Genomic DNA, 72,089 nt, shown 5'->3' on the forward strand with positions numbered 1-72,089 from the left:
AACACGTACTATTACCAAACATTTTACTATTACAGAACATTTTAGGAAATAACTTATTTAGGAACAACAAGTTATTGATGTGTACGTTATTAAAAAAATGTATACCAGCATCAGGTATAAGAATCCAGTAGCACTCCTAGCTAGTTCCTTGACCAACAATTTATTCCCTGAAATTCACCTTCAGTTATTGGTGCCAACTCACACAAATAGACTCAGATTGAACACAACAGCAGTACATGCCTTTTTGAAACCTATCTATATCTTCATACTGTGCTACTGTGAAAAATCATGGCAATAAAATAAGACAATCATTGATTGTTCCCACTATAAATCGTGGAATTGATGCAATGACACATGGGAGTTACTTTTGTCTGACTGGCATGTGATGCCAAAAAAAAGTCTATAGTGGCTTTCATAAGGGGCAGTGTATGTATGTGATGTCCATACCTATGACTGCTATTTTAATATATGCATTATGGTAGGTTATGTTGTTTTATTGTGGTATATGTTAAAACAGGGGTCCCCAACCTTTTTTACCCATGAGCCACATTCAAATGTGAGGAGCAGCACCAGCCAAATAAGGGTTGTGATTGGCTATTTGGTAGCCCCTATGTGGACTGGCAGCCTACAGGAGGCTCTGTTTGGCACTATACTTAGTTTTTATGCAATTAAAACTTGCCTCCAAGCCTGGAATTCAAAAATAAGCCCCTGCTTTGGGGACACTGAGAGCAACATCCAAGGGGTTGGAGAGCAACATGTTGCTTAAGAGCTTACTGGTTGGGGACTACTGTGTTAAAATATCAAAGCTCACAAAATATTCTCTTACCTTTTGAGAAAACCAATCAGGAGGGCGAGCTGGCTCTGCAAAGGGCTTGATGGCACGACTTACTGATACCCTGAACATGAAAAAGCCCAAATATGCATCAAAAGCTGCACATCCAATAAAAGCATAGCAACACTAATAGAAACAAGATTTGTTTCTTTCATGCTACACACATACATGTTGCAAAACCTAATATCATGTAACAATTACATTTCTCACCAGTTCTGGTCGCCACTCCGCATGACTGAAGATGCAAGACAGAGTTTCTCCCGAATAGACCATGGTTCTGTTGGGCCAACATTCAAAAGCTTGTGTTCTGATGGGAGAAAAATTAATGAATCAGAAAGTGGTGGTCAGAACACAAACAAATGTTGCTAGCCACCATAATGAAAATATTTTACTGCAGACTAATATAATTATATCATTGACAACCACAGAAGCAAAACATGCACTAACAACCTTGAATCCTTAGACAGGTTGATAAGCAATAGTTTAAAATTGGCTTAGAGCACTGTATGCCCATAACTATCGTGTACATATAAGTAGGAACTATCATTATGGACGATATACTCAACTGGTCTACATCTATTTATTAGAGTAAATTGGAAAGCTTAATGTCCTAGCATCTGGTGGTAGCAGTGGTGTGACTACTGGTGGCAGTGGTCATCACAGCGATATCCAAACAGTTTTTAAGGTAAATGGTGGGTGCAAGAGTGGGGGCGTTGGTGCAATTTACACACATGAATCTATAGTGACATTTCTGGATCTCAGTGAACTACAATGGAAATTTTTTCCCAAAAACAGATGTGACAACCATAACAAAGAACACACCTCTGTTCATAAAGTAAAGTACAAAAACAACAACATTTTATTTTACCCCGGTTATCAAATGGGTGTTACTCTATTTACTTAAATTGGATATTAAAAAGTTAATAAGCCCCACTGAAAAAAAGGAAGACAGGGGTGATTAAAGGAATACTGTAATGGGAAAATATGTTTTTTTCAAAATGCATCAGTTAATAGTGCTGCTCCAGCAGACTTCAACACTAAAATCCAATTCTCAAAAGAGCAAACAGATTTTATTATATTGAATTTTGAAATCTGACATGGGGCTAGACACATTGTTAGTTTCCCAGCTGCCCCAGTCATGTGACTTGTGCCTGCACTTTAGGATGGAACTACTTTCTGGCAGGTTATTTCTCCTACTTAATGTAACTGTCTCAGTGGGACTTGGCTTTTACTATTGAGTGTTGTTTTTAGATCTACCAGGGAGCTGTTATCTTGTGTTAGGGAGCTGCTATCTGGTTACCTTCCCATTGTTCTTTTGTTAGGCTGCTAGTGGGGGGAAGGGAAGGGTGATATCACTCCAACTTGCAGTAAAGAGTGACTAAAGTTTATATGAGCACAAGTCACATGACCAGGGGCAGCTGGGAAACTGACAATATGTCTAGCCCCATGTCAGATTTCAAAATTGAATATTAAAAAATCTGTTTGCTCTTTTCAGAAATGGATTTCAGTGCAGAATTCTGCTGGAGTAGCACTATTAACTGATGCATTTTGGAAAAAAAACATGTTTTTCCATGACAGGATCCCTTTAATCTTCTAATGAAACTAAATGGGGGAACCCATATCCTCCTGTGGGACACTATGGGCTGTAGGGTCCAGTAAAAGAAAATAAATCAGTATACATATGACACATTAAACATGCTTAAATTAATGGAGCATTCACTAAAACCACACAATCGTATACATATAATACAGGGATGTATTTGGATCTTAGGAAGGCGTTAAGTAAAAAAATAAAACACGCTCCACCCGGAAGCAAAATCGATTCACACGTCCCGTTAAATATATGCAATGAATGTTCTTATTAAAAGCATTTTGTGCTTTCCAAACTCACTCCCAGTCCCGGCAGCCATCTTCTCAGCCACAACAACAGACCATCAAAACCTCGCGACAGCAACCAAGCACGCCTGTTCACGTGATCTCATCGAAGCGCATGATGGAAGGTTGTTATTGTTGTAGCGTGTTATGTCTGGCGGAGGCAGACTGTAGGTTTGTCTGCGTTGTGATGCGAAGCTTCCTTTTCGTCACGTTTCCCAAAAGGAGACATATATTCGTTGTAATTAATTTAGTCCTCCGTGCAGCTATTATGTATCCCTCTAAACTCATAAAACTTTTAGCACTGTATCTATTACCATGGGATGCTTTTGGCTAAAAATCTGAGACCCAATAGGTTTTCTTCCACCCAATGTGGCACAATGAATGAAAGTGTTCAATAGGTTTAAAGAAAAACGAAATCATAACTAAAGAAGTGTTGTACATTATGTTTTTACCTTCTGTACCAGTCCAAGGCAACCACAGCTGTTTTGCAGAGGAGATCTGTGTTTCAAAGATGCCCCAGTAGCTCCCCATCTTCTTTTCTACTAATTCACTGTACATGCTCTGTTCTGCTGTCACTTAGTTCAGGGACCCACTCACAATATACAGTACACATCGAATATAAATGTCACAATAAGGCTGATTAGTAATTAATACAGATAATTACTACATGACATCACAGAAACCAGTCCTACTAGTATCAGAATGTAATAATCAGCCCTATAGCATCAGCTTATATTACAGGGCAACCTCATTTTCCTTCTTGATAATTTTCAACAACCCCTAAACTTAGCTTCTCAACAGCTGCTCAGAGCCCACTGAGCATGTGAGTGTCGCAGACACTTTCCAAGATGGTGACCCCCTGTGACAAGTTTGAAGTCCTGGATCATTGCTGCTATTGAGAATCTAAAACTTTATGCTGGTTTAGGGTTTAGTTCTTCTTTAAAACCTTAAAACAGGCCATGATTAGACAAACCAAATTATGGTGGGAAATCACTACTTTGGATAAATATTTGAAATTAGCTATAATCCCGAGAGGATTAAGGGTTAAACTGATCCCATCCCACAGGTCATTTAGATAACACAGTATTCTGTGATAATATTTTAACTAAGTGCTCTGTGAAATTGATGCAGCTGATCAAGTCAGCAGAGGAATCTTTAATAGAACAAGTTAATGAAGAAGTTGAACATAATCTTGAAGTGGTGGAGAGCTATAAGGAGGACAAATCTTTTACAAAATGGGAAAATGATTTACAGTCTAAGATCAATAATGTATCAGCAGAGTTAAAATCTAGAAAATGGAAGAAATTTTGTAGCAATAAGACAGATTTTGCCTCCAATAAGGTTTATAATAATCAATACCTAAAATTAAGCAAATGGGAAGAATGACTTGTCCCATATCAGACATAAGTAGCTCAGATAGTGAAATGAGCGAAACATCAGATACATCCTTGAGTCCTGAGAGACGGAACGATAATAAAAAACAGCCCAGGAGTAACAAGTCCGATATGAGTACATCCATTCACACTCCAGCTTTTTTAGGACCACCTGGAAATGATTAGTGACATTATCATAAAACTGAGTTATAAGGGGGTAACATCATTATCAAGGATAGGAGCGTTCTACATGTAGTTGGTTTTGAATCAGTGAGAGAAACTCTCAAACCAAGAGGTCAACAGTATTTAAGTCACAATGTTTTTATAATTGAACTTTTGAAGTTTGTTCTAACACACAATTACTTTACCTATAATAATAAATATTACCATCAAATAAGAGGTACAGCCATGGGAAGCCCATATGTACCCACTTATGCCAACAGTTTTCTCGGATGGTGGGAACGTAATTTTGTATTCAGGAAAATTTGTAGCACTCAAGAGGATTTTAAAATTGAGGCAAAAAAACTGCACGAGCGCTTCAAAGAGAGAGGTTATAGCCATAACTCTGAAGAGTGCCTATAAAAAAGCTTTAGAGACAGATAGACAGTCCCTCTTAGTCCCAAGAAAATATACCAGGCTGAATGACAACAACAAAACCAAAACATTTAGACTTATCTGAGACTATAGTACAGAACATAATAAGATCACACAGCTTGTGAAAAAACACTGGCACATATTACAACAAGACAACCAACTAAAAGAGGTTATTAGTAAAAAACCACTGATTACTTTCAGACGAAGTAGAAATCTACAAGATAAATTAACTCAGCGCCACTATACTCGCTCCAACACGTCAACGTGGTTAACAATTAAAAGAGTAGGTTGTTACAAATGTGGGGACTGTTTGGCATGCCCGTTAGTTGAGAGGACATCTATAATTACATGAACAAGGGTCAATGCAGAATATGAATTAAAAAACAATATAATTTGTAAAAGTGCATGTGTAGTTTATGTAATGTTATGCATACTGTATGTGGGAAGCAATATGTGGGCAAAACTTTGAGAGAATCCTGCAGAAGAATTCTAGAAAATGTGGGGGATATTAAACACAAACGCAATACATCAGTAGCGAACGCCACAATGAAAATACTAAGGTAATGAAATTTATTGTAGTGTAACAAGTAAAACAGACCAATAGAATAGGATGTAAATAAGAAAATTGCTGCAATTAGAGGATTGATTGAAGGATTTACCTTTTCACCATTTTATAGGACATGCAGAAAAGTATACTCTTCCCTAAAAAGTAAGGGCATTAGATAACTAAGAAGTGTAAAAACCAATGATATAAATTGGTATCATTGAGTATGGGACTGACAGTATGAGCACAATACACTTTATATGTTCGAGCCCAGTCTATAATGAAACAATGGAGCCACTTAGATACACTAGATACTTCGCAATAGTAAAGGCTACACATGCGCACAAGGCTCGGCTTGATAGTTAGGGCAACGCATGTGCACTACAGAAAGGGGAATGTTGAACCAATAACATCAAAAAATGAAATTGTTTTAAAGTAATAAAAATATAATGCAGTGTTGCCCTGCACAGGTAAAATTGGTTTGTTTGCTTCAGAAACAATACTATTGTTTATATAAATAAGCTGCTGTGTAGCCATGTAGACATAATGTTATCTGTTATCCATTATTTATCTTGTGCCATATAGCCTTTTTTCAATTTCCACCATTGCTACTCAGCAGCTTGTTTATATGAACTAAATTAGTGTTTCTGAAGAAAACAAATCCGATTTACCAGTGCAGGGCAACACTACATGATATTTTCATTACTTTAAAACACTTTAATTTTTTGATGTTACCGGTCCTTTAAGCCGACCGGTGAAGAATCGTCTGAAAGTGACGTTACTAAGCTGGAACTACCGCATGTGGGGAAGCAGACGGGAACATATTTAAATGAAGAAGCCACGACGGCACACCACTTATGCCCCTGAAGAAGCCGGTAACACAGCGAAATGCGTAGGGCGGCATAGGTGGACGATGGTGAGAATTGCTCCGACCTCTCCCAATGTAGATAGGAAGGCTGCGCTGTATGGTAATGGAGGGGAGGGGGGCTGTTGAAAATGGTCTGTAACTTGCCCAATTGAAAAGGCTTACATATTATTATTTAGCACGGACTAACTGACAATGCTCAACCACCTGTCCACCATATGCAGGTTTTAGATGTGTGTATTTTATGGACACGGTCCAGCACTGCGCAATCAAACGCAGCGAGTTTGCCAAGTTGTGTTTATTTGTTCACAGACCGTGTGCATTAGTTTATATTTATTAATTCTATTAAAAGTTAAATTTTAATTGATTGTGCCATGTCAGGGTTTAATGTTTCCAATGTTTAGCTATCTGAACTGGGTTGCTGGGAGAGAATGGGTTAGCGCTCAGAGGATCTGTGTGATACTCTGTAACTCCAGTTATTTCTGACAATTTGTTACTTTTAGGCAATCACTCAACATTGTTTCAACTTATATGCTTATTATTGCACTTTGTAGCTGCCTGGCTGCCATTATTGGTTCAAAGTGGAATGTATTGCTTCCTGTTGTAGTTACTAACTGATGTTTAATAAATCAGAAATTACATATATCCTATCCCACTAAAATGCATGCAACTTTTTTGGAATCACTCTTCGCTACTATTCTTAACAGTAAAATTCATAACATGACTTATGCCGATAGTGGAATTTTGTTTTCTTGTCCATCCATGAGTTACTTATACCCTAGAGAAGTATTTCTCTAGTTAGGTTATGAGATTATTTTCTCACTTCTTAGTGACATAGTTTTAAGAGTTAAATGGATTCACCTTCCATCTGCCTTGCTGTACCACAGATTTGTTTATTTAGGCTATATGCAGGGTCGGACTGGGCTGGAGGGGCCCTGTCAGCCCATATCCGCACCCACATCCGCACCCACATTGGCAATACGAAGGCCTCCCCTTCCTTTGGGCAGTTTTCGAGCATGTGCACACATGCGGCACGCCGACACAGCAGGAAGAGCTTGGGCCCCCTAGTCCAACCCTGACTATAAGTGTAATTATCATGAGCTTAAGGATGAACTGCACCTCAGTGATGATAGTGCAGCTGTTTTGTGAGAGAAGATGACTAGATAAATATTAATATTCTGCATTGATCAAAGGATTAATTTGGCAGAATGTGAGAATTGACAAGCATTTGGGATTTTAAAAGATGCAGATTAAGATAGCAACCATGTGGGAGTTTTAACTTTGAAAGCAAGTTGCAGGTAAAACTTAGTCCTATAAAAAATGTATAATAGATTAAGATAATTCTTAATAAATCAGATGAAAATAAGTGTAAGGCTGGCCAGCCCCTATGTGGACTAGCAGCCTACAGGAGGCTCTGTTTGGTAGTGCATATGTTTTTATACAACTAAAGCTTGACTTTGAGCCAGAAACAGAAATTCAAAAATAAGCATCTGCTTTGAGGCCACTGGGAGCAACATCTAACAGGTTGGTGAGTAACATATTGTTCCAGAGCCACTGGTTGGGGAACACTGGTCTACAGCTAAGTTACCAACATGGTATTGTTGTGCATTCAGTTACACTCCTAATCTGCCCAAAACACCCATGTATACATTGGGTAACCCCACCATGCATTCTGGACTGTTGGGAAATATGCCCCTGAACACTTTGAATCCGATCAGAATAATGTCAAAGCCTGTGGTGTAAATGATATCCTATCAGGGCAACCTGGGTGTGTAACAATGATTCAAAGCATATTATGCATGCCTTTACATTAGTTTCACAGTTGAAAAACAGGTTACATTCTCTGATCGTTTTTTGCTGAGAGGTTTGTTTTTGTAATTGTAAGTTGATGTTTCTAAACCTGACTGTTTTGCCAACGTGACTGTCCCTTCTCAGCCTGTCAGTTAAAGTTTCTAATGCTAACCGACTCCTGCTGCACAAATATGGCAGCCCCAGGATCGGATTTGGGGGCTCGGGGACTGCTGTCCAGGGAACCCCCGCCCCCCTACTGTGATGCACCTGCATGACTCGGCACACATGTGCAAATGGCACCACACACATGCTTGAACTGCGTTGCTCAGCGCACAGTCGGCACTGCGCGATACCAAAGAATAATTATTTTTTTCAAATCCCAATATCGGGAGAGGGGGTCTGGCCCGGCGGTGGATCCACCGGGTTTTTTTCCAGTGTCCCGCTGGTCCAGTCCGACCCTGAGCAGCCCCCTCATACAGGAACATGGGGGATCAGACAAGTAATGTAAAAACATTGTGCAAATGCTTTACGGCAAAGTTATAAATTGTTTTCAAAGGCAATATTATGATAGATGTAAAAAAAAAAAAAAAAAAAGAGTTTAATTCTGGTGTCAGTATTTCTTTAATGGATTGAACCATGCATGGTGTTACTTGATGTCAATATTAAAATAAATAAGAAAATATATGGTGTAAAGAGTCACAACAAAAAATAGTCAGTATAACGAAAGCGCTAATAATTCAAACAAAAACAACACAATCCCGCTATCCAATTTTAAACAAAGCTACATGTGGAAATAATTATTCCCATATGCGCCGGAAAGGGCAAGGTATCTGAACCAGATCAAATAATCGCACTTGGTTTGGTTGAGCACACAAACCAGTCTAGCATGTTTTCTTCGACTAGAAAAAGCCCATTGGATGACAGAGCTACTCAATTTCCGATTGGCTGCGACAAGCACTGTTCTTTGGGATTGGTTAAAGTCCCCAGCGCCTAGTTTGAATTCGGAAAGTAGCAACAGTCAGGGGATCACGAGTCTGCAGAGAGCTGCCTGTCCCGGAAGACTCTCGTTTCGGTCCACACTTTAAAGAAAGGGTTATTATATCACAGGTGAGGGTTGATGTTTTTTTCTTTTAAATATATTTGGAAGATTTGTGTCATGTACACTTTAGTTCATTAGTTTTAATTCATCCGTTTAGATCTCTGGCAGATTTAGAGATGGTGTAACATGTATATGTATCTCTGGCTTCTTCATATTTAGGCTCTCCCCGTGACTCTGCTGTATTGCCAATGGCAGCGCTTGTGGGAGATGTAGTTCAGCGATATGAGCTACTGTGTTGGGTTATTTGCTGTATAATGCAATTATGAATGGGCTGCGACAGGAACCATAAGAAGAAAAGTTTGGCTGGGAGTGTTCTGTGAAAAGTAGTGATGTGTTCTCTTTGCTTCAGTGATTAACTGATACAAATGTGTCATTTTTTTTGATGGTTATTTCAGATTGAACTAAACCTTTTGAATTATGCAGGATGTTGAGAAATGTAGTTTAAAATGATTTGGAGATCTGTACTGAGGCTGCTGCAAAACTAATGTAAGCTGTGTGTATATAATATATTGTGTGTACCAGTGCTGTCCAGCTTATGGGACACATTTTTGTCATATAGCATGTTAAAGAGCCTTATTTCAATTAAAATATCATATGGTGCAGTCTATGGAGTCACTAAGCAGATGTGGGTCCATAAAAATCCTTTAAAGGGCAATATCTGACCCGTGGATCTCCATTCGGACAGCTCTGCCCTATACCATGGCTTGCCTGGGGTGGGGTTTGTGCATAAGGAAATGTACGGTATGCAAATTATACAATATTTTTTTTAACTTTAGTGCTTGGCTATTAACCATTTCAAATAGTACATACCCAATCACCTGAACACAATGTTTACACACTGGAAAGAAGGAAGTCATTTTATATACAATTAAGGGGAGGTTTGTCATATGGAAACAAGCCCCCTTCCTGTATAAAACTGGTTTTCTCTTTGGTACAATAGTTTTTGTTCTAAAATAGCTAATGTTAAATACACTGTAACATGAGGATGTGTCCGAAGTTTTGTCCGTGAAGTCGTAGGGAAGTGAGTTATGAAAATGGTATGTGCCTTTTCCTATGTGCACATTCCATTCTTTAGATAACGAAAATCTTTCCTGTTAGGTTATTGGTTTTCACTTCTGACATTGGATTACTTAGGTTCATGACTAAGCAAACTAGTATGAAAATGAATATGTTAGCAATGTTAAAAGTCTTTCTTGCATGTCCATGTAATTCTAAGCAATTTTTCCAGTGTGCATTAACATAACAATGTTAAAACCCTGCTGGGGATGCCAATATGTTGGGCTACTACAAGTAAGAGTGAAGACACAGCTACTAGTTGCAGCTCCTTGTCACAACTACAAAACAGACAATAGTGATAATTGGCTTCGCTAAGACGTGTTTTAGAATAAATATATATTTCGTAGCCATGGCAAGGTATTTTGTAGCTGCTATAGGTATGGGATCCATTATCCGGAAACCCGTTATCCAGAAAGCTCCAAATTTTGGCCATAGACTCCATTTTATCCAAATAATCCATTTTTTTTTTTTTTTAAATGATTAGTTTCTGTAATAATAAAACTGTACTTTGTACTAGATTCAAATTAGTGGGATTCTGTCGTGATATTTATGGTGTCGTTTTTATTTCTAATTTGCATTGTTTACAGATTCACTCTACCGTATATTTGTATTCCTTAACCAGCAAGTATATATATTTTTAGTTTTAATATTGAAGGCAGCCATCTCGGGTCATTCTGCCTGATCCTGTGCTTTCAGAAAGAGGCAGCACTTTATGATGGAACTGCTTTCAGTTAAGATGTTGTTTCTCTAACTTAATGTTACTGAAAGAGTCGGTGTGGGACTTGGATTTTTACTACCGAATTTTCCAGGGAGATGTTATCTTGTTACATACCCATTGTTCTGATGATGGGCTGGGAGGGGAGTGACATCAAGCCAACTTGCAGTGCAGCAGTAAAGAGTTACTGAAGTTTATGAGAGTGCAAGTCACATGACTGGGGGCACCTGGGAAACTGACAAAAAAAAATCTGTTTGCTTTTTTGAAAAATGGGTGCCAATTTTTGCAGCAGCGCTATTAACTGATTCATTTTTGAGAAAAAAAAACATGTTTTCCTGTGACAGAATCCCTTTGATATAATCAATCCTTAATGGAAGCAAAACCAGCCTGAAGATCCAAATTATGGAAGGATCCATTATCTGGAAAACCCCAGGTCTCAAGCATTCTGGATAACCGGTCCCATATATGTACTACTAGCATCAGAGCTACCAGTAGCAGCTACTTGTAGTGGTTACAAAATGCCAAAAAAAAATACCCTGCCACAGACAATACTGAGGATTGCCTCTGCTACAACACGTGTCTTAGCAAGGACAGTTATCACTATTGTCTATTGTAGCCATGAAAGTACCTGCTACTAGTAGTTCTGTGTGTTTTCACCCTAAAGCAAATCAATAATTTTGTGAGCCGGGCCGGTGCAGATCTTTTCAGAAAATTGCTCTAGCTCAAGGAATATTTTTCTAAGGTACGCAGTTCTGTTGTCTTCGTCTATAATGGAAGTCTGCCTTACACTAGAGGATTTTACCTACAAAAAATGTTGAAATGCTTTACTGGAAGCCATGTTATTTTTTTTATTGGCACATTACAAATTCTTACACTGCGGAAATCCTATATTCGACAACTTTCAGTTATTATATGAATATAGTTAGCTTACCATTTATGCATTTACTCTGTGACATAATTATTTTCCCTACTAGGCGCAGGGCCTGAATAATCATGGTCAGCAATATGATTTCCCCTGGCATGGGACTGCTCTCGGATGATGAGGAGAACCCAGTGTTTGAATCTACTGCAGCTGAATGTGGGGCTGGAATCCGAAAAGCGCTTCTATCTGATTTTTCTGTCATCTCTCCAGGACTGGGCCATCCTCCCCAGGTATGGAATTTCAGTCCAGCATATAAACTGCTGGACAGCTTGCTAGAAGTGAAAAAAAGTTTGTCCTAAATGTTAACGTTTCAGCTTACAATACCATATTATGTACCGCAGTTGACTGTATGCAAAAAGATTTGTTTGGGTAGGTCACCATATGTGGGGATCTTTGCCCAATATTGCCAAATCTGGCCCATCTGGTCACTCGGTTACAGATATGGTGGTCAGTTTCAAAAAAACATCCACTCGCTATGCAAGCCAGACATTTTATCCTGTCCAGTCCTATACCTGAACAAGTAGGGATCTTCTGTATGTGCTGAAAGCTGATAGTTTTACCATTTTAACCTAATTTTGTTAAATGTTAACTACTAATTTATGGGAAAATGAATGGAAAAAATCCTTTTTTAAGAAGTTTACGGGAGATGTGTATACCAAGAGCAATGACTGTATCTTTCATTTAATTCACAGTGTATTTTTATGGCTATTGTAGACACAGCAGCCTTGAAAGTGTTTTTTTTTTTTTTTCCTGTCCCACAGTTTACAGAAGAGTTCCTTTATAGTGTTTGTTTTTTTTTTTTCACTGGCATCATTATTTTCTCATAATCCATCTCCAGATGCACTTTATTCAATTAAACCATGTAATTTTTTTTTTTTTTTAGCCTGTGCCAGAGGAAACAAATGAGAAAGTCATGGTTTACGTGAGGATTAGACCCTTTGTAGAAGGGGAGTTGGAGAAGAAGGAGGACCAGGTGAGAGGAGTTATATCTTTGAAATTTAAATCTGTGTAAGAAATGTTCTGCTTTCTGACTAATTCCAGTGTTTTATCTGCAGGGTTGTGTTGAGGTGGAGAATGAGGAGACCCTGGTCTTGCGTGCTCCCAAAGATTCCTTTGCAATGAAGAATACAGAACGCGGATTGGGACAGAGTTTGCACAAATTCACTTTCTCTCAGGTGAGGATATGTCTGTGGCACACAACAAATATTTGGTACAGTACCCTTCTAGACAAACTATATGAAAAACTTTTGTTTATGTCAATACAAAATATGTGCAGGGGTGTGCACCTGTTTAGATGTGCTGGTAATGGTTTGATTTCCTAGAGAACTAAACAATTTATTCTCAATTGCATTATATGTTTATATATGTTTGTTTATATATTTATTCCTTCATTGTGAAGATATTTGGACCAGAAGTGGACCAGAAGCAGTTTTTTGATGGAACAATGCGGCAAGTGATAAAGGATGCGCTGAATGGGCAGAACTGGCTTATTTATACCTATGGAGTTACTAACTCTGGCAAAACCTACACCATACAAGGTACTTGATCTACAATATATTTACTACTGGAAATGATGCAGATTTGTTTAGATAGCAGGCTGTTTCTAGGATTGTTCATATGTATTTGCTACTTCTTTCTAGGGACTAGCAAGGATGGAGGTATTTTGCCTCGCTCCATTGCACTTATCTTTAACAGTGCACATGAACGCCTGTACAAAAGCTCAGACCTTAAACCTCTTTCCAATGAGGTGATGTGGCTGGACAGCAAACAAGTGCGACTGGAAGAACTTAAGAAAGTTTCACTACTGTCTAATCTGAGAGAGGTCAGTAGCCAAACCCTTTATAAAGGGTCACAAACTAGTATTTTTCTAAAATCCATGACATTTTTACTTTAACATATATAAAACATTTCCCTTGCTACTCCAAAACATGCAAATAAAACACTGTATTCATCCATCAGTTTCCTCTCCTGCACAGAGCTTTTCAGTGTTATATTTTTACACCTCTGTCTGTCCCCTTTCAATGTAAAGAGTAGCATTTGATGTGCTGCCCAGAAGTGTTACGTTTTCATTCTCACCGAGTGCTTTATTTTCTCTGCAGGAAGAACTTTTAAACCCCCTAAAAAGAAGTAACAATGAATCCAGGGCTGGCACAAGTATTAGCTTTGACAGTGGCATTGGGGGACTTTCTTCTACAAGTCAGTTTGTCAATCAGACCAGTAGCCAGCTAGAAGGTAAAAGTCTAAACTGTTCTCTGTACTCATTGCACCATCTGTTTCTATTAGAGCATATATCATTGTTAAATAAAATCTTCAAAACATTTTTAAACTATAGAGACCTGTTCACGTTGGAGTGACCAAGAAGTAGTGTCCCTTCAGGAGGCTGCTGATGTACAAATCTCCATCTGGGTATCCTATTTTGAAATTTACAATGAATTTGTTTATGATTTATTGGAGTTTCTGCCTTCTGGTCCGAACCGTAAACGAACCACATTGCGACTATGTGAGGACAGGAATGGGAATCCATATGTGAAAGGTAAAGGACAGCTCTGATTGCTGTAATATATAGACCAGTTCATTGCCACATTTAGGATATTTAAAGAAGTCTTCCCTAATAGATCTCACCTGGATAAATGTACACAGTGCTGAAGAAGCCTGGAAGATCCTGAGAGTTGGAAGGAAAAACCAGAGTTTTGCCAGCACTCATCTGAACCAAAACTCTAGTCGGAGGTAAGATTGTTCTAAAGGTGGTTAATGTGCAACCAGAACCCCATAATGTGTCTTGATATTTTGTTAAAGCTATATAAATAAATGGGAATTGACTGTAATGCTTACATCTAGTGTGGATTACAATATAGTTAGGAGTTTTTGCATACATGCAGATTAACCATTTTCTCTTTCTGTGATAAGTTTTGCTCTTTGTAACACAAACTAAGCAACAAAAAAGCATTTGTTTATTGTTCAAATCTGATCAAAACTAGTATTAAGTTGTGTGTCGTCCACCCCATGTGCCTACTCTATTTGGCTGCATGCTAAGACATCCGTTTTGTTTGGGATTAGCAGAGGGCTTAAAATCCTCAAGAAAAGTAATGGGCAGGTCTGTACTGTACATAAGAGGCTGTGACACTAAAATTTCTTCTTTATAGCCTTACTCTCTCTTTTCCTTTTTCCAGTCACAGTATCTTTTCCATTCGAATTCTCCACTTACAAGGAAAGAATGACATGACGCCTAAAATAAGCGAGTGAGTAATGTTTTACCGGCTTACATTCAAACTCTCTTGAGAGCTAGTGGTTTACTGTAGAACAGTATACCACCTATTTATTTTCTTAATGGACACTTTGTATAGTGAATTTCCTGACTGTAAAAAATATAATCCACCACCATTTCTTTCCTTCAGTTGTAGTTATGTTCTCTGAACTGTGTAAATGTCATTTTGCCATTAAAATCTGTAGACTTTCATTCTGTGACTTGGCTGGATCTGAGCGCTGCAAAGATCAGAGAAGTGGTGACCGTCTCAAGGAAGCAACCAACATTAATACCTCCCTGCATACTCTGGGCCGTTGCATTACAGTACTGAGACAGAACCAGCAGCAAAAGTGAGTTTCCTATTTATACCTGTGGACTAAAATAAAAATACAAATTTTTCATGATAAAATACAAGATAACTAAATTCCCATTATGGATTACGTTTTTTTTTTTTTTTACGTTTTTTAACATCTATAGTACATGCAGTATAGAGTATAGCAGGGGCAGACATACTGAATGATGTCTCTATCTGTTATGTTGATGGCCAGATGTTTGTATGTTTTTTATTTTTAAGATTGCGTCAAAACGTGGTCCCTTTTAGGGACAGTAAGCTGACCCGCATATTCCAGGCATTCTTCACCGGGCGTGGGAGGTCTTGCATGATTGTAAACATTAATCAATGTGCCTCTACATATGATGAGACTCTTTATGCCATGAAGTTTTCAGCCATTGCCAGCCAGGTATACATGCCTTTTTGGGGATCACACATTTATAGCTCATTTTATTTTGCTCCATTGGAATAACTCTGAGCTGCAATTTTGTTTCTCAGCTGGTTCAAGCTCCAACTGTGAAAGTGAACATTCCATCCATTCAGTCACTCATCAAGGAAAGCAGCATGCTGGCCAATCGCAGTTTCACAGATGAGGAAGATGTTGAAGAGAATTCTGATGATGAAAATGAGGAAACGGATATTACAAAATTTAACAGAGAGGTTGGTGTCGTTTATTTTCCTTCCTCCCATAATCATCTTTTCCTAGATGAATTAAGTTTTAAATGTTTTATCCCTAAAAGGAGTTATTACAAGTTATTGAGAACATGAAGGAGCTCATTGTAAAGGAGCGTCAGGAGAAGCTTAACATAGAGATGCAAATCCGTAAGGAAGTTTGTAGTGAAATGATGGATATGATGCAACAACAGCAGAAACAGCACAGGTAAGGACCTTAACTGATATGAAAGACCCTCTGCATCAGCAGATTATGGATAGTTGGTGCTTAGTTGGTGCTTAGACTTGGTACTTCCATACCTAATTGATCCTGCAGAACTGATTTATTTGCTTCAGTTCACTACTGTTAGAATTGAATTTGCTGCAATGTTTTCTTGTAAGTTTGGAGATTGTGGGCTGATGTTTACTTTATTGGCTACCTATTGATCCAATCTTGATATTGCTATGCTTCTAATTATTTTTTTTTTTTTTTTTTTTTTTTTAGTGAGAGTCTGGAAGATGAACGAGAATTGCTAGAGGAGATATACGAGGGTCGACTGGAGAACCTTAAAGAATCTCTAACAAACTATTACAAAGGGGAATTGGAGGTTAGTGGATGGAACATATCTAAATCACTTATGTAAATTACTAAAGAGTAACTTGATTATTTCAGAAATTGTACAATTCCTTATTTCCATGAGCTGTTGTTACATTTTAAAGGGGTTCACCTTCCAAACACTTTTCAGTTCAGTTGTTTTCAGATTGTTCACCAGAAATAAAACCCTTTTTTTTTTTTTATCTTTTATTTTTTACCATTTACCCAAAATGTAAGATTAAAGTTTTTAATGTTCCTGCCTCTCGTGTTTCAGTCTGGCAGCTCGGTGATCCAGGAGCATCTGAACTATAACAATTTGCTACATTTAGTTGATACATTTTTCAGCAGTATTTGTGGAATATAAGCTACTATTGTATCAATTCTAACTTCTGCCTTTAATGTAATACTGGTATTCTGTTCAGCAGGGACAAAGATAACAAATGTATCAATTTAGAACAGTTAAAGAGTTTGTAACCCCCCCCCCCGAGCTGCTTTAAAAGGTGAAAAATTAAACTTACACTTCAATATTCGAAAACCATTCACAAATAGTAAATAGAAAGTAGTTGGGGGGGAAAAGTCTCTATTTCTGGTGAACAATCTGAAACCAACTGAACTGGAAAATGTGTTTGAATGTGAACAACCCCTTTTAATCGTCATTATAATTCCTCTTTAATTTTGAGTAATGTTTAATATATAATCAAAGCTGGCACATAATGCTATATATGTTCTTCTCTCTAGGAAAGAGATGAGAAGATTGAGGAACTGGAAGCTGCTTTGAAGGAAGCAAGTTACAGTGTCAATTCAATGACCAGCCAGCCAACGCAAAGAGAGGAGAGTCTCTCAGTCCGTCGGTCTAAGAGATTAGCAACAGCTGAGGCAAACCCAGAAAAGTTGAAACAAGAGGTCCTGAATCTGAAAATGGAGCTTCAGTCAAGGAATGAGGGTTAGTCACATTTTACAGTGACATATCGGTTGTGCCAATAAATTAGGTCAGGGTTGGGCAATCTGTGGTCTTTTTCTGTTAAACTACAACTGCAAGCATCCCATTGACTGCTTAATGCAGTCCATACGCCATCACCAAGACACTGTGATTATAGACTTTATTATTACATTTTTGTTTCAGAAATTGAAAAGTACAAGAAAATGCAGGAGCCTCCGATCTCTGCCCGATCATATACAGCTGATGTGGATAAGAAGATTGTGGAAGGGCAGAGAGTAAGTTTTGTTTGTTTTAGTTAGTTTTTTTGTTTCTCTAGGTCTAGGAGAACTAAAGCTTAACTAAGTAGGCTAGAAATGTTGTAAATTGTGGTTCCCTTGGGCTGGTATAGAAGCCCAAAACATAGTCTTTAAGCAACACAGATCTGTGAGTCCGAACATGCCCCTAGTAGCTCCCCATCTATTTTCTGGTCTGTGCTGCTCTGTTATCTGAGCTCGAACAGAAATATGTCACAATAGAAGGCTGATTAGTAGATTATTCATACTTTTGTTACCTGGCATCTCATTAACCAGTGTAATTAGCACCAGAGCTTAAATAATTGGCTTAAATAATAGCAATAGTGAACCTCATTTTGCAACAGCCCCTAACCAACGTTTCAATTGGGCTTCATAATTTTTTTTAGTTTTTTTTTTTTTTTTAATTGTCTTCTGACTCTTTCCAGCTTTCAAATGAGGGTCACTGACCCCCATCTAAAACAAGTGCTCTATATGGCTACACATTTATTGTTATTGCTACTTTTCTACTTACACCGTCTCCTATTCATATTCCAGTCTTATACATATTAATGCATAATTGCTAGGGTAATTTGGACCCTAGCAACCAGATTGCTGAAATTGCAAACTGGAGAGCTGCTGAATAAAAATCAAAATAACACCCAAGTAATAAAAAATGGAAACCAATTGCAAATGGCCTCAGAATGTCACTATCTACATTCTACTAACCGTTAAATAAAAGGTGAACAACCCCTTTAATATTCTGTACAGCACAAAGGGTAGCACTGCTATTACCATAGAAACCACGGCTTTATTACAGTGAGGGCATGTCTGCTTCTTTGCACTGATCTTTTATTGATAACATGCTTATTTCTCAAACTAACCTTTGAAACCTTAGCTTTTTATTGAAATGTTATGTCCTATAAACTGTCGGCTTGCATGCAAGTTTAAGTGTTGCTCTGTTGTTCCAAAATACATTTATCAAAGGAATCCTGGATATCCAGTAACTTAAAGGCTAGATACACAAGTAGTTTATTTGGCTCTTGTTACTATTTTTGACTGCCATCACATCTGCTGTCAGTGGCCAACAGAAGACATATAAGCTTACCAGTCACATTAGTATCCTCTGTGTAGTCATGGGGGGAAACACTACTGACTCATCCAGCATTATTTCTAAAAGAGCAGAAAGGAAAATAAAGTGGCTTTTGCATAATGAGACGAACTGATTTCTGATACATTGTTTGTCAGAACAAAAAAGGGTGAATACTGATTTCTTTTAAGTTTTAATTTCCAAATTTTTTAGATGTTTTAATGTATAGAATCTGTTATCTAGAAACCGGTTATCCAGAAAGCTCTGAATTAAGGAAGGGATGTCTCCCATAGACTCCATTTTATCCAAATAATCCAAATTGTTAATGATTTTTTTTTCTCTGTAGCAATAAAACTTTACCTTGTACTTGATCCAAACTAAGATTTATAATCCTTATTGGAAGAAAAACCAGCCTATTTGGTTTATTTAATTTTTACATGACTTTCTAGTTGATTTAAAGTACGAAGATCCAAATTACATAAGATCTGTTATCTGGTAAATCCCAGGTCCCAAGCATTCTGGATAACGGGTCTCATACCTGTATTGGAAAGTGGGATGGAAAATCTCTTCAAACCACCTGCTCCCTGCTAGCCGTAGACCCTTTACAAGCAGGGTTTAAACATAAATGAGCAGAGCTACTTATGCAAACAAAGCTCCACTGGATACAGATTTTTTTTTAATGAGAATTACAGAAGTGTCACTGTTAAAGTATTGCTCATAAAGCTATATATAGGGATACTGCTTTTTGTTTTTAGCCTGTAAATATTTCCTGTATTTTGCTTTTTCCAGCTTTATGGTCTGGGCTCTCTTCACAAGTGCACCGATTTTCAGCACACAAGAGCTCTTTGGGTAACAATCTCATTGCCTGATTCCACCCTTTCCCATCTCATGGTTCTGGGGGCAGCTACAGCCAAAGTGCTCTTATGACTTTGAATACTGGCAATACTACTGATTGTCATGTGAATTGAACCTTTCATTCCTCAACTCCAGTTCACACAGGTGTCTGTTCTTATAGTGCACATGTTCAGGATGCCTCACAGGCCCATGAAGGAAGGAGTCATACACCTGGCTTTCAATCTGTATATTTGGGCACCTCTGAGACTTTTTGGAAATGTGCACTGATGGCGTAGCCTTGTCTGGAGATCTAAAACCATGATTTATACATTACAAACTCCACATTCTTTCCATTTTAACTGGTACAATTTTCTGAAACTTTCAGCTGTTGCTTTTCAGCCTTCTTTGTCTAGCTTGTTACTTTGCATTTTCACTGGCTGGATCCCATGCTTCTGTTCTGATCTAGGTCAAGCTGAACCTCCCACTGTTGATTACCTGTTCGGTTACCCCCCTTTTAAACAGACCTTGGCTGTGGATGCAGGCAGCTGTAGTTCAGTGACCCATGGGGGGGGGAGGTTAGTGAGCCCTGGAACAGTTCTTATGGCTCTGAACTGCAAACGTCCGTTAATTAGAATTAACCTTCTAGAACCAAGTGTATAGTGAAGTACTTTATAGATTTGCTTATACATTTAAAAACTTAAATGCAATGTCTACCTGTGTTGGACATGAGCCCAACAAATAGGGCTTGTAATACCATTCATTCTGCCTTTTGCATGTTGACGTTCTGTGGTGGGTTGGCAAATCCATTTGTCCTCTTCTGTTCATTTTGTTGGGGCAGAACATGCAGTAATGTAAGTCACAGAGGTAACATTTTGTTACTTTGGTAGCTTTCTGTACTAACTCCATGTATCCATTGTTAATTAAACATTTTAGAGAAAATATTCATTTGTCTGTGGAGACTATTCAGATATTGGAAATTAGCCAGAAAAATCAATTTACTAGATTAGCCAGTATAAGACATCAGACAAACCATGGGCTCTGTTCATTGAAAACATGTCTATGATTAGCATTTAAACTGCTGACCATTGGCTTGCTTGCAAGCATCCTGGAATAAATGCCCTCCAGAACCTGAGGTAGCACCCCTGCTTTTAGCTGCACAGCAACATTGAATGCCCTTCTTTTACCATTTCCAACCTTTGCTCTGGGTAGATCATAGGGTGGTTCCGGTGAACTGGTGTCAAGGCTGATCATGTTATTTAGAAATAATAAACATGGCTCTTTCTTTTGCAGAATGTAAGATTATTGCGCAGTGAATTGCAGAAGTTTGGGGATTCCTTGCATCAGGTGGACAGGGCATGCTGTCACACAACTGGAGCTGAGAAACTGAGGCAAGCTCTCAGTACCTGTGATGATATACTAGCCAAACAGGTAACGTATACTCTCGTCTACTGCTGGTGCCTGCTTACACCAGTGTTTCAATGACTAGTTAGACCCGTTATAGCAATGGGGCAGCCAGAGGTGCTCCCAGTGTTGGACCACATTTAGTTTGGCAATACCTATACCAGTTGTGTGTTCATAACCTTATTCGGCCCTTCCAAAAGCATTCAAATGAAAAGCAAATGTCCTTGAGCTAGAGAATTTATTGAAGATATAGTTACATAGTTAAATAGGGTTGAAAAAAGACAAAGTTCATCAAGTTCAACCACTCCAAATGAAAACCCAGTATCCATACACATACACCCCTCCATACCTTCAAATAAATTATATATCCACTGCTAAGTTGAAAATTGCCACCGACACAATAGCATAGTATCATTTTGCAAAAGCAACCCAAAGTTTTAATTTGATATTGAAACACAACATATTGAATGTATTAAAAATTCTCTTTCCACTGCAGGAAAGGGCTTTGGCAGAACTTCAAAATAACATGGTGCTGGTAAAAATGGACCTGAAGAAGAAGGCTGTTTGCATTGCAGAGCAGTACAACACGGTGCAGAAACTACAGGGTACCACTACTGGCTATAGACGTCCCTGCAATAATGAGAACACCCAGCCAATGAATTCAGAGAAGAGACCCTTCCTACGCAACTTCCTGGCAAGGACCCCAGGAAAGAAAGGACTTGCAGAAAACAGTCCCTACAGTCGCATTTTGCGTTCCCGGCGCTCCCCTGTGCTAAAGACTGTTGCTTTCGGCACCACATACTGAGTTTGTACTAGTGCCCTTGCCTTGGACTTATAGGTTTGAGTGTTGCGTCACTCAATTGTCTAATGATGGCTATTCCTGTACAGTTTCTTTTATTCTTTAAGGGGGCTAGTAACCCCCCCAATATACACTTACCTTTTTTTAATGACATTAGGGTATTTTGTTGTCTTTGGCTATTCATGTACAGTTTCTTTTATTCTACTAAACTTTTAATGGGGCAAGTAACCCCCCCATTAGATTTTTTTTTTAAATTATACTGGGGTCCTTTGCTACTTCCAACAGGCAGCACTGTGACTATTGTGTTAGAGCACCAGTAAAACCCCTTCTGGTTCTTCTGAAACAGCTTTCCTACTTTTTTGGGGGGCAGGGGATAAGAAGGGTTTGTGTGGCTGCTGGCTCTTTAACATAAGACAAGAGTTAAGTTGCTTGTGGGCTCTACTTGCCATAGTGTGGGGGTCTTTTTCTTCACCAAAGATATATGTATAAGTCAATGTCATATTACATATCACCAGCAACAGGAGTATGTTGATTATAATACAAAAGGGAAACTAAGCTAGGCATTTATATGACCACCTTTTGTTTTACTGCAGTATTTTACAGTATGTTAAGTATAAGGGAATGTGTGCTGTTCTGTTTGTTCTCTTCACATGTGCAATAATAGAATGTATGATCTGGAATAAATCACTTTGTACAGTTTAACGAATCCAGTTCTTGGTGCTGTGAGGTTTAGTGAATTAATCATAAAAATGAGCAAACCCCATCAAAAGTAGGTTTGGCTTGTTTTTTTGGTCTGGCTAAGAGATATGGGGGTTAAAGGGATACTGTCGCGGGAAAACTGTTTTTCAAAACGCACAAATAGATAGTGCTGCTCTAGCAGAACTCTGCACGGAAACTTTTTTATGTTAAAGATTTTGAAATTCAGAACAATGGGTAGCTAACCAGATAACGGCTATCAGACTCCTTTGTTGAAGGATTTGTTTGCATTGCTAAAATTACTCCAATGACATTAGAATAGGACCAAAGCAGGAAAACCCCTGCTTTTTTTTTCCTGCTTGGGTGCTATTCTCATCTCTACCTATAGGTGGGACTAGGGACCCATGTGGTATAATACAATGGGAAGGGGAAAGACAATAGATGTTTCAAAGCAGTTCTCCTGCAGTGTTGGCACAGGGTTAGGCACAACACACTGAGATGGCTGCCTCCACACCAATATTGCAGCTAAAAAATATATTTGTAGTTTCTAGAGTAAAAAATATTTAAAGTGAATTATTTGCAATATAAACAGTGTAATTTAGAAATAAAAAGCATGACAGAATCCCTTTAATAAAAAGGTGCTAGAGAGCTGCTCTGGTTACATTTATGGAGGAATGCATTTGGAAAGCTTATAAGCACATAGGTTGTTATCTTACAATCACATCAACAAGCAGGCACCATTTTATTAACACTTATTAAAGCAAGATGTGCATCATGCCTTGTTTGTGCCAGAATTGGGCACCTGATGCCCATTCCATCCATAAGGGGCTAAGCGGCCAGCATGTTAAGGCCACACTAGCTAATTGCATACAAACCACCATCTCAGATATGGTTGCCGGTAAAACACTTGCCAAGGCTGGGATTACAAATTTACCGGCAATGTAGCTGCTGGTAAATTTGTCATACCATTCAAAAAGACCCCTCAGCCTTCCCCCAATCCCCTGTAACTTAGATTTTGTCCTCAGTCTTCGATTCGGTGTCGTGGCCCCACCCCTTTTGTTTCCGCCCCTCACTTGCTGGTAACAAATATAGGAAAAGCTGGCAACCCGATCATATTCTGTCGGGATCAACCACCCCGATTTTGGCTCATTTTCCTTAAACATCTCCTGGGTGGTGAGATACTAGGTGCTGGCAAAACAACCACCTGGTCTTCACTCCACAGTTTCTAGGTTTTACAGGGTGCATATACAATCCTCAGCTGAAGCCAGGTTCAGGAGGAAGGTGCTCCCGGCTGTAGTTGTCAAGGCACCTCTAATTCTGTGACCCATCCCCATGGTGCCAGTTTCCACCCAAACTAGGGAAAAGAACGATAACATTGCTCAGTGAAATTTTTCATTCTTGCTGACAATCTAAGTTGTTTTAAAATGTTACAGATAAAGGCATTACAAAATTGACTGAGGAAAATACAGACTATTACGGGTACTGATCTCTGGACATAGATAAAGAAAATGCACAAGCGACCACAGTATAAAAAGTTTATTGACAAGAAAAACATTTGCTCTTCCCATATTGCTGCTGAGCTATGTCTGTGCCAGCACAAACCTGACAGTCCATCATTTGTTTGGCAGCAGGATTTTATTCTCATTATAGACAAGCTTCTTATGGAGAGGCAGTTTGTGCTTCAGCTGAAGCAATAGTCAGTCCAATTTCTGTTCTCAACACAGACCACTATATATCCATGTGCAAAATCTACTGCAGCACACACTGTACTATGGTGTGACCGATGAAAGGTTAAGTGGAGACACTCTTCTTGTAGGGGTGTTGTTGGCAGAAAGGGATTGTGGAAGGAAGAAAGGAGCAGTGGCTGGCTCAGCCGATGGACTTTCACTTTGGTTCCTTAACTGTAGAATCTGGCGTAGAAGAGCTTTGCCTTCTTCCCTGGTCTGGAAAAGGAAGTGCATTACTTAACTGCAGAGAACAACAACCAACTATTAAATGAACACCTGTGGATCTGACTTAACTGCCATGTATTAAGACATGTAAATTAAATACACTCAATGAAGTAGTGTAGATTAGGAACACTATATGAAGATATATTAGGGTCACCGATGGAACTTACACAGCATACTCTAGGAACCTAGATTGCGGTTTAGATCTATATTCCACCTACTATTGCTTAAAACAGGCAATGTATCATGGTATTGATATTGAACAGTTTACAAGCCATTCAGCATATCATCTCGTGTTTACTGCCAACATGCATCTCACAGTCTTTCACAAACCTGCCGACAGCACCCCACAGACCAAAGCCTTTATTAGTGCTCTCTAGGCACATAACCCATACCAGGAGTGACCAGCAAAATAGACAAACCAGAATGTGCCACTAACTTCACTATGTACACTGGTGCGTACATAATCACAAAATACAATTATCCATTGTGTCTCTACCATATCTGGTAGAGAAAGGGGGGATCCATTTAATTTAAAAGGAGAAATATAGGATAGATGAAAAAACCCTAATTTTGTAGGCAATTATGAGTAATACCTGTATATGGTGTTGCTTTTACATGGTGCTACAAATTAATATCTTTAAAAATAGCTTTCTATAGATGTTCTCTGATCTGTCTGTGTTTCAAATGAGGGGTGGGCGTGTCCTAACAGTCCCTGCCAGAAGCACAGTAGGAGGGTGGACAGCCAATCACAGCCCTGCAGCCACACAAGCAAAGACAGGTTTCAGTTCCCTATCAGGTCCCGCAAGCTGCTGATTGGTTCGTGTCTTACAGTACAGTGAGCTGAGAGCTGCCGGTTCCCCTGCAGCCTGGGAATTCAGGGAGCAGGAAGAGAAGGGAGGGATTAATAGGGGTTTTTGCAGAAATATTCAATAAATCAGCCTGAAACACTACCTTTTAAAGCACAATTCTTCTATATCTAAATGAGTATAACACACTGGTACATTCTTATTTTTTACACAAAATGTCTCCTTTAAAAAAAATGGCAGCAAATATGTAAATGTAAAAAAACTTACATCATTAAAATTGAAGCATTTCTGGGCACATGCAGATGCCTCATCCCACAGCTTGCACTTGAAGTAATACTGAGCCAGATAGCGAAAGGCCGTGCTGACCTCCTGATGCTCCACAATTTCCTATAAATATACACAGATGAGTTACATAGATATCGATCAGCCTGAGAGGCAGTGCTTCCTTGCTGTGACTTACCCCACAGGAGTAGATGTCTTGTATGTACTTGATGTAACACTGGGCAGCCTGTTCCGATTCGTTCAGTTGTTCATGAAGCCTTAAGTATATTAGAAAGTGCACAAAAATGTTACACATGTTAAACATAGCATAGTATGCTCCATGTTCCTTTGCAGTGGTGTAAAGGAGAAAACAAGATAACATTTGTACTCTGTTTGCACATCTGGCTTTAATGAAGATGCTACTAAGGCTTATCTGATCATACATTTAGGAATCAGGAATCTGTCAAGGTGATCAGCCCTACTCAGCCCAGACTGGCAATCTGTGGGTTCTGGCAAATGCCAGATGGGCTGCTGTAAGATGCCATAGACAGTCACTATTAATTGGGTTGGTGGGAGGCTGTTTGGGCCTCTGTTTACTGGAAATGCCAGGGCCTATTTTGTATCCCAGTCCAGCTCAGATGTAATCAGCAGCTTCTTGTATCTGGACCGACAGGCCCAGCTTCAGTCTGTGTGCAGCTACGGAGTGGAGATCGTCCTGAAAAATGGCTGCTTTCTCGTATTTAGGGCCAATCTCTACTCCGATTAGCCATACTTAGGTTGTTGATTACATTGGATCTGCCTCTTTCCTCCTTGTTAAAAACTGCAGGCAGAGAGACAGCGTGTACCCTTGCACCAACAAGCAGATTATGCCAAATAACCCAATTAATAACTAAACAAGTTACAATACAATATCATTCAGAAAATGTCTCCAATTATCATGTAAAAGATTTGCTGTGTGTAAAGGTACACAAATAAATAAATAAATAAATGTCTGCACCATTTTGCACACAAGCCATTTGACTAACTTTTGTCTTGGAAAAAGCCACAATGTGATTCAGAATATAAAGGTGGCTTATGTATCATGATCCAGCATGGGAGGTATGATCAAAATCAAGAAATGCAGAACAGATATGACAGATATAAGTACACCTTCTTAGGTCATCTAATGGCCTGTGGAAGGAAAGCAGACACCTACAGGTAGCACCTGCCTTTTCCATGCACTAACTTAAATGAAGCATAGTTTTTTCTTCATTATATTAAAGGGGAACTATCGAGAAAATGAAAATTGAATATAAACTTCAGCACACTGAAATAAGAAATTTTCTAAATGCAATTAAAAAGCCTGTACCATTTCTGAAATAATCAAGTTTAACTTCCCTATTCCTCTCTCATAATCAGTTTCTCGTCAATCTCTCTTCATGCAGGAGTTGGGTGTCAGATATTCATTATCAGTTAGATCCAATATATCTTATAGGGGCTCCTTTTGCCTAGAAGATGTATTAGAGCTCACTCTATTGAAATCACCAGACATCCTGTCTCTCTACATGCAGGATTGGTGCAAAAGGCAGTGTAACGTTCACAACGGGGAACCGCTGTAACCGAGGATAGCAACTCCAAGGGGAGTGGATATGGTGGGAGCCCAGGGGTGATTGTAGGCAAAGACATGATGAAAGTAATAGTAGGTTTATTGGCAGTCAGAACACAGAAACCAAAAGGCAGGAACAGGCAAAAAAGGCTAATCAAGGTATCCAGATGGTGAGGGAAAAATGGGGAACACAGGAACAAAGGTACTCACTCAGGAAACAAGGTAACAAGGTTTTCAGGAACAAGGCATACAAGGTTTTCAGGAACAAGGCATACAAGGTTTACAAGGTTTTCAAGGTTCAGGTTCAGGTTCAGATTCAGATTCAGATGTCAAGAACAAACAGAATACATTCAATGGCTCAGCCCTGAGCAAAGCTCAGGGCGGGGTTTATAAAGGGAAGGTGATTAGGAAATGGGAGACACATGAGGGTAAACGAGGTGGGTGGAAAACACCGAACAGGCAGATAACAGAAACATTAAACACAAGAGTTCAGGACCAGTCCTGAGAGCCCCCAGTGGCTCATGAGGTAAATGTTGCAGTGAACAGCACAACCAGACTTCAAGTCCCGGGTTGATCCTGACAGGCAGTTATTTTGTTAGATATTGTTCGTATTGGAATCAGTTATTTGAATGAGCTCTAATACATCTGCTAGGAACGGAAGCCCCCCCCCTATAAGATATATTGGATCTAACTGTCAATTAATATCCCGACACCCAACTCCTGCATGAAGACAGAATGAAGAAACAGAGAGGAATAGTGAACATAGAATTTCAGAAACGATGCAGAATATTTAATCGATTGTATTTAGAAAGTTTCTTATTTCAGTATGCTGAAGCTTATATTTTCATTTTCGAGATAGATCCCTTTTAACTTCAGATTTTAGAGAATATTGCAAGTTTTCCTTTTTTAAGTTGAACTTACTATTGTCTAAGGAGACATACACTTACTTTGCCAGCTTGACCAGAGCCATTTTCTCCACATCACCCACAGCATAAGCTCTCCAGTAACACTGACAGAAAAAAAAATTATGCAGAAAAGTAAGAAATGGTGCATTTATGGAAGGTAGCTCATTTTTTTGCCTTTCTTTGGATCAACTAGCAGTTAGGCAGGCTATAAATAGATTTAAAGGGGTTGTTGACCTTCAAAACTTTTTTTTAAGTTCAGTTGGTTTTAGATAGTTCATCAGAAATAAAGACTTTTTCCAATGACTTTCTATTTTCTATTTGTGACCATTTTTCTAATATTGAAGTGTAAAATTTCAGCTCTGGGAGGGGGGGGGTCACCAACTCTTTAACTCTTTAAATTGATGCATTTAGTTGATACGTGTGTTATCTTTGCCCCTGCTGAGCAGAATCCCTGAGCTTCCTTAAAGGCAGCTGTTAGAATTGATACAATAGTTGCTAGTATTCCACACCTACTGCTGAGAAATGTATCAAATAATTGTATCAACTAAATGTAGCAAATTTTAACAGTTCAGATGCTCCTGGATCACTAAGCTGCCAAAAAAAATCGTTGTTTACGGTGAACAATCTGAAAAGAACTGAATAGAAAAAGTGTTCGGAAGTTGAACAACCCCTTCAAAAGGTTGAACTTGATCGACTAATAGCTTTTATATGGTCATGAAACTCCTTATGTTATACAATAGGGGTACATTATAGTTTACTTCTGAATTTAATTCTTAGCATAGAGATCCTATATTGGGCACAGACCCTTTGGTTAATAATGATATTTTAAGACAACACTAATGAAAAACAGATAAACAGTTTATAAAAATTCACATACTTTTTTAGCCTCCACAAGTTGATTAAGCTTTTCATAACATTCCCCCAAAGCTACAAGCATTCTCGAGTCGTTGGGCCTGGAATAAAACAAAAACGGTCATATCTGTTCAAAGAATATTTAGTCTACCCCTCCAAAAACCCAACAATACCTTAGCTGATGGGCCCGTCTATAATAATAAAGGCAGTAAAATGGCATCTTCAAAATTTCATAGGTTTGTCCTAATCCGTACCAAGCGCGATAATCTCTCTTGTTCACTTCAATCGCATGCCTGTTCCAAAACACAAGGTATTAATAGTGCTACACATTAGCAAATTAAAACAGAGCACTAGAAGCACACAAAGCTTAAAGCTAACGTCACACTAGATAGAGACTTTATCAGAAACTTTGCCATCTCCAATTAACTTTTATGGGGTAATGAAAAGTTGTGATTCGCAGGTTACAAAGTAAGTTAAACTTGTGGCCCTGTATCCACTGACATTAGCCCAATCAGAATGCTCTGAGCAAAGCTCGCATTTTTACGTATGAATCCAAATAAGTAGAGATGACATGAAAAAGATTATAGAATAGTTTTTATTTTGCTTTAAACTGCTAACATCAGTTGAGAATCATGCTTTCGATAGCTTTCCTACATTTCTAGAACACTATACTTGCAGATTGATATGGCACACGCAGGGCATTTAATTAAAATACTAACCTGTAAGCCTGTATTGCTGCAGAGGTGTTCTTCATTTCCATATATTCGTGTCCCATGAGAGTCCAAGCACCAAGATATCGAGGGTTGAGTTTTAGTGCCCTTTGGAAGTACAAGGCTGCTTTTTCATGTTGGGAGCGCAGACTGTAATAATTGCCTACACAAATAATAAAAATCCCAATCAACACTTGTATGATTCATCTAAAGTATACCAGCAACATAATAAAAAGCAGCCTTTGGTAACCCCTTACCGATTACGCAACATGTCTCAACCCGGTACTTGTCAATGTCACAGAGATTGTGAGCCAAATAGCTTAGTTCTGGTTTAAGACCCTTAGAAAAAGAAAAGAAGAACAGATTCAGTAAGATCTTATCAGGATATTTGAATACCAAATTTATCACAATTTCTACTTAAAAAAGTAAAAAAACCAAAGTAATTGGTCCATCGTCCCTAAAACTCCCAAAAGGCTAGCCAGTGAAATATGTTTAGAGTTATATACAAACGAAACATTAAAAGACTTGCATAAATTACAGGAATGCAACAAATGAATGCCACACAATAGCAAGAGTTAGCAAAGTCCAATACTAAACTTACCCTGACATACAGCAGGTTGGAAAATGTGTCCATGTTTTCTATTCTGTATGGATCCTGTTTCCGCAGCTCATTGAATATAGACAGAGCTTTGTCAATATCTATGAAGTATAAAAACCTTTATTAGAGCCCTTTGTACTTTATAAAGTAATAAGAACAGTTAGCATGCAATATATTCTCCTTACCCCGGATGTTATGGTAGGCAACAGCAATTTGGGATATAATGTAAGTACTCTTGGAGAAGCCAGCATCAATAAGACTTTGGTATTTCTGCAATGCCTCCTCAATCAACTGCAGCTCTGTGTATATGTGTGCCAAGAAAAATTCCTTTATCCATGAGTCTGGCAGAGACAGGAACTTCAGCTGATGGAACATATTAACCATTTGAAACTATAATATATAAGCTATTTATAATACAGAATTTAATTAAGTAAATCAGTTGTGACATGCTCATGAAAACCATTAAAAGACGGTGTGGCCATTTACAGTTATTTAATTTTCTTAATAGGTCCAGAATTAGATTAGCTTTCTGTGCTTTACAAAAACATATTTAAACGTCTGATATAGATATATGGTGTATTAACATAATGTATTTTTGTCTTCACTCAGGTGTCAATGTTAGCCAGGGTGGCACTTATCGATTGGTTAGACACAGGGAAAAGCAAATTGGCCATCATATATCATTTTGTGTAAGTTGTGTATCTAAGGTATAGCCTTCATTAACAATGCAGTTACTGAGCAATTAATGTAGCAAAATTATCTGTGTACTATAGAAACCAGGGCAAAAGTGTAAGCCTCCCTCCCCATGTATAACTCTATATAATCTAATAAGGTATAGAATGTTCATGCAAGCTACGATTTACCATCTCTTTGTCAGTAATCAAATTGCATAATTCCAGCCAGGTTCCCCAATGCAAGGGCAGGACATGTGTTGCTTCCACAAATACATCTAAAGCTTCTTTTGCCAGATCCAGCTTCCTCAAGACAACGCCATACCTGATGGGGATAAAATCGAGTATTTTCTACCTTTTAGAATAAAAAAAGTTGTCTGCCTTCGTCTTAAAAGACCATGTATACAACAATCCACAAACACTGATTAAGACTGTAAATTCTACCCAAGCTACTATACAAAGGAAACATTTTTTAAAAGCTAGAAATTAAGAAAGAACAATGTACATTCTAGATTATAGCGCTTATGTCTCAACAAGAGACTCAACAAGAATAAACCTTTGACAATACAAAAGAGGACTAGTCACTTACAGGTACAGTCCAAATCCATCTAATTCCCTGGCTTTATGCTTCTTACTCAGCTCCACACGTAGTTCCCGCAGAGCTTCATTCTTCACCTGCCCTTTTTCAAGGGGACCTAAATTATAATGTAAAAAAAAATATAAAAAAACTTAACGAATTCAAATGCCAATTCTAGCTTTTAACAGCACAGATTTGATCCAAAGACCCATGTGAACTTATTTAGCGCTTACCAAGGCTATCAACTGTTTCATCATCCTTCTTCTTTTCTCCAGACTAAAAATAGAAGCCAAATATATAGAATACAATTAATGTGTAGCAGTTAGTAGCAATTTGTCTAATGAAGAAAATCTTGACCACCTTGCCGGACCATGGTCCCAAACCATACCCTAAAATTATAAAAGCCTGGAATAGTTTGTACGTAATGGGTAGAAAAGCAGATTTTGGTATGTTCCAGATGGTTAATTTTCCTTCCAGTAATTATATGAATAATGTCATTGCTAATAAGATGCAACTAGAAATAGTCTGCTCTGATGCTAGCAGCCAAGTCATTATTACTAATAATGTAACCCAGAGCTGGAATTTTGTTTAATTTCTGAATAATATGTGTTTTGTGAGAGTATCACTGAGAGATACTACGGTACCTATCCAAATCAGTAATTACATGTAAACCTCTTGTTTGATAAAAATCTGCATTGTGCTTACCAAGTACCTGGAGTACATGTACATGAAATAGGCTTTTTGGCTCTTACACCCCCGAAGAAAATATGCAGCTCGATCATATTCTTTAAGGTCAAAGTAAGACTTAGCAAGCATGTATGCATCCAGATCCTGGGCATCCTCCTATTGCAAGAAGATTCAGAGGGTGAGAGAGGAAAACATTTTAACCTTTCTTACAACTCCAAATATATGCAATCTACTTAAATTCCCCTTGTATATTACATGTCCCAGTTGAACCCCAAGCAGTGAAAGGGTGTGGGGCCAAAAATACTTTCATACCTCTGTAAGTGCTGGGGTTGAGGGAAGCTCATTCAGAGGAACAGATTCGAGAGAGAAAGCAAGTTCTGATGCCCTGGAAATGACAAATATAAAGGAAACGGTTACGGTTATTATCTAAAAAGATTGGATCATTATGCTAATCAATCTGCAAAATACATTTATATATATAAATAGGCCCTGGCATTTCAGGTACACAGAGGCCCACTCAGAGGTCCAAACAGCCCACTTAATACTGACTTTCTATGGCATCTTATAGCAGCCCCTCTGGCATTTGCCAGAACCCACAGATTGCAAGTCTGGGCCTGCTAAGTACTGGGGAACAAAAAGTTTACATCTTTCTAAAATCATAAAAAAATGTGTATTTCGTGTATAGTAATTACATCATATTAAATGTTAATTTTAAGTTATTATTTCCAAATACAGTTCAAACAAGAGCCTTGTGTGTTATTTGGACAGACGTATGGAAAGTGAATATAGCATATATATAGCATAATACTTTATAGAGTAAGGTAAGGTATATTTCTCCATGATCACTGCACACCATGAAGTAGTGACGCTGATACTTACGTGACCCTAACCGACAGGTAGTGAACTGCCGTGATTAAACCCACATCCATCCCAGACTTGAGTAAACCTATGTCTAGATGTGGTTGGGCAGTTTGCTCACTTTTGACCATATTGTGCAACCATATATTTCATGTTGGAGATGAATCTGTCTAGTCACATCTGATCTTTCAATGTATAAATTAGGGATGCACCGAATCCAGGATTCGGCCGAATCCTTCTGCCCGTCCGAACCGAATCCGAATCCTAATTTGCATTTGTAAATTAGGGGCGGGGTGGAAATTGCATGACTTTTTTCAGAAAACAAGGAAGTAAAAAATATGTTTTCCCCTTCCCACCCCTAATTTGCATATGCAAATTAGGGTTCGGATTCAGTTCGGTATTCGGCCGAATCTCTCGCAAAGGATTCGGCCGAATTGACAAAAATTACTTTGCAATGAAGTACCTAAAACTTAATTTCCCTTCCCAAGCTCACAAGAATAATGTAGCCATCTTTTTCATCCTGTTACATAACAGTTTACATTTTTAATCCCCTTTCCCTCAAATAAAGTGCGCTGTCCATGGCAGACCATAGGAGATATGCAACAGGTAAGGCCCATTTATGTGAAATAGTGGATTCGGTGCATCCCTAGTGTAAATTCTATTTGCTGATGCACTGTGTACCATTCTCATCCTGCCGGATCCAAGCTTTCCTTCCAACTGGAAAAGCAGTGTTTGGCTATTGTTGTTTATGGACAACTGCATACAATCCATCCATCCATCCATCCATCAGCCCTGCGCGATTATTAGGGATGCACCGAATCCACTTTTTTGGATTCAGCAGAACCCCCGAATCCTTCGCGAAAGATTCGGCTGAATACCGAACCCGAACCCTAATTTGCATATGCAAATTAGGGGTGGGAAGTGGAAAAAAATGTACTTGCTTGTTTTCTGACAAAAAGACACGCAATTTCCCTCCCCACCCCTAATTTGCATATGCAAATTAGGATTCGGTTCGGCCAGGCAGAAGGATTCGGCCGAATCCGAATCCTACTGAAAAAGGCCGAATCCTGGCTGAATCCCGAACCGAATCCTGGATTCGGTGCATCTCTAGCAATTATAAATCCGATTTTTTTAGAGGCCACTAGCCAAGGGCTAATCACAGATCAGAAGAATAAATTCTGCCCTTGGCAAAGCAGACTTTGATTGTTTAGGGCCCTGGAGCCCGTTGTGTTGTATACAAGTACTAAATGTGACATCTGTCAATACTGCTACTGCTGCATACAGTTATCCCAGTGGCAAGTTATTCAATGGATGTTACCCATCCTGCAGGAGCACCAATCATATTTGTATGTATGATCACACTGCACAATGCTGAATTTCTTTTGGTTTGCTTTTAAAAAGAACAATGACGATGTGTTGCCTCATGTTTATTTGCAGACATTTTCCAGGACAAGTATGCCTAATGCCACAGAAAGGCCACAATGTACACATTTTACACCCAGAATATGGATCTCATAAGAGCATCACGACCATAACCATAAGAGCATAACTATTTCAGACGGCTGCAAATGAAAAGCGTGGAAATAATATGCAAACTCAAAACACAGGGGACTCTCCAGCACTCGTACCATTTGACGCTATTCATCAGACCTCTCTCCCGACACAGCCAGGTTACGCTTAGCAGCTGCCTCTTGATTTCCTTTAAATCAGAAAACATCCCGATTGTCGCCGCCATCTTTTCTTACTACTCTCCAGCTGGCAGGGCGCTCCGGTGACATCTCCCAATCAGGAAAGGGCTTGCTGCTACTGGCTGCCTTCTTCATTTTCAAGCGCCTAGAACGAACCCGGCGTAGCGGCGTATTGATTGGCTGAGAAAAGCTCACGAACGTAGCGATTGGTTGCGGCTGAAATGTGTCAGTAAAGAACGTGCTTTAGCAGAATAGGAAAGTAGCTTAGCCCATGGCCTTATAGTTTAGGACAGGGTTGCCAGGTTTGCTGTTTTCGAGCCTAATTGGGCTACTACTTTAAAGCCCAAGCCAAGGTACGGATCTGGGTATTTGGCTAGTTTATACTTTGGAAACCAGCCGAAGTTTCTCTTGCCCAAATGTGCCAAGCTGCCGTCTCCCAATGCATGCTGGGTAATGTAGTTTTTAAAAAAAAAATAAAATTGCCAAATGCCAAGTTTTATGTAAGACTACAATACCCAGCATGCAATGGGACTGACTTGTGTAGAAGTCAGGAGTTACCAGATTTTCTGAGTCTGAGCCTCCCATTCCTTTAAAGCACGCTCACATTTTCTGGTGACTTTCCTCAATTTGGGGCAAATACTGTCCACCAAAATGTCTACAGTTTGACCTTTATTTACCAATATTTATTGACATTGTATATTTATTAGGGCCTCATGGGACCCCTATACCTCCTGGGTCCCCCTCTGTAGTTACACCAAATCTGTCCCATTTTGCTTCATGGAAGCATTTGTGAAAAATTGAAAAAGGCGTATTTTTACATATATTCGTATATTTCCACTGCACATATTGTGCTATTCTTGGGCTACTTTTGAAGTGCCTCTTGGCTAGTTTTGGGCTGGATTTGTAGCTGACATTTGGTTAGTTTTGAAAATTAGATCTGGCAACCCTGGTATAGGAAGGCTCAGGGCTAAAATTTAAAACTAAAATGTTGTTTCATCATAAAGACTTGTCTTGCGAGACAGTTTGAGGGTGACACAGTTACTTTTGGCTCATAAAAGAATGCGTTTTTCTTAGCCGGTTAGTGATGTATTGCCAGTCCCTGTTCTTTTCCAGAGCCCTACTGAGCTGGCCTAGCCATTATTTTATTTTTAACTTTTGTGCTGTGGGGGACCCTGGCCACCAGGGGCGTAAATACAGAGGAAGCAGACCCTGCCCCATGAGGCCTTATTATTGGGCAATTTGTAAAAAAGGACAACATCTGGATATGTTGGGGGCCATAATATTAATTTGTTGTGGGGCACAGTAACATCTAGTTACACCACTGCTGGCCACCAATGTTTTGTCTAACTTGAGGAGATGCTAACCATAATTTTTTGTATATTTTTTTGAAGGGGGGCTTGGATGTTTTTTTTTCTTTTTAAAGGGCATGTAAAGGTAAAGCAATAAAATCCAATTTTTACTTTCTTTAATGAAAAAGAAACCTATCTCCAACATACTTTAATTAAAAAATGTGTACCATTTTTATAAGAAACCTGACTGTATGCAGTGAAATTCTCCCTTCATTTACTGCTGTGGATAGGAATTGTCAGATGGTCCCTAACTGCTGAGCAGGGAAACAATCATACTTATGAACAGCAGGGGGAGCCCCCGCCTTACTTTCCAGCCATGCAGAACTCAAGCAGCTTTGTTTATGATGATCCCTAAGCAGCCCAGACCACACTGAGCATGTGCACAGTCTTAATCTTGCAAAGATGTTTAACAAAGATGGTGACCCCCTGTAGCCAACTTTGAAAGCATAAATCATTTGTTTGATTAGGCTTGTGGTGCAGTAAGTTCATGTTTATATTTAGTATACAAAATACAGCATTTCTAGCCTTATTCTATTTTAGACTTTACATGCCCTTTAACTTGGTGAGGGGGCTGGCCACACTTTTCTTTAAACTTTTATTTTTTTTTAAACTTTTGTGGGGAGGGTCCATCCAGGGGCTGGCCACACTGGTTTTTTTTTAGTTTTTATGGGCGGGTCCATCCAGGGGCTGGCTACACTTTTTTTTTTGTTTTTTTTTAACTTTTATGGGGAGGGTCCATCCAGTCCATCCAGGGGCTGGCCACACTTTTTTTTTTTTATTCCTTTTTTTTAACATTGGAAATTTTTTTCCAATATTTTATTCAAATATTTTATTCCAATTATTTATTATAATATTTTATAATAAAATATTTATAATATTTTATTATATTTTATATAATATTTTATTCCAATATTTTATTATAATATTTTATTCCAATATTTTGTTCCAAAATGTTATTGCAATATTTTATTATAATATTTTATTCCAATATTTTATTAATATATTTTAATTTCAATATTTTATTCCAAAATTTTATTGCAATATTATTATATAAAAAATATTTTATTGCAATATTATAATATCCAAAATATTGCAATATTTTATTCCAATATTTTATTCCAATTATTTATTATAATATTTTATTATATTTTATATTACAATATTTTATTGCAATATTTTATTATAATATTTTATTCCAATATTTTATTATTATATTTTATTAAAATATTTTATTCCAATATTTTATTCGATTTCTGCTCGTGGAGACCCAAGTTCAAATCACAAAGGATGATTTCCTGGACATTTCAGGGTTGTTTAGAGGTGCCCATGGCAGCCATCAGGGGGGGACAGGGGGGAGAGTTGTAGGGGGCCCCGAGGGTAAGGGGGCCTTGCCACGCCACACTTACTTGATTAGCCGGGCCCCCCATCTTTCTGAGAGCTGCTGACTTTGGGAAGGCATGGACGTTTAAAGGGCCCTGGCCACCAATTTTCTCATAATGTGGGGGGGGGGGCCCTGGCCACAAATTTTGGCCACCAATTTTTTTTGTCATGTGGGGTCCTAGCAATAAGATTTCTCAGTCAGCACCAATGCTTCCCAATTCTTAAGCCCTGATGCACGTCCAACGGTTTCCACCATGCGTCCGTTTATTCACAATTTACAGATGTCGACAGCACCAGCCAAAGATTATGCTGTTTAAAATGCCTTTATTGAGACATGGGTTTCTGGCCCCAATACACTTGGCAACGTTTCAGACCGCCATCGGTCTTTTATCAAGCCACCTTGACAACATACATAATCACACAGTGACCCCTAGTGATTCTTTTCCAAAATGCAATCTTACACATTCCCAAACCATCACACTTGTTGCAATATACATTCTGCTACATAATACAAAAAATTTCTCTCTATCTTTACGCAATAAAGTGTCCATATTTCTTTAGTGTCCATAAATATCCTTCTGAAAAAATTGACTGTGAAAAAGATACATAATAAACACATTATCAGTAAAACATTTTAAATTTTCTATTATTCAATTTTAAAAACATTATTAAAAATACAAATTTACCGATAAATTTTACTTAAATCATATTCCCTGTTGAGGCCATGGGGAGCCAACGTTTCCAATCTTCTAATCCATCTCGCTTCTTTCTTCAATAATATTTTAACTCTATCACCACCTCTCCGCATTCTCGGAACATGGTCTATTATTTGGTATTTTAATTGTTGGACCCCATGACCCGCAACAAGGAAATGGTTTGCAACTGCTTGATCGCTTTTCTTAGTATTTATGGTGGACTTATGTTCTCTTATCCGTTCCCTAGCACTTCTTGTGGTCTGTCCAACATAGGATAGCCCACACGGGCACTTGATCATATACAATATAAAAGTACTTTCGCATGTATAATATCCATTAATTTTAATTGCTGTTCCTTTCCTAGGGTGATACAAAATCTCTCCCTTTAAGCAATTAGAGCAACAATTGCAGCCAAGACATGGGTATGTCCCATTTTTTCTTGGCCGCAACAGTCGCTCCTGTGTTAGTGTCCCTCCCACATCTGATCTTATAGCCATTGATCCTATGGTTTTCGCTTTTTTATATGAGACCAATGGGGTATTTTTGAATATATCAATATCCGGTAAACCTTCCCTCAATAATGGCCAATGTTTCTTAATTGTTCTTTCTACATGTGTACTTATAGTACTATATCGGGACACAAATGGAATTCTCTGTATTTGGTTGTTTAGGGGTCTCTTTATATTGTGTTTTAAATCAGCCTGTTGTTTTTTCAATAACTCTGTGGGGTATCCCCTTTCTTCAACTTCATTTGCATTTGATCTAGTCGAAATTCCAATGCACTGTCGTCGGACACAATCCTTTTAACTCGACTAAACTGTGATTTAGGTACTGACTTTTTAATCTGTATGGGGTGAAATGATCTATAATGTAATAAAGTGTTTTTGTCAGTTGGTTTTATATAAAGGTCCGAGGACAGTGCATTCTCCTTTCGACTGATAAGGGTATCTAGAAAAGAAACCTGATTTACATCACTATGTAAGGTAAATTTTAGTTTGGTTCTGGTATGATTAATCTGGCGATGGAATTCCTCCAGGGTCCCCTGTGGCCCCGACCATATGAAAATATCGTCAATAAATCTATACCAGCTCAAACAATATGTTTTGTATAAATCATTCGTATAGACAAAAGCCTCCTCAAATGCATTCATGTAAATATTTGCATATGATGGGGCCACATTGGACCCCATCGCCGTTCCACGTATTTGTAAGAAGAATTGGTCCTTAAAGAGAAAAAAAATTATTATACAAAACCAATTTTAAACAAGATAGGACAAAATTCTTCTGTGAGCCATCCAGTGATTCGTCCCGGCCCAACTCGACGCAGACAGCCTCCACACCCCCATCATGTGGGATGGAGGTGTACAGGCTCTCCACGTCAAGCGTGGCCAAGACGATGTCCTCAGGTAAATTCTTGTGTTTTTTTATTTTCTCCAAAAAGTCCCCTGTATCTTTGATATAAGAAAAATGTTTCAATACATACGGATTTATGATCTTATCCACAAAGATTGAAAGTGGGGACAATATCGACTCTACACAGGAAACGATAGGACGCCCTGGGGGATTCTGCAAGTTCTTATGTATTTTTGGTAAAATATAAAATACTGGTGTGATTGGATTTTCTGTTTGCAGAAATTCCCCCAGGGGTCCATCGATTATGTCTGCATCACGAGCATTTTTGATAAGTGATGTTATTTGCATCCTGATATTAGGTTGAGGGCTGGTGGTCAATTTTTTATATGTTGTTTCATCTGACAACTGTCGTTCAATTTCATGGGTATAATACTCACTATCCATGACCACCAGTGATCCTCCTTTATCAGCCTGCTTGATAGTAAGTCTATCGTCTTTTACTAATTTTTGTAAAGCCTTAAATTCCCCCTCCGTTAAATTTTTAGGGATAGTACGTAAATTCCCCTTTCTGTATTCTCCTTCTACTTCTTTTTTCTCCCTAGTCACATTCTTAATAAACGCTTCTACAAAAACATTGTCTCCCCGTGGTATATACTGACTCAATTTCCTCAGTTGTAAATCGTTTCCCTTAAAGGTACCAAACCCAGCAGTAGCATTTTGGCTCTCTCTATTTTGAAATTCCACCTTTAATTTTATATTGCGAAAAAATCTATACAAATCACAATCAAGTTCAAAAAAATCAGGACCCGATACTATGCCAAATGAAAGTCCCTTTGAAAGTACCTGCGTTTGTCCCTCAGTCAGGGTAATGCTTGAAATGTTCACCATCGTTTGGAGCGATACTTCGTGGGTGGTTTCTTTCTTTTTATTTCTATGTTTTCGGCCCCCTCGATGTTTCCTGTGCCTGGTGTGTCGTTTTCCGTTTGTGAGCCACCTAAAAAAGAAATTTGCGATGATGCCGAAGAGATAGAAGTAGATGCGGAGTCAGAGCGTTCCCGGGTGCTGCCTCCTCCACTTCGCGATGGATATCTGCGGCTATAGGAGTTTCCCAGAGGCCCCCGTCTTGCGCTTGCGGCTTCACTCCCTCTCTGTTGCCAGCTGTATACGTTACCGGTGGTGTAGTCCGCCGCATCACGCTGGAACTTAGATCTCTTCATCTGCCTCAGGTCCGCATGTGGGGTCCTAGCCACCAATATTTTTTAACCGGGGGGCCCTGGCCACAAATGTTTTTTTATAAAACCACCAATATCTTTTTATTTTTTATTAACATGTGGGAACCCTAGCCACCAATATTTTTTTGTTTTTTTACTGTGTTGTGGGGGGCGGACCTGTGGGTTGGGGATGGCGGACCTGCAGGTGGGGCTTGCGGTGGGTGCAGCCCAGGGGCCCAGGGAATTTTGTTGTATGGGGCCCTGCGATTTCTGATGGCGGTCCTGGAGGTGCCTATGCCTGCTGAGTTACAGCCCAGTTTCTAGTCAAGTCACCACATTTCAAGCTAAAGTGTTAAGTGTTAAGAGTTTTTATATATAGATATATGTTTATACTTTTTGAATATATATTTTTGAATTTGAAAGATAAAATTTAAGGGCTCATACAGATGGACATTTTTATAGTTTTTCTTTGTTTTGCAAGCTCTGTTTCTCTTATTGATAAATATTCCCTTATATAACAACAGCCACGTAATGCTACATGAGCAGGTCAAGTACAAGAGTGCTCCGTTCTATGAATGGCATGGAAGAAAGGGTTGGGCTAGTGGATGCCCACAGGCCACTTATGAGACAGCCTCTTTGTATTTAGCGTGACATATATAGATGGGCAGAATTCTTGGTGTTCCATTCAGGAAGAGTGAGGACTTGTGTCTTTGAATAGCACTGCTAGCAACAATAAGGGGGTTGCAAGGTATTGTTTAGGTAAAAACATGGCTCCTTTGTACCTGTTTTTTTACACTTTGCACTGTGTTGTAAATGAGTTCTATTAAACTTAATTATTCTATAAAGCATAAGATATTGTATGCACCACTCATACTATGGACAAAGACCTTCAATGGTAATATACCACACATTGCATGTATTTTTACATTCAACAGTTTACCCTAATCTTTGTGATGGTATTCAATGCTGGTTAAAGCTGGTGTCATTTGCATTAATTTATTTTAGCACTGTTCTCCAGCAATAGAATGGTTAAAAGAGAAACATTGCATTTCCTGTTATATTAGCCAATACATGTAAAATGTACCATGTAATCCAAGTACCTCACAATGCGGCTGCTTATTTCGATTCCAGTTAAATTGTCTCATTTATGAAGAATGTACCACAAAGACAAGAATCCTCACAATACAACTTTTCATTCTGATCATTCATTTTACATTTGAGGCTAAAGTGCAGTAACATAGGTCACAATTATTCTTTTCTGTTAAAAAGTTATATATAAAGTTATTGCCAATCTACAGTCACTTCACTGTAAATCAAAGTAGATTTAATCTCAGCACCCTCTCTCTTACTTTTATTTGGTCAATGGAGTTAAGAATTTTAAATTAAGTTTGCTAAAAGTGCTGCCCAAAACTAACTTGGTGCTAGTCAAAATCTCCAACGTGGAAAAAGCCTTAGAGCTTTTGATGCCATTACACAATTTTAGCAAGTGCAGAGTAATTGTATATTTAAATGTGTTACTAACCTCTTAGCAGAAAATGAACCCTGATTAACTCTATGGCTACAGGGTAGAGACGTCCAAGAGCCCCTTTCAGCTGACCTCTACAGGAACTTGGCAGCTTTAGATGCTGAATTTTTACATTTGAGTTTTTCTAGGTTTTCATTGTAACTCTTCACCCCAGTTGTGAAACCCTTATAATTCTCAAACCATTTCACCCCTGAAATTTTCACTCATCGTCCCACTTTCATGTGCCTCACCTAATTTATGACAGGTGTCTTCTGTGCTACAGCTATCATAGATTTTAGAAAAAAGTACACATTCAAACGCTTTCCGCTGTATACACTGTAAATGTTGCTATTAATTGCCTTGTAAAGAATACATTCAGTTGTCCTTTTTTAATTATGGTTTACAAAATGGTACAAAAGGTACAAAATAGTAAAAATGGTGAGCTTTTAGTTTGATGGCAAATTAGTTAAAATATTGCTATGCTTCTTGATAAATCAACCACAGGCGTGCTTTTTTGCACGTTTAAGCGCACCTAAATGCAATAGCTAATTTATTTCATTGTATTCTGCCTTTTCTTGCAGTCCACGTGCTGCATTTTTTGTTTATGCGTTGATAAGACAAAACATCAGAGGTTTGCCTTTGGAACTGACTCATTAAATAAAAAAACATATAGATTAAATATTTAGTATATTATAAGTTACCAAGCAGTTCCATGAGTTCCTTCGGCCTCGTGCTTTTATACAGGTCATGGAACTCCAATGTGACTTCCAATATCCTCATATTTTGGTCATCACTAAGCTCCGATTATAACTCATGACATCACTAAGCACTGTTTTAATTATATAATATTCATTGGTCTTGTGTATTATTTGTATATACATGCACTAAGCATGTGTTTACAAACCCATGAAAAATGCAAGTATGTAAGAGCCCTTACACTAATTTTGTTCCCCTAAGAGCAGAAACAGACCCTCTCAAACATTAAAATGACCACCTGGTGGAGCTGTACGTTCATTGTTTGCTTGTAGTAGTGGAATCCAGTTTCTTTGTTTTGGTTATGCTGTGAGAATCCATTATTCACTCTGCCACTCCTATGGCTGCAGTTGGAAGTATTGCTGTTAATGAGAAAGTGCATGCATTAAAGGGATACTGTCATGGGAAAAAAAAATGTTTTCAAAATGAATCAGTTAATAGTGCTGCTCCAGCAGAATTCTTCACTGAAATCCATTTCTCAAGAGAGCAAACCGATTTTTTTATATTCAATTTTGAAATCTGACATGGGGCTAGACATTTTGTCAATTTCCCAGCTGCCCCTGGTCATGTGACTTGTGCCTGCACTTTAGGAGAGGAATGCTTTCTGGCAGGCTGCTGTTTCTCCTTCTCAATGTAACTGAATGTGTCTCAGTGGGACATGGGTTTTTACTATTGAGTGCTGTTCTAAGATCTACCAGGGAGCTGTTATCTTGTGTTAGGAAGCTGCTATCTGGTTACCTTCCCATTGTTCTTTTGTTTGGCTGCTGGGGGGAAAAAGGGAGGGGGGTGATATCACTCCAACTTGCAGTACAGCAGTAAAGAGTGATTGAAGTTTATCAGAGCACAAGTCACATGACTTGGGGCAGCTGGGAAATTGACAAAATGTCAGATTTGAAAACGGAATATAAAAAAATCTGTTTGCTCTTTTGAGAAATGGATTTCAGTGCAGAATTCTGCTGGAGCAGCACTATTAACTGATTCATTTTGAAAAAACATTTTTTTCCCATGACAGTATCCCTTTAAGTATGAATTTCAATAAAGTAGTATATAGTCTTGTAATAAATAAATGGGACGCACCTGGGAATTTTATGTACATTCTCGTACTAAAACTGAGAGCTCAGCAGCTCTATTTCAGATGTTTGGCCTGTCACTTCTACATTATATTAATTAAAAACAGTTCATGATTATCAGAACTGGATTAATCTTAGAGGATTATTAAAATAAGAAAATGCTCTTTAAGTATTGTTGCAGAGTGTGTCTGCTGGTATGTTTTAAATGTGTTATCAAGTTATACTGTTCCAGCTATTATAGTTGCACAATATCTGAAATGCTCCAAGCTTGCCTATACATGGTCTAGGATACATAACTGTAAGTAGATTTATACAAATGGTACAAGTATTATAATAGGACTTGGGTGTTTTTTGTTGCATCTAAAACATCTAAAATGCAATGCAGCAAAATACATATAAAATAGACAATTCTAACTGCAATAAAATAATATGCAGTGCTGAAACAGATGCACATCTTCATGTATGTACCTTCATACAGTGTTTTTCCCCAGAACTCCAACGTTATTGCAGGTGTCTGCTAATGCATGCTGAGTGGTTTCTGGGCTCAGTGCTAATTTATTTAGTTTGTTATTTTCTCTTCTTCTTTTGTTTGCATAAGAGGGGAAACTTTCCTATATATATATATATATATATATATATAAATATATATATATATATATATATATATATATATATATATATATATATATATATATATATATATATATATCTATATATATATAAAACTTCTGGGAATATAATTTTTGGTTATTAGTACCTGGAAACCCCTTGGAACCCTTATTCAACTTCTGATGCATTCTCATTTACTCCTGCTATTAAGTACACATAGCTAATGGCTAAAGCCTTATAATCAAGTCTTTTCTGTGTTTAAAAGCCCCTCATTATCACTAGGGTCTGTATTTACAGCTGTTTATCTTTGCCCCCACTGTAATTGTTTGCACGTGGATTTGTAAATGAGCCCCGAGGACCATAATGTAACAAGGGCTAAAAATGGAGCAAAGCCGTGAATGTAAGTTACTACTGTTCTGCATGCTGTCCATTGTTCTGCACAGAATATAGATCATTTCTGTATAGGTGCCATATTTTCATTTATTGCAGATGCCAAACTACATACTACAGCCTAACAAAATAATGACATTCACTCAAGATAGCCCCTAAGTAGAATTTCTCCTGGTGAACTTCGTGATTTTGTTGTCCAAAAGCTTAAAATAATTGGTAGGTTATTAGAATTTGTTTACCAGTCATCACAAAAGGCTGAAGTGGTACAAAACATTTATTGGATTAAAGTAAATGTAACACGGGGCTAAAACTCAACCAGTGGTTTTCAGAATCAGCCCTTTACTTTGCCTACACCCCATAACCATTGTGTCGGCCATGTGCAGATGTTCCTGCAGGCAAGGTAAGGGACTGATTCCAGCATAGGGGCTGATTCTCAGCCTGTGTTTTTCACTATAACAAGTCTCAGCCCTGTGTGTCATTAGCTTTAAACTGGGCACAATTTACTCATGGCCAGATTTATACATACTAATGTTTATTTGCTGCTTGCATAAATCCAAATGCTTGAGCATTTTAAAGGGATACTGTCATGGGAAAAAACATTTTTTTTCAAAATGAATCAGTTAATAGTGCTACTACAGCAGAATTCTGCACTGAAATCCATTTCTTAAAAGAGCAAACAGATTTTTTTATATTCAATTTTGAAATCTGACGTGGGGCTAGACATATTGTCAATTTCCCAGCTGCCCCAAGTCATGTGACTTGTGCTCTGATAAAATTCAATCACTCTTTACTGCTGTACTGCAAGTTGGAGTGATATCCCCCTTTCCTTTCCCCCCCAGCAGCCAAACAAAAGAACAATGGGAAGGTAACCAGATAGCAGCTCCCTAACACAAAACAGCTGCCTGGTAGATCTAAGAACAACACTCAATAGTAAAAACCCATGTCCCACTGAGACACATTCAGTTACATTGAGAAGGAAAAACAGCAGCCTGCCAGAAAGCATTTCTCTCCTAAAGTGCAGGCACAAGTCACATGACCAGGGGCAGCTGGGAAATTGACAAAATGTCTAGCCCCATGTCAGATTTCAAAACTGAATATAACAAAATCTGTTTGCTTTTTTGAAAAATGGATTTCAGTGCAGAATTCTGCTGGAGCAGCACTATTAACTGATTCATTTTGAAAAATTTTTTTTTCCCATGACAGTATCCCTTTAAGGTACTAAATGGTTTGCACCCATACATTAAGGGGGCTATTTATCAAAGGTTGAGTTTTTCATACTTCGAATGAACTCAGAACTCAAATTGTTTTTATTTAAGAAAAAACCTGAATGGAAAAAACTCAAACCAGCCAGTATAGATCGAATCTTTGGTGAAAAAAACCCTCGAATTTCTATAAATTGATTGAGGTTCCAGGCAAAACTCTCCGAAAAAAACTCGAATATCATGAAGGCCATTAACAAATGGGTTAAGGGACCTTTGCCATTAACTCAACAGGTTTTAGATGGTGTTTTTTCGTATTTGAGCTATTTGCAGGGTTGGGGTATAATAAATCTCAAAAAATTTTAGGTTTAAAAAAAAAACCTCAAAAAATTTGAGTTGTTCATTAACCTAAAAAGTTGATTTTTGACCAAAAAATAACCTTGAAAATGTTGTTTTTCAGCCAATGCCAAAAAAGGCCTGGTTTGGTGTTTTTACAGCCGTCGGAAATGCATGTGGCTGATCCAATACATTTCAATGGGAGTGTATTATTGCTGTAATTACACCACTGAGGGAATTTTTAAAAACGTGGCATTAAAACATCACATATGGCATTAGCCTTACAGCTTTGTCTCTGTACAGTCTAATAGATTGTAAACACTCATTAACCACCTGAATAAAGTTCCTTTTCTACTGTACTTTCAGCTTTGTGTAGCTATTCACCAGACACAAAGACTTTAATTGTATTAGAATAATGGGAAATCTCGGCCCCATAAGTACTTAGATGGCTTCTGCATGTACTTTGCTATGTCTAATATGTTTTTCTCATGTTTCAGAAGCAAATTAGGAAGGATGTTTCTCTCTACATGCTGAATTTCCTAATCCAAGCAAACAGGAGTTTACTCCATTATAAAGCCCTGTTAACATGACTAATGGATGGTACCATTTGATTTTCCAATCATTTGCTGCAGTTCTACCCCAGCTCCCATCCCTAAGGGACAGTACATGATAAACAGAAAGAGAAGAGCAGCTCATAATAACCTGCATCAGAAAAATAATAGATACTGTCTGATATAAGAAATTAAGGGCACATTTTATTTAGCATAATGTGTATAGTTCCATTTTATAAAAACTTGCTTTTCTTTTTGATGCCACTACTTCTCGTGCAGAAAATTTTCAAATAGTACTGCATGGGTGATTTTAATAATGTAGATGTCACAATATGACATATCCACCCCACAAACCACCGCTAAGCAACCTATGCACTATAAGTCTTGTGGAACTACATCTCCCACCATCCTCCTACTGGAAGAGTTAGGGAATTGTCATCCTCTAACAGCTGAAAATGGTCTCTTTAAACCAGGGGTCCCCAACCTTTTTTACTCGTGAGCCACATTCAAGTATAAAATAATGTTGGAGAGCAACATAAGCATGCAAAAAGTTCCTGGGGCTTCCAAATAAGTGTTGTGCTCGGGTATTGGTAGCTCCTATGTGGACTTAAAGCTGACAGGAGGGTTTGTTTGGCAATACACATGGTTTTTATCCAAACAAAACTTGTCTTTATGTCAGGAATTCAAAAATTAACACCTGCTTTGAAGCCACTGGGAGCAACATCCAAGGGGTTGGAGAGCAACATGTTGCTCAAGAGCTACTGGTTGGGGATCACTGCTTTAAACCAATCCATATTTTGCATTGGATAATAAATCTTTAAGAGCTACTACACTATCAAACTGAAACTCATTTTGTGTTTATCAGAAATGATAATTAATACTACACACACCGCTCTGCTTCAGTAGCATGACTAACTATAAAGACAAAAGCACTTTGCAGGATGTGGGACTCATTAGCGGTTATGTGATAAATGGAGTTTAGGAAGAAAATGAGATTAGTGGATTTTGTAAGGAATGGTCACAAATATTCATTTGATATCATATACTGATATACAGTACCATCTAGATTATCTGCTATGAGCATGTTCGGTTTTATAGTATACAGTAAGTCTGTGTTTCTGTACCAAGGTATTACAGGGAACAAATGAAGATGGTTTACATTGGTTTTTCTCTTCTCAAGTTTCCCACTAGTAAGCCTGGTTGATGATTGATATATTAGTTGCTCTCATTTCTCGTAAGCTTTATTGAAAACAGATTTTACTTTATATATTTACTTTTAGTATTTTGTATTGTTATAACCAAACTCTCAAATGGACTTTGCTATTGATTATTATTCAAGTTTTTTTTCAATTATTAGAATTCATACCTATTTTCAGCCCACAACTGAAAATGCTAACTGGTTGTCAGGGACACTGACCCCAGAAACAAAAACAAAAAACCTGATTAACTGTTAGGGTTAATTTTAACTGTTATTATTTTTAATTGCTTTCCTATTTTTCAGGCCCTCTTCGATTGATCTACTTTTTCACTTATTCTGACAAACGGCTAGCTGGTTGCTGGTGTAACTTTGCTATAGCAAGGAAACAGTTGAAATTAATGTGCACAAATTGTGTTGAAACAATGCTGTCTATATTATACTGAAAGCTAATTTTAAGAGGAAACCAGTTGCTCAGGCCAGGAATTGTTCAAATCAGGCGCTGATGATAAGTGTAGAAGACAAGTGGGCAAATTCACTAAGTGCCAAAAATGCGCTAGCGACAGCTTCGCCACATTTTGCCAGGCGCAGCTTCGCCAGGGCTTCTCAAATTCACTAAAACTAAGTTGTGCTCAGGGAGGTGAAAGGTAGCGAAGTTGCGCTAGCGTTAATTCGTCAAGCAAAGCGAAGTTACCCTTGGCGTTAGGGTGCGAATTAGTGCTAGAGTATGTCTACTTCGCTAGCGAATTTACGCCAGCACCCGTTAGTAAATTGGCAAAGTGCAAAAATGACGGCACGCTGGCGAATTTTCGCTAACGTTAGCCACTTTTCCCTTTAGTAAATTTCCCCCTCGGGGCACATAAAAATGATATCTGCATTTTTTGCCAACATTTGCCAGAATGTATTTAAACACTTTGGTCTCTAGTCATTAGACTGTGATAACCAATAAATAGCTGCTTCTATGCTAATTCTTGTGCAGCACATATTTGTTTGTTAGCTTTATTTGCAATATCAATTTACGGTTCTACATATATTAAAATTCTAATATTCGTTGATAAGGACAGCGGTGGCAGGAGTTTGCTATAAAACCTCTCACCCTGGTACAGTGGGATTTTTAAGCATGTCTGTGATGAAGAGCAGTGAACTGAAATAGCTGAAGGCTTTAAGTCTGGAGCCTTGTGTTAAAATAAAGCAAGGATTAACTTCACTTCACACCTGAAGGCCACTGCACAGTCAATCTATCTGATCATATTATTGCTATGAGTCTTCTACAAATAATACACATTTTGCTGGTTGCAGTTGTACAGTATAATAAACTAGCTAAAATAATAAGATGGTAAGCAATATATAATATGTAATAATATACCCACTGTATCACTGTGCATAAGGAAACCTTTACATTTTGGATAAGTGGAAGAAGATACATTTATTCCCACAGTGCTTAAGGGTCCTGTTTTTTTATCAATATTCACATATATGCATATGTAACTAAGGGGGTTATTTATCAAAGGTCAAGTTTCAGAGTTTCTCGAATGGTATTTTATTTAAGAAAAACTCGAATTTGAAAAACCTGATTCTGCGAGTTCGAGTCCCGCAACCCAAAAACTTGAATTTTCGGCTAAAAAAAAAAAACTCGAGCCGCTCTAATGATATGAGTTTTTGGACAAAATCCTCAAAAAAAAACTCGAACATCAAGTAGGCTGTTAACCTCTTCAAATGGTTCATGGGACCTCTGCTATTGACTTCTACGTAACCTCGACAGGTTTTAGATGGTGTATTTTCGGATTCAAGCTATTTCCAAGGTCGGGGTATAATAAATCTTGAATATTCAAGTTTTTTTTTAAAATAACTCAAACTATTTGAGGTTTTTGTTAACCTGAAAATGTATTTTTGACCAAAAAATACAACTCAAAAACTAGAATTTTCGTGGAAAAAACAACTCAGACCCTAATAAATCTGCCCCTAAATGTAGTCACTTTCTTATGCACAAATAGATTAATTACAATGTAGAAAAGCTATTAGCAATTTGCATTTTTTCCATTCATTTTCAAGCAAGTTGAAAATCACAACTGGTAGAAAAATCTTGAATGTGTACCACAAGTCTTGTGTATAGTACCACATGTTTAACACATGCAAGCTTTATACTGTATATTTTGGTTACTGCTTACTTGATGAGAGTCATGTCTTCCAGATCATCCCCAGTAAAATACAGTCAGTGCAGGATGTAAATTTAGATGCCCTAGGGGCCAAAGTTATACTGTTATACAGAGTTTTTAGCTGAATTAAACATTTAAATCATATGGGTATACCAGAACGAATTTACAGACATCCACTTGGCACGACTATGAATGATGTCAAGCAATATAATGCACTTTGAGGCAAAGCATATATGGGACAAGTAGAAATAATTTTTCGGTATTTATTATGCCCCGAGGATGTAAAAAGTCCGAATCTGAAAATCCGGCATCTCAGATTTGCCAAGGTTGCATATAAGTCAATGGGAGTCCCGAAGATATCTTGATCTGCGCTGGGTTTCGTGCAATAATCCGAATTTTTCATGGTTTAGGTCAAAAGTCCTAAAAAGTCTGAGTTTTCGTGCGTAAAATTTGAAAAATCCGTACGATCGAAATTTTCCACAAATTTTTCGGGTTTTTTTCCCGCAGAGAAAATTTTTTAGGAACATCTATTGATAAATAAGCATAAAAAACCTGTGTGGATTTGGTCAGAGTAGTTTTCAGAAAATAATGAGATAAATTCAGACTTTGATAAATGGGCCTCGTAGCGTCTCAAAGCTCAGTCTCCCTAAAATGGTGTCTATCAACTTGTTACAGTGCAAACCATCAAACAACTACTGTATATGGAAGTTGCCGATAGAAATAATGACATATATTTTCACACTTTTTGCTAGCACTACTGTTTCAAAGATTCTTAAATAAATGTTGCTTTAGCAAGATCATTTTATCCCCTGATATCTTAATATAATATTAAATTAGCATATGGACATGATAAAGATGGCAAGGCTTTTCCTTGGTAAACGTTTAGATTACTGTTCCAACCATAATTTACAGAGTAAAACATCTGTGAGTGTCTATATATATACCCACTGTTATCTCTCCTGCCCTGCACTGAGTAAGTAAATACTAAACTGCATTAAAAAAACAAACAGGCAGCACTAAAACAGTACACAGTGGTACATTCAATCACAGTGTAGTAGATTTCCTCCAACCTGGTGATTTGACCTTTGACCATCTGCCCTTCTCACGCTCAGAAAGTAGCAGTAACCCAAAGCATTGGCCTTCCTGAAAGGAAAAGAAACAACAATAAAAAAACATGTTATAATTTTAACATTTCACCATCTCGGGTAGTAAAGCGACCACCCAAAGTGTGACGGATAGTGATCCTGTCTTTGTAATGGATGCCTGTGGACATTTAAAGAAAAGCTTGTGTGAACCTAAAGGCCAATGTCCTCAAGTGCATTTATGGCATCTGACCTGCATGTAGTCTAAATATATTTAGCCATGTTATAAATTAAGTTTTTAGTTATACCCATTTTATTGCAATATTTTGCCCCAAAATGTCATACTGTGCTACTTTTAACCCACACATCTCCTTTTAATATTCTCAGCACATCTATTCTAAACCTATTTCCATTGTCCTGCTGTGTATGATGTGCATTCACACAGATATTATAAAGTTCTTAGAAAAGCAATATGATAAGCACAACTGATTATTTATAAGGCCTGGTCATGTATCTCAGATCATATTTAAATAAAGACAATATGGACTCATTTTTGGGCTAAAATGCTTAATGAGTAAATCCTGTCATTTATGTAGAGGTCATGTGAGTGAGACTAATAATGCAATTATTACAGTTTGCAAATAGAATCCAACAACCTTTAGTAATAACTGGTGACTCCAGCTACCAGTATTAGTCATGATAGCACCCATTTTAATGGGTTTGGTGGTATTAAAGCTTTTTACTTGAGCAGACACTCATGAAATCCCATTTGAAGCAAAATCAATTTATTCAAAAATGTGTAGGGTACATATACCTTTTTGTCATAGGCTGTCCAGGGTCATTTGTTGTACAAATAAAGCAATCTGGACATTTTGGGCCACCGTCAGGCTCCCTAAACTCTGGGCCCAACAGAAATCATAGAATCTGCTATTTCAATAGTTACTCCAATGCTCACTAAATTAAAAGGGTATATATTTTAATGGTGCTTTATAAACTGTCATAGGTCTCACTTGCACATAACAAAACAATCTGTTCTGTATAGGTGTTCAGACAAATGAACTGTTGACCCAGCCTTGTAAACAGTCCTGCCTTGCTGCATTGATTTCTCACGCAGACATCATTAGCTCAAGTGCCCCCATCATGCAAACATAATTAATAAGTAAAGAAGAGTGAGGGCCTTGGAGAATCAAGCCCATGAGACTAACCTCTCAGCTTCTGGCAAAAGACCCAAGTCAAGTCAATGAAAAGCATGCTGCATGTCAGTAAGATGTATAGGATATACGAGATTTATATACATAATATTTAATTAAAATAGGAGCTGACTGTTATACCACTTAATCATTTCACAGAGCACTGGCAGGCCTTATGCTCAACAACTTATCACTCCTTACTGGTTATGAATTTCTGTCTGTAGACTGTAGTCATGTCCAGGGACACAACTAGTATAAGAAATGTGTAGTTAACTGCTGCCAAAAACAATATTAAATGCTCAGGAGGATTTATCAACATATTTTGTTTGTGCTGTGTTTGCACAATGCTGGTAATTACATAGGGAGGGAGCACAGGAGAAGAAAGATTTTGTTCTTCACGTTTTATTTAAAAATGGAGTCCTATCAAGGCCCTTGTCACTAAAGTGAATGTCCCTGTTCACCATAGATGTAGCACTTTGCTGTGGTCCAGCAATAATATGTGGCCTTAAGCACAGAGAAACAAAACACATTGCCAATGACCCAGAATTGTAAAGAAGTAGTACTGTAAATTGTGACTGGGTGCTGGAGTAACAATTAATTACTAAAAATTAAATACATTCACTGAGCCTAAAAGAAAACAATATAGGCCCCTTTAAATGTACAATGGCACGTTAAGCTTGTTATCATTAGTATACATTGTATAAGCACATGGTAGTATCCTGCAGTGGGTTGGATACTCTCAGGTGTAATTGCGGTATTGGACCAGTGGATCGTTAAGTGCAGGTCTAATTGCCCTTGTGGATTGGGCCTGGTAGAGCATTTATCTCAAATGTAATCAAATGAGCTTCTTTACCTCATTTCCTGCCTTCCAGCCACCCACACTCTGAAGTCATAACTTTTGGGTCTCAGCAGTTAAATGTCTGTGGATCCAGATGGGGGTCATCGGTCAACAGATTTGGGTCAGATGCCTGTCTAGCCAATAAGGACTGCTTAGGTTTCTAGCGTGTGGGTTATACCAGGTATTCCACATTTCCATTATCATACGGTGTTGCACTAGACACATTTCTTTGCTTTATACAGTATATATGTATATATATATCCTTTGCAGATTACTTTTGCTTCTTTTCACAAAATGATTGACAAAACACCAATTAATAAACTAGCTTTATCCTTTAGTTGCCATATTTCTTTTTATAGAAAACTCAGAAATCTGTTGTAACTAAAATAAATTGAGAGCAGAGAAAGCTGTAATATGTTACTTCTTAAAAAATTCTCATTATGCTATGGCTCATTACTACTTAATAGAATCATTCTCTACTAGCTGCCTCAGTAAAATAGCAATCTGCTACTTATATGATTGATTGTGCTGAAGTTTTTTTCATTACAATATCACACTTTACATGCACATTTTTTTATGCAACATGCAGTGAAGCGGCAATTCTGTATAAACTGTATATGTCAATATTTATTTTTGAGTTAATTAATTTTTTTTCCAGTGCTTGCCAACTTTTTCATATTAAAGGAACGTGATTTTGATGCTTTGCAGTTCACTTATCCATATAAAACTATGTGTAGATGGAGCTGAAACACTTACTTAGCAATTACTTTGCCTAAATGTCAGCTTGAAGCTTGACTACACCGAACTTCACAGTTTGTAAACACTGACAAGCTAAAAAAAGTATCACAGCTATAAAATGTTTGTGTATTTAATTTAACCCAGCCGGAATGGCCCGCCTCTTTTGCTAGGGTAACTTGGACCAACCAAGATTACTGAAATTGTAGATGGAGAGCTGGATAAAAAGCTAAATAACTCAAAAACCACAAATAATATAAAATGAAAACCTAAGCAAATTGAAATTCTTTTAAATATAGGGGGTTATTTATTAAAGATCGAGTTGTGATTTCCACTAAAATTCAAGTTTCCGAGTTTATTTTTTGGTCAAAACTCACATTTTTGGGTTTAAAAAAACTCAAATTTTTCAAGATTTATTATACCTCGAACCTGGAAATAGCTAGGATCTGAAAATGCACCATCTAAAACCTGTCAAGGTCATGTAGGAGTCAATGGCAGAGGTACCTTGAACCATTTGAAGATGTTTGTAGCCTTTACGATGTTCAAGTTTTTTTTTTGGAGTGTTTTGCCCAAAAACTTGAATAACTCAAGCGATTCAAGTTTTTACCTGCAGAAAACTGGAGTTTTTGGGTTGTTGACCCCAAACTTACTGATTACATTTTTTCCAATCGAGTTGTGAGTTCAATCAAGTTCATTCAAGGTATAAAGAACTATAAAATTCGACCTTTGATAAATAACCATAATCTCTATTTTGCAGAAATCCTTAGGAAGAAAAAAAGGTCATTGCACAACCTAGGGGTGACATTTTCTGCAGGATGCCCATATCAACCCCCCACACATTTGTTAAATTTGATTAGGATAAGTAGAAGCCTGTATAGGTGCTTAGCAATGTTTAAAATATGTTTCATTGCTGTAGACCAAACCTATTAAAAGTAATACAATTAAACTTTTATTCGTTTACTTTCTTTATACAAATTTTCTTATGCCATCAGTGATCTCCAGATTAGTAGCACTAGAGGATTTACATACAGACCTACAACAGGAAAAAAGTAGTAATAAGGGCAAAATATTTAAAAGGGGATATTATTATTTAAAATGTGGATATTAAAGCTCTGTTATGATAAGAGTGTTTATTAAATCCATCTCAGCTTGAATATCTCAGGGTATAAAATGAAGTCGTTTTCAGGACAGTTCTGTCAAGTAACCGTATTGACAGGAAAGGTCACTGTGGAAGATTAGCAGTTTAATCAACTTGACTGCTTGTAGCACTGAATGTGCTGTTGGAATAGCTTGATTAAAAGGGAGCTAAGATGTGAGTGCTGCCCTTGTATTCTGTCTGATTAGCTCTGGCACGGACAGATTTCATTCACATAAATATACATGAGAGGGAGTCAGACTGACGGAGGGACAGTATACACTGAACAGAGATTTTGGGAGTGGAATATAAGTAGTGTAAGGAGGAGGAAAATAATGCATTTATCTGTGATGCATTTACCAAAATATAAACTCAGTTACTTGTTACAAATTTTCTCTGTAATAATAAAGCAGTACCTTGTACTTGACTAAGATATAATCAATCCTTGGAGGCAAGACAATCCTGTTGGGTTTAATTCATGTTTAAATCATTTTTAGAAGCCTTAACTTATGGAGATCTAAATTATGGAAAAAATCTCATCCAGAAAATGCCAGGTCCCAAGGTGAAAGATCCCAAACCTATATCTGATTTTTTATTGCGCTCCCTAGTATATGTTAATAGGCAATGGGTTATGTAATAAAAGGCACTAATTTTGTCCAGTAGCAGTAACCAATAACAACCAATCAGCAGACAGAATTCACTGGTCACCTGTTTAAAAGCAAACATTTTATTGGTTGCTATGGGTTACTGCTACTGGGCAAACTTAGTAACTTTTATTACATATGGGGGGGGTATGTATGATACAGCCAGAATCCCCTGGAGTTTAAGCTTTTCCAGTTCTGTTCTGAATCTGCACACGTGACTTAAAAACAACATGAAAGATGTAACCAATCAGCTCCTACCCTTATTGTCCAGATCATATTTTAAGAAAATTTTGTAATTTTTGCTTGTCATTGTGGATCATATGCTTTCACAAACTCTTTCTATTCAGACCAGCTGGCTGATTCTTCAGTACTGTGTCATGACTTTCCTTATCAAATCTTTGAATAATTTAGATACAGGGGATAAGGAGAAATGAAAGTGAAGTTACAAATATGATTATAGACATAATACGTTTTAGATTGAGCTGTACTATCCTGGGTGGAGATAAAACATGGAACACTGCCCAGCTGTGCAACACATCCTGTTTGAAAAGTCCTGAAAATTAAATAGTTCCATTAGAAAAATGTCATTTTATAGGACAAATTGAACTTAGAGTCATAACCTTAAAAAAAATTACTGTTCAACTTTTTGAATGCATCTGATTGGTTGGTACATGTTACTGGAGTGATGAAGCATGACATGAAGATTAATGAAGTCCATTAATCTTAAAGCTTGTTCCATATCCAGAATATTGCAGTATTTACCATATGGATAAAGCCCAATATCCCGAATGTTCATGAGCCTTTCCTTCTCAAAATGTAGCTCCCAATTCCCTTGTTATGTATTTCCATATCAGGGCTCAGGCCTAAGCTCAGTTTCTGAAGTACCTGCATTTGGATTTGTCAAACTTATTTGAGGTTCTCTTTGAGCCTTTGCAGTCTTTTGTCCTTAAGCCTTAAAGGGCATGTAAATGCAAAAAATAAAATCCCATTTTTACTTTCTTTAATGAATTGAATCCAGGATCCGGTTCGAGATTCAGCCAGGGCGCGGCCTTTTTCAGCAGGATTCGGATTCAGCCGAATCCTTTTGTCCGGCCAAATCCGAATCCTTATTTGCATATGCAAATTAGGGGTGCGGAGGGAAATTGTGTGGCTTTTTGTCACAAAACAAGGAATTGAAAATGTTTTTGCCTTCCCACCCCTAATTTGCATATTCAAATTAGGATTTGGATTCTGTTTGGTATTCGGGCAAATCTTTCGTGAAGGATTCAAGGGTTCGGCTGAATCCAAAATAGTGGATTAGTAGCATCCCTAGTTTGTATAAGAAACCTGACTGTGTGCAGTGAAATTCTCCCTTCATTTACTGCTGTGGATAGGAATTGTCAGACAGCCCCTACCTGCTGTGCAGTGAAACAATCATACTTATGATCAGCAGGGGGAGCCCCCGCCTTACTTCCCAGCCATGCAGAACTCAAGCAGCTTTGTATGTTTCCCTGTAGAGCAGTTACCGACTGTGTAGAGATTTGTATTGGATTTTATTTTTGCCTTTACATCTCCTTTACTGTTTCCAACTCCAGCTACAGGGACAAAGATCATGGAGCCAGATTTCAGCAGATAAACTGGGATTCTATTCTGCTGGTTCTGCAGAGTTGTTGAAAGTTTGTATTAAACAATACAAAAACGATAAAATCCACATTAGATTACATGACAACACATAACCTAGTGCAGTCTGCATATTCTGATTATAAATCAGTCTTGCTGTATTGGCTTCTGGCAGATATTATTTGACTTGTGCTAATTATAAGCATCTTTTCAATTGATCTTAATTTTTAGTTTTTTTTATAGTTTTTCAATTATTTGCCTTCTTCTTCTGACTTTCAAGTGGGGGTCTAAAAACAAAAGCTCAGTAAGGCTACACATGTATTATTATTGCTACATTTCATTAGCAACAAGATTGCTGAAATTGCAAACTGGAGAACTGCTGGATGAAAAGCGAAATAAATCAAAAACCACAAATAATATAATAAAAAATTAAAACCATTTGCAGTAACAGTTAATTTAAAGGTGAACAACCCCTTGAGGCAAAAGGGTTTAGGTAATGTTACATCTGTTTTTACTAGAAATTAAACAGTTTTTAAATGATTCCTTTCCCCAGTCCTCTGCACAAGAGCCTCATTTAAAGGATTTTACAGGATTTCCTCATAGCAGCACAGGTTAATCAATCAGAATTAAGTGCCTACTCGTTTACCTGTGAAGCGTTGGGTCATCCCACTTATTGAGGGCAGGTGCTGAGCATTTACAGTGCGTGAAACACTACTACAAAGTAGCTGAGATCTGTTCATTCTGTATTTTGTAAGATATGCTTCCAGTTCGCTTCAGGAATGTTTTTTTTTTGTAAATCCATTCTCTCGCCTAGTTTCAACAACAGCACTGAATGTTCCAATTAAAGGAATTTGTCCGAAGACATCCTTACACAAGTAAGCATTGATTGTCCACTAATGTGTATTGGATTTTCGCTAAATGGGGCCTCTGGTGCTTTGTTCAACGGCAACAAGAGCTCACTTGAAGGGCTTTAAATCTCTTTTATATCGATTTTTCTGCTAATAACATAACCTTCTTTTCTAATTAACTGGCAGAAGCATTCACAGGAACACAATGCTCTACTGTCTGAGCTTTGTTTCATATTAAGAAAGCTGATTATTATATTGTCATTAGTGATATATTAAATTCACAAGTGCTTTTCTTCACCAATCTAGTTTCCAGCAAAATAAAAAGCCTGAAGGCATTTTTTTTATTGCACTATAAAGACAAGCAGACATACACATATGTTCACAGCAAAACACATGTTTGATATTTTGAAAATTAATTTTATATATCAGGATATATGTTTTTTAACCATATTAAGCCTCTTGATCAGTGATGGCCAACATGGATCCCCCTCTGCAAGTAGAACCAGTAAGGCACCTTTGCTGCCTTTATATAACTTTATAGAGTACAAATAAATTTTTTGTTTTCCCACAAATTAAAATTTTTAAAATGGCCACATTTCATTTGTAATTTAAAAGTCAGTGCAATTCAGCAATTCAGTAATTATCCTTTATTCAGTACTTGCTCGGACAGACCCATCATGTTGAACTGGGCATAGGTGTAGGGATAAATTAATGTATAGGACAGGTTTATTAATTTACAGCTATGCTGGAGTGGGATGTCAGAGTACCTTTACTCATTAACATGTTCTATCACGAACATGGAATACATGTGACCCTTCTGAGTATTTTGGGCCCTATGGGAAGCCAATGGAATGTTACATGTTGGTCATTCCTGTTTTTTATTATTTTTTTTTTAAATCTCTTTTATTTTTCAAAAACATATGCATAGACAGATAATATTGCAAACATCATTTTCAGTAAAAAATTCTTCAAGTGGTTCTCATCAGTACTACTTTGTTCAGTATGACATATATCAATGTATTTGCATTCCTGTTTTTTTTAAGGTGAACATACACATACCAATAAACTAAATTTTTCAGTATTTGTATGGAAATCCTGCCCGAAATCTATAGATTTTGTAAATGCCATCTGCCATTGCATCATGTTAGCTAGTGCATGGGCAGATGTGGAAGTGAATAGAAGTCACTGCAACAGTAATGTACAGTATGAAGTTGATGTAAACCTCAAAAGTGTCCAGCACTTTAAGTATTTTTAAATGAATCCAAATTAAAGAAAAATAGTGATCATATGACCTCAAGAAGGAAGGGTTACATCAGAGCATATTATTGTTCTACCACTGAAAATCAGTCAGGGCAGCTATTATTATTCTTCTTTATGTATATAGAACTGACATATTCTGCAGTGCTTCACCATGATTGTATATCATTTCCCTTAGTCCCTGCCCCTGTGGTGCTTAAGTCTCATTCAGATAAGTCTATTCCATTCAGCATTCACTATTGTCAGTTTTATTATTAATCAAATCTTTGGAGGAAATCCACACAAACACTGGAAGAACATATAAACTCCTTGAAGATAGTTGCCTGGTGCAAATCAAACCTAAGACCCCAGCAATGCAAAGCAGCAGTGCTTCTCTTTTCCCCACCATGCTGCCCCATTCATTGACACTTTCTTGAAAAGTAATGGTCTTCCATCATGTGTAGGGTCAATGTAAACTAAAATGCAGCTCTTTTTTACTATGATGATGACAAATGTCCAGATTATTGCAAATGATAGGAATCAACATGTAGTTTCATGCTGGTTTAAAAGCTAACAGGCTCCTTAGACCAGTACAGATTTAATTGAGATTCAAGTATATCTCTGATTTACTCTGAAATAGTGATGGGCGAATTTGGGGCGTTTTGCTTCGCTGAAAAACTCGCAAATTTCCCACAAAATTCTCGAAAAGGTGAAAAATTAGCAAAATGGCACTGGCGTCTCGTTTTTGACGCCGCCGTCCATTTTCGACGCTGGCATCCGCTGTTTTGACTGCAAATTTTTGCTACGGTTTCGCAAATCGCTGGAATTCACAGCAAATTCGTGCCTGCCGAATAAATTTGCACATCACTACTCTGAAACACATTTTGAAACGATTAGGAGCTTTCCATAAGCATTAATAAAGATGTTAGCATATCTAGGGAACACTTTGGAATCCTTGTACATGTCTCCATTTTGACATGCACTAACTCCAATTATCTTACCTATAATCTTACAACAATGTAATTCAAAATAATACATACACTGAATCATAATCAGAGCAATGTTCTTTTTAAGTGATTCTGTTAAGCCTGATTGTTTCAGTGCTTTAAGATGATCAGTGCTTTTACTGATTTTTGTTTAGTTCTCATAATTGATCTCCACAACGCATTTAATGCATTTGTATCATTTCAGCCTTTTAAAGATTGTGACCTTGAAGAAGAACGTTATGACCAAATCCATGAATCCGATTGGTATAGAATAATTAAAATGAGCTCATGCAACTGATGAGAGAGAGAGAGAGAGAGAGAGAAATGGCAGTAGATGTCAGCTGAAATTGAGGTAATCCAGGAGTCACCGATTAGCCTGATACAATAGCAATAAGGCTTCAGCTTTCATTGCAATAGTAGCATTTAGGTGTATCTCATATATCAGGGCTGTCCAGCAAGAGGTCTTCAGGCTAGATGCAACCTTCCAAGGTCTTTTTACAGCCCACTGTCTACATATGGACTGCAGTGTGGCATCATCTTTTTGCTTCCATGTGTCACACTTCCATGTAGTATGTCAGATAATCTGCCCTGCAGTGCCAATGATATTAGCTGTTGACTGGCTAATGGTTAAAGAAATACACACATTTGCACTGTTTATATAGTGGCTATATAGTCATTATTTGTTTTCATTATGTAGGCTAATTGTATTACTACTCCCACCTTATGCAGCTGAATTAGCTAAAATCAAGTATATTTCTCAATCAATAAGAAATATTATTATAAACAATTATTTTAACACTAACCTTTTGATCAAAAAATAATGTTAAAATGACAATTTAGAAGAAATATTGTATATATATATATATATCTATAGATAGATAGATATAGATATATATGTATATTGGTCTTGAAAACGGTCTTAGGACCCATTTTTAACATGTATTTAATAAATTTGACATTTTACATTTTGAAAAGGTTCCCAGTGTGCGCCTTATTTTTTGGATTTTTTATATTTATATATATATATATATATATATATATATATATATATATATATATATATATATATATATATATACAGGGCCGCCATTAGAAATCACGGGGTCTCATACAAAAATTTTCCCCGCCAACCCCTGCCCCAAGCCCCACCCTAGATCCCGCTCACTCCGCATCACAGTTAACTCGTACGGCGCTGCCATCTGAGGAGAGATTTTCAAATCAACTCATTGGCGCAGCGCCCCTGCATACCATTTCTGTGTGTGTTATAAAAAAAACATGCATTGACAGCCACTTCACTCAATAACTGTTCAGCAGTGGGGACAAAGTACAGGTACATCCATTATCCGGAAACCCATTATCCAGAAAGTTCTGAACTACGGAAAGCCCATCTCCCATAGACTACATTTTGTCCAAATAATCCACATTTTTAGGAATGATTTACTTTTTCTCTGTAATAATAAAACAATACCTTGTATTTGATCCAAACTAAGATAGAATTAATCGTAACTGGACGCTAAACCAGCCTATTGGGTCTATTTAAGGTTGCCATGATTTTTAGTAGACGGTATGAAGATCCAAATTACAGAAAGACCCAGATCCAGAGCATTCTGGATAACAGGTCCACTACCTGTATTAATTCAGTGCCTTTAAAGATATCCATGTGTGTATGTCATCAGCGTAACATGGGGACCCAGGCACTACCAGCAGATTTAAAGCTTTTGAACTTAATGTGTTCTGATGTTCTTAACTACTTTGTTCATACAGCGATCACCATGGCACCGTGCCTGGTTGGATGAACTGATAAACTCCTGGAAATGGTACAGTACACTGAGCAGGAGTACAAATGCAAGAAGCCAGTCTGATCCTGTTCATTCTTGTCCCTGTTTTTTAGGCTTTCTATTTTTTTAAATACATTCTGCATATATGTGCAAAATTATTTTAATGGTGGCTTCTTTTTATTCCTTCATACTTCACATCATGCTTTGGTTGAATGTATGCTTAGCCCCTTTCCATGAACTGGTTATTTTTATTTTAGAATCATCATAAATGCTATAAACAAGTTAAATGCATTAAGGAGGGGTGGATAATACAGAAACAGGTGCACACTTTGCTTCTGCTTTGTAACTCATCATCACAAAGCATAGTAGCTTAAACTGGTCTGGTTTTTTTTTTTTTAAAGCAAACTTCTGATTGGCTGCTATGGTCTACTAGATATAAGTTACTATGGGTATTAATTATGTATTGGTGATATGGTTTTGGGGCAACCCTGTACCCCTGGGTACAGAAGATACATGAAAAGAGGGGCTGTGGGAGTACTTCAAAGCTAAGGAAAAAACATATCGGCCAATACTGGCCAAGTTAGCTAAACTACAAAAGAGAGGGGATCGATCAATGCACATTCCCTGGTCCCCTGTTTTAATAGTAATTTAGTATCTATGCAAGTGCAAATTCTTTCAAAAGCAAGGGTTTTTAGTTACAAAGTTATGGTCATAAAATTAACAAGCGACCATACCACATCAAGATACACCCTTTATGATGGTACCTCCGGTCATTTGTCATAGGCTGGCACCTCCCTGCATAGTAGCATTTCTTGGTGGGGTGGACATGGCAATTATTGATGGGCAAATTTATTCGCCAGGCGCAAATTCGTGGTGAATTAGCGAGATTCACCGCCGGCGAATAGATTTGCGAAACGCCCACGTCAAAAACGAGACACTGCAAATTCACCCATCACTAATGGCAATTTGTGACGATTTATTGCCCGTTGCTGCTTCAGTACTAAACGAGCCCCGAGTTGTTAATGCTAACATAGGGACCTGTTTCAACAACTCCAAATCCCCCTTTGTTAATCTGCCTTTAAATCTACACTTACTATATATATGTATACAGTTTGCTGGTGTATATAGTGTAAAGACCAGTCAAACAAGAGCAATGCTTCATATATGAACCAAGCTAATGCATGTTTGCTTTCTATTTTTATCATTAATTAGATAACCAATATTTGCTTGTACTAAAGCCGTTTATCTGGATTCGCTCTCTAAAAATATCTTTGCTGTAAGTGGTGAAATAGAAATGTCGTTTTAGGTGTTTAAAGTTTGATTTAAAGTATTGGCAGCATTTACGTATTTCAGAAATTAATTTAATGCCTTTCAGGATTTAATTGAGTTGTAATAACAAGGCATGTTGTAGGGTATTGAATATTATAGTGCTATTAATGGGACTGAACACAGAATATATTAGTGGTGAAGTAAGTACTTGGCTAAAGAAATTTTATTCACAGCAGGACATGCTATTTTTTTATTAGTGGTATTTTATATAGAGCAAATACAGAAGTTCTTAGATCAACTCAATTCTGCCTTTACTTCCTTGAAATAAAACACATTCACTGAAGCATTGCATATTTAGAAATATATATATATAATATACTGTATATATATATATATATATATATATATATACATATATATAGTGCTTTTCTCTAGTGGGATTCAAAGCACTTTACGGCAAGCAAGGCAGCCATCATAGACAAAATAGAGCAAAAGTGTGCCCCTTTATGCTAATTTAGAAAGCACCTGGCTCTGGCTGCTTCCGGTACCTAGGGCCAAATTCCTATGTGCACAGAGCAGTACTGGTGGGTGTAAAGCACCGCTATGCAGTGTAGGACTGGGCTTCCTAGGGCAAAGTTGGGCACCACTTTGGAAACTGTACTAAGTTTAATAGGTATCATATAGACCTATGATACAAATAATAATGGTTGGTGGATATTGTCCCGGGTACTGGTGGGTGTAAGGCACCCCTATGTAGTGTAGGACTGGGCTTTCTAGGGCAAAGTTGGGCCCCACTTAATTGGAGACTGTACTAAGTTTAATAGGTATCATATAGACCTATGATACAAATAATAATGGTTAGTGGATATTGTCCCTGGCTGGGGCCCATTTGGAGATCCTCTTTTATTCTGGCAGGCCACTCTGATTCTGTTCTTATGGCAGATGGTAAGTACAGGGCTCTGTTGCAGCCTGAAGCTTATAAAAAAGGGAGCGTTCAGTTTCATATGCAGTGAAAAATGGTGCTCAAGCCCCAGACCTTCAGCTCAGGGAGGCACATATTGAAAATCGATAATGAAGGGCTGGCATATACTAGACCACACTCCGTGAATTGATGTAGTAAAAATGTATTTATTTAAGCAAAAACATCACAGCAAAGCCTAATGTATTTCGTGCCTTAGGGGCACTTAGTCATAGGCTGAATAAACATTAGACCATGTAGTCATATTTAAATGAAAAAAGGACCAATCAATAACATGTACAGGTATAGGATCCCTTATCCAGAAACCTGATATCCAGAAAGCTCAGAATTACGGAATAGCTGTCTCCCATAGACTCCATTTTATCCAAATAATCCAAAATTTTAAAAATGGTTTCCTTTTTCTCTGTAATAATAAAACAGTAGCTTGTACTTGATCCAAACTAAGATATAATTAATCCTTATTGGAAGCAAAACCAGCCTATTGGGCTTATTTAATGTTTACATGAATTTCTAGTAGACTTAAGGCATGAAGACCCAAATTACAGAAAGATCCGTTATCTCGAAAACCCCAGGTCCCGAGCGTTCTGGATAAAAGGTCCGCAGGCAGAACCATATTCATTGGGTGAATTTAGGTATTTGTGCTTTGTTTTTGATCCTAGAAACCTGCAGCAAGTCCCCTGCATACAGAGCACAAAGTGCAAGAAACATGGTGGATTGAATCTATCTTTGCCCTATGCATCCTGCCCTGCATGTAGTAAATGACCCTTGTATTTTTCACTTATAGCTTGGAAAGAGGCAGAATATGAAGGTAAATAATTTAAAATGATAGTCAAAATAATGTAGGCTATTAGAATAGTTGTTTAGAATAGGTCCATCTATATCCTATTGAAATTAAAGTTAGTTGCTTCATTGGTTGGGGCTGAAAAATTTAATGAGACAGCTGTTCATCTACAAATCCAAGCTTAGATGTAGATATGTATTTGGCTTATAAGAAGATAGTGAGGGACCCCAAATGGTATTTGACTGAACATAAATAGTACAAATCATGTTGCACAGCCCATTGGTGTCATGCAGGAAAACAAAGACAAAACAAAACAAAAACATAAATTGTCATTCTCAACACAGTATTAGTTTTAATATATACGTCCACGGGCAGGGCAGCATGGATAGGTTTATAAATCTGCAAGGCATGGCTTCACATACAGTTCATAGTAATGAGGAGTCACTGCTTGGCTGGTGAGAAATAATGTGCATTCAGTCAAGAATTATTTCTCTTCTCTAATCGTTTGATTGCCTTTAGACTCCAGTGCCATTAAAAGCAGCATTGTTTTCACAGTATGTAAAATGTGGATTAGAACTCTCAGCACCACTTTTTCATTGCTTTATATCTGCACATTGATTACTCCCGAGGAAAGGCCCTCAGACACCCTCTCCATGAAAATGGACACTTTAAAATGTATGCTTCTTAATTGCACACAAAATTCTCATTGCTTGTGTAATGCATGTCAATCAATATTATTAAATACACCATTGTGCTGCCCATAAATTCTGCAACTTGCTCTTTCTTATTTCAATCTCCTCTGTCACCTGCCATATTAAAGCACATAATACATATTCAAATCATCTTGCATATATAATGAATTATGGGAAAATATGTTAAAACATTGTTCATTTTGTATTCCAATATCCTTTACAAAATGCACTATAAAGCCTATCATACTAATTGTATTTAAACATACTGTATATGTCTTGCAAAGCTCTCTCTTTACGATGGCCTATAAAGCATTAATTCTGATGCTCAAAAGACTTAAAGTATGCTGGCAGTGCAACAAATGCAGACAGGAAGGGGTTAAGCATAGGGTATCATAAATACACTCCATAGAACTACAAGGTGCAAAAAAGAGGCAGAAAAAGTTTAAAAGGAAAGAGAGTCTTCCCATGTCACCTTCAGAACTACCACCTCCATTACAATTAGGATGCCATTTTCTTGACACTAACAATCTTATTGGCATTTATTGTGAAGGTTAATAAAAGATATAACACAATTACTTAATGAAACATGTTAATGAAACTGCATGGAATCCTGTACAGTCACACAAATCCTCAGCAGCATGAATCACTTCTAGTAAAATGACATATAAATGGAGCACCTAAAGTGCTCCATTTTCCCACATACTGTAATAAGGGTGATAAACCAAGCCTGTTAGATTATGTACATAAAGTTTGTTGTAGATAGGGGATAATGGAGATCCCTCAACCACAAACGGTTTTTACAAGAAAATGTAATTCCAGTCAATGTATTTGCTATTGAAGGCTGTATATTTTTGCAGTCCTGTATGTGCCATATTCTGCCTGCCCTATGCTCCCCGTGTGTGCCATACTCTGCCTGCCCTACGCTACCTGTGGGACGTGAGCCTAGTGGGGTTTGTTCTGGGGGTTTGTTAGCATTTGAAATTGTTGTTGGGGCCCCTAAGGTGTTTAACCATGTGCTCGGGCTTCTGTGTTATCAACAGGGGAGGAAGAGGCATATGGATTTAAGGGTATGTTTTAATATGACTTTTTGATACCATGATATTTTTTACACGAGTGATGAGTGATATCCCTGTAGTGAGCACCAACCATTTGGTTTTTTGGTGTGCTACCACCATTAATGTGGGTATTGTCTTAACCAGTACTCCCCAACCAGTGGCTTGTGAGCATCATATTGCTCACCAACACCTTGGAAGTTGTTCTCAGTGGCCTCAAAGTAGGTGCTTGTTTTTGAATTCCTGGCTTGGAAACAAGTTTTGGCTATAAAATAGTCCATAACAGCCCTTCTTTTGCATCCCCTAGGACATTTTTTCATGCCTGTGTTGCTCCCCAACTCTTTTTACATTTGAATGTGGCTCACTGGTAAAAGAAAGTTTGGGAACTCCTGGTCTTAAAATTTCTTGTGATAACATGGGTGTGGTTTAAAGTGGTTGTGGTTTAAAAACAGGGAGTGGTCAACACTGGCTTCCAGTATTGGCCCTCCAACACGTAGGCTGGAAAAATTCCGTCCCTTGGTAACACAGACGTTGGACAGCAGCACTGTCCTAAAGTAACAACATATCTGTTACCTACTGTATCTTTTTTAAATCAATGTAATATTATGCCCTAAAGGAAACAGAGTGAGCCACGAAGACTGTAGAAGCCTATGTCCCCTTCCTGTGGCACCTCCCTGACCAAGTGATTTAATATCTCTGTGCCTCAGATTGCACCATTGTAAGACATGGACTGTAATAAAAGGAGTCTTTGTACCATGCTGTATGAAACTATCAGCTTTTAATAAGAAGAAATATGCATGAATAGCATTACTTACTTATTTATTATAAATACAACAGTACTCTGTAAAAATGACACATTTCTTGCAGACTTCAAAAAAACAAATTTATTGCTGCATGAGTAATTTGAAAGGCATTCTAATCCACTTTCTTGGCATTAATTAGACAGTAATTACATTATACTGTTTGCCAGACCATTATGTAATACTTAGCTTTGGGTTTTTTGCTAGAGGAAAGTGCCTATTACAAGAGGTGAAAAAATTAGAGGGAAAAAATATAACACTGAATCTGTAATTATGCAGTAATAATGCTTTTTTTAATATGTTTATTACAGAAAATACAAATATGCCAGAAGTTTACTGTAAGGGAAAATAAAAACTTTTTATATTGTTGTGCTTGTATTTAGAAATGTGTTTACACATTTTGTATTTCCATTTTAAATAAGCTATATCACTATTTAAATAAGCCAGTTTCAATGTGCTCATTTTGATTGGCGTTTGGATCACAGTCCAGCAACAGCTGTTGGTGGGTAGCTTGTACTAATACAGTCATTTTAATTCCCGATCAAACTTTAAATATTGCAGAGAGTAGGTCTTTGGTTCAAACTGTCCAGTACATGGAGCACTGGTGACATATACAGCTTTTTTTTGGCACTGGTTTTATGGTCCCTCGTATAGTCTCCCTGTTGTTCCTTAACCTCACACCATAAACCCATGTTCTAGTATACAAGGGGAGAGTGGGCTATAAGGGGCATGGCCATCCAAAAATAGTTAAAAGTAACAGTAGATGACCAACCCCATTTGAGTGCATATAGCCTGTACAGATAGGATTTATTAACTTAATACAGCAGAAACATTAACCTGTCCAGTTTAGCAGAAATGTATTGAATGTAGTGGCCCTTTACAGATTATGTCAAATTTTTTAAACTGTCAATAATGGGTTGCATTTACCACGAAGGACTTTATGACAGGAATTCTCACAGATGTGGTAGTCAAATTACTTGCACAGCATTTATTATTTCAAAGGTGTCAAAATCAAGAATCTTAATGGATACAAAGAGGATAGGCACTTAACTATTTCTAGATGATAACTGCCTAGAAATGATTGTTTTACTGCTGCCATGAACCTTAGCAGAGCACTGATAAAACCCTTTAGTGCACCTGTAAACCAAATGGTCAAGTATATGCTTACTTTCTCATCAGGAAGCAAATTTCTGCCATTCCCATCGATTGGAATCAAGTAGTTTCCGGCGGGTTGCCCTGTAAGACCTATTTGACCTTGTTTACTAAAAGACACAACATGCAAAAAAAAATCATCATTGTAATTTGTTGCTTTTTTGCCAATAATGTAACTTTTTTCAGGGCAACTGCATCTGGCAAAAACCAATGTAAAATCTTGGGGGGCAACAATGTGTGAGACACCCAAGGACAGGAGTCTTTGTATTTCCTTCCCATATCTGTGTGGATTTTCTCTGTGCTTTTTGAATTCCTTCCACACTCCAAAAACACGCAGGGCCGCTCCTGCTATGAGAACCCGCTCCATCGCTAAGGTTTTAAGCATGGAACAGAAGAGGGGGCTTCATCGGGGCTGATGCATCAGGCTGCAGCAGCCCCTGAAACGTTGCTGAAAACATGTATGTTGTGGCATTGAGAAGTTAGATTGTAAGCTCCACTGTGGCAGGGATTGACGGGAAGGTGAACGATGAATTTCTGTGAAATAAATTTCTCTTTCTCTTCATAAATATGACTGTGCTATATAAATAAAAAACAGGGCAAGTTGGAACAATGCACTTCGAGGGCCCTGTACTTTGTGCCTGGCCATACATTACCTACATATTTACATTTACATGGTCAACAGGTGCCATGGCAGTGCAAAACAATTATGTAAAATAACATTTTAGTGTGTCTACTTTTGTGCATGCAGTATTTTATGACCTCACTATAGTGCTTTTTATTGCAGGGATTCTCATTGTTATTAAAAATGTATGGACTCCATCTGCTGTTGCTTACCAGTGTGTGTGAATTCTTGGTATGGTGCTGTTATCCATTATCAGTTTGTTCAGCTTCCTGTGCATGCACATTCATGTTTGGTGTCAGTTCCCCTATTTGTTAATGTCCCTTGGTATCCTCTATGACCCAGTCTTGGCTGGAGGTGCAGCTTTCTGTAGCCTGGATTATGAAAGTATTATGTTTTTGTTGGGTGATGGAAACTGGAGGAGGTTGGTCCAGGAAAGACATTTCTGGAATGCTCGTTTGGGTTGGTGGTGGGGGAAGGAAGGCCGTATGAACAATCAAGGACTTTGCAAACTGGCCTTTGATTTGGTGTGTTTCATGAAAAAGATGCCAATGGACAGAGGGATGGACTCTGCGGGCTGGAGGGTGTATGGGTGGGTTTATGGGAATTTTGGTTATTTTTGTTTTGTTGTATGATTTGTGAACTGTGTATGAATTGATGATGATTTAATGTACAGTGATCTTTTAAATAAAAAATGTCTATGACCCAGTCTGGTGTCTATACTATAGAACTTGCTGAAGCCCTTCTTGGTCTCTATCTTGCTTTGTCATGTTGAGCTGCCACGTTACTGACCTTCACCAGCTTTTAGACTGGGAGCCTTCCCTCTTGCCCTGGCCTTCTGCTAGACCTTGCTTCCTTGTAACTACCTCCTGTCCTTAAGGTGGCCATCATTTGGCAGCTTTTCTGTCAGTATGTGGGGCCCTCTGATGGGACTTAGCAAATGATATCTGGCCAAAAATCAGGCAAATGTTGATCAGGCAGGTCTGAATTTCCTGTCCGATTGAGGACCACATTGCTAGTTAATGCAGTCTTGTCTGCGCCTGTTATTTTTAGCTCGTTATCACCTGCCTTTGGTGGGCATATTGGGGGAAAGATCCACTCGTTTTGGCGACCTTGATTGTATGGCCACATTTACCCTTTGCCTAGCCTAGTCTACAAGGTTTGACATGGGTTAGATCTCTAATGGTGTTGCAGCCAAAAGTTGAAGTGCCCAAAGGGGCATGCGTGAGTACTGGTATCTTTTTAACTTTTTTATTGTTGTGTTATGCTACTATTTCTGGTCCCTAGCTAACAGTATGTCATACATAGAATTATGTCTAATTAAGACTATGAAGATTTTCATTCATCCAGGTCATGGTATATCTAGTATAGGTAAATCTTAAAACAACTGGACTTGCTGACGTCTTCATTGATTACACAGCAAGTTCAGCTGTTTTTAGATTTACCTATACTAGATATATGTCTAATTAACTAGACAAATAAATTAAGGACTCAGTATAATGATCGGATAAAGAATATGCAGTATTCTGAGTTATGGATCCCAGGTATGGTGTAGGTTTCCATTAAAGGAACAGTAACACAAAAAACTGAAAGTGTTTTAAAGTAATGAAAATATCATGTAGTGTTGCCCTTCACTGGTAAAACTGATCTGTTTGCTTCAGAAACTCTACTATAGTTCATTTAAACAAGCTGCTGAGTATTAATGAAATTGAAAAACGGCTATATGGCACAGGATAAATAATGGATAACAGATAACACCATTATGTTCTACAGAGCTTATCTGCTGTCTGTTGTGTAACTTGAGCCTTTTCTCCTTTGAATGGCTGCACCATTGCTACACAGCAGCTTGTTTATATAAACAATAGTCATTTTTCTGAAGCAAACACAGCAGTTTTACTAGTGCAGGGCAACCCTGCATTATATTTTTATTACTTTAAAACAATTCAATTTTTTGATGTTACTGGTCCTTTAAGTATGTGATATCACATATAGAACAAAAAATATCGGTGCCAAGCTCATTTATCCATTGTCAAACAGATGCCAGTGCCGTCTGAGATTACTGTGAAACCTTGCCCAGCATATCCTCTAATGAATTACCAAGAACACATCTAGATATCACGATAAGGCCCAGGGTTTGTAATTAGGACATTGACAAGTTGAATAGTGTAATGCCTCTTGACACTACCGATTAGCAGCATTTGTCAGTGTCAATGTAGTTTTATCTGACTTCAGTAAGTATGGCCATGTTTCAGGCAGAG

General features: G+C 37.8%; 3 protein-coding genes across 10 annotated transcripts in view; 1 reads left to right on the plus strand and 2 right to left on the minus strand.

Annotated features, from left to right (window-relative positions):
- brd8.L (bromodomain containing 8 L homeolog) overlaps window positions 1–2,861 on the minus strand; it is an 18,420-nt gene extending 15,559 nt beyond the window's left edge. For all 6 annotated transcript variants that reach the window (XM_018252274.2, XM_018252276.2, XM_018252273.2 and 3 more), the window contains exons 1-3: window positions 2,724–2,861; window positions 1,043–1,139; window positions 827–896 (exon numbers count right to left, since the gene is read on the minus strand). In XM_018252274.2, the coding sequence (XP_018107763.1) occupies window positions 827–896; window positions 1,043–1,139; window positions 2,724–2,742 (186 nt within the window). In that variant the 5' untranslated portion in view covers window positions 2,743–2,861. The remainder of the gene's footprint in view (window positions 1–826; window positions 897–1,042; window positions 1,140–2,723) is intronic.
- A 5,950-nt stretch (window positions 2,862–8,811) lies between these two features.
- On the plus strand, window positions 8,812–22,519 carry kif20a.L (kinesin family member 20A L homeolog). Of its 3 annotated transcripts, none has more exons than XM_018251009.2 (20): window positions 8,812–8,981; window positions 11,719–11,896; window positions 12,550–12,639; window positions 12,722–12,841; window positions 13,066–13,204; window positions 13,307–13,488; window positions 13,766–13,898; window positions 13,999–14,199; window positions 14,282–14,393; window positions 14,837–14,905; window positions 15,117–15,260; window positions 15,485–15,650; window positions 15,740–15,901; window positions 15,982–16,121; window positions 16,398–16,500; window positions 17,226–17,430; window positions 17,611–17,702; window positions 19,576–19,635; window positions 20,911–21,048; window positions 21,518–22,519. In XM_018251009.2, the coding sequence occupies exons 2-20, from the start codon at window positions 11,738–11,740 to the stop codon at window positions 21,824–21,826; spliced, it is 2,724 nt and encodes a 907-aa protein (XP_018106498.1). In that variant the 5' UTR covers window positions 8,812–8,981; window positions 11,719–11,737; the 3' UTR covers window positions 21,827–22,519.
- A 1,518-nt stretch (window positions 22,520–24,037) lies between these two features.
- cdc23.L (cell division cycle 23 L homeolog) lies at window positions 24,038–34,759 on the minus strand. Its single transcript, NM_001086421.1, is given in 16 exon segments — window positions 24,038–24,459; window positions 25,542–25,661; window positions 25,735–25,813; window positions 28,068–28,129; window positions 28,903–28,978; window positions 29,051–29,170; window positions 29,597–29,750; window positions 29,845–29,926; window positions 30,189–30,286; window positions 30,371–30,548; window positions 31,049–31,181; window positions 31,446–31,551; window positions 31,667–31,709; window positions 32,139–32,276; window positions 32,433–32,505; window positions 34,607–34,759. Coding segments are annotated over 16 exon segments (1,743 nt in total). The 5' UTR covers window positions 34,714–34,759; the 3' UTR covers window positions 24,038–24,285.
- Window positions 34,760–72,089: the final 37,330 nt, after the last annotated feature.

The sequence above is a fragment of the Xenopus laevis genome, chromosome 3L (genome assembly GCF_017654675.1).
Source record: "Xenopus laevis strain J_2021 chromosome 3L, Xenopus_laevis_v10.1, whole genome shotgun sequence".
Classification (NCBI taxonomy): domain Eukaryota; kingdom Metazoa; phylum Chordata; class Amphibia; order Anura; family Pipidae; genus Xenopus; species Xenopus laevis.

Coding starts and splice junctions, on each gene's coding strand:
- kif20a.L (XM_018251009.2), top strand. CDS start 11,738: ATGGTCAGCAATATGATTTCCCCTGGCATGGGACTGCTCTCGGATGAT. Junction 15,261..15,484: donor AGACAGAACCAGCAGCAAAA/GTGAGTTTCCTA, acceptor TTTATTTTTAAG/ATTGCGTCAAAACGTGGTCC. Junction 15,902..15,981: donor TTACAAAATTTAACAGAGAG/GTTGGTGTCGTT, acceptor TATCCCTAAAAG/GAGTTATTACAAGTTATTGA.